A 72,089-nucleotide genomic window follows, 5' to 3' on the forward strand; every position below is an offset into this window, starting at 1 on the left:
TTATTTTTATTTGTATACCTTTAAGAAATCTGAATGATTGAAAAATTACGTAATTTTTGCAATCGAGTTTTACAGTCAAAATCCAACTAGAAGCACTTGTTTGGTAAACAAAGTTATTTGGTCTCATATACTATATAGCAGAGATGCCCAAACTAGGGCACCATCCCATCTGAGAAGAGAGGAAGAATGATGGGAATCCTTTTGAGATTGTCAATTCAAATTTAATGTAACTCTTTGTTTGTTTTATTGTTTAAAGCTGACTGAAATTAAATGTTTCAATTAAATGGTGTTAATGAATCAGATTTTGTTTAAATGTAAATACTGTCACCTGACAATGCAGAGACTTTGGTGAGCAAATCAAGTGAAAGGCAGATCCTGCTTGACTAGTGTGTTCAGCATTGTCCTACACTGTGTTGTAAATGTGATGGTTTATGTTTTCATTGCAATAAGTTATCATTTAAAAAGTTATACTGAATTAGTTACTATGATTTAAAGTATAATTAAAAAAAGTTTGGGCATCCTTGGTATATAGCCTAATATTCAATTCAATTCACCTTTATTTCTATAGTGCTTTTACAATGTAGATTGTGTCAAAGCAGCTTCACATAGAAGATCATAGTAAACTGAAACAGTGTCAGTTCAGTTTTCAGTGTTTAAGTTTAGTTTAGTTTAGTTTAGTTTAGTTTAGCTCATCAGTGTGGTTTAATAATCACTACAGACAGTCTAAACACTGAAGAGCAAATCCAACAATGCGAAGTTCCACAGATCCCGAACCATGCAGCGACGAGGAAAAAATTCATCAATTGGCGAAATTAAAAAACCTTGAGAAAAACCAGGCACAGTTGTGCACGACCATTTCTCCTCTGGCCCAACGTCTTGTGCAGAGCTGCAGTCTAGGCACTGGAAGGTGGAGAATGCTGGACCTCGGCAAAGACTCGTCTGTCCCTGGAGCGTCTCAGGAATCAGTCTCATGCTCTCCACTCCTAGCTACCACAGTAGCTGCTCAGGATACGGCCTGGTCCAGGATTATGGAAACCTTGGAATCATCTCGTCGCTGGTCTTGGATCGAATCATAGTCTGCGCTGCATAGTCTGAGGGCCTCGGGATGAGTATCCCCAGGTGGAAATGGAGAATAAAGAGAATAATTAGCGTAGCTGCTGTTCATAGTTCCTAATTTAATTTGTTTGCTTAAATTCAACACAAATAAATAGTTTGCAACAGTTTTGCATGCAAAACTTTTGTCAGTGTAAGGAGAATAAAATTGGGGTGATGTGATCAAATTTTCTAGACCTGGTAAGAACTCTGGCAGCTGCATTTTGTACTAATTGAAGTTTGTTAATAGAGGATGCTGGGCAGCCAACGAACAGAGAATTACAGTAGTCCAGCCTAGATATCATAAAAGCATGAACTAGCTTTTCTGCATCTGAGATGGATAGCATACTTCGTAACTTAGCAATATTTCTCAGATGAAAGAAAGCAGTTTTTGTGACATGGGATATATGATTTTTAAAAGTTAAATTGCTGTCTAATATGACACCCAGATCTTTTATAGTAGAGCTAACGCTAACTTTGTATCCCTCTAATTGTAGGTCGAGATCTGGTGTGTACAGGATTTAGGCCCAATAAGTAATAATTCTGTTTTGTCTGAGTTTAAGAGAAGATAATTGTTGGTCATCCAGTCTTTAACATCTTTAATACACTCAGTTAGCTTGGACAGATTAGACATCTCGTCAGGTTTAGTTGAAATATATAATTGAGTATCATCTGCATAGCAGTGAAAGCTGATCCCATGTCTTCTAATAATGTCTCCCAGGGGTAGCATGTATATTGTAAACAGCAAAGGGCCTAAAACTGATCCTTGAGGCACCCCGTATTTTACTGGGCTGACTTCTGAAAGCTGTCCATTTATATTCACAAACTGGTAACGGTCACCTAAGTATGACTTAAACCATTGTAGAGCCTGTCCCTGGACACCTGTAGACTTTAAGCGATTTGTGAGGATATTGTGGTCGATGGTCACTAAGATTGAGTAAAACTAATAGCGAGATGCACCCTTGGTCAGCAGCTAAGACTAAATCATTGCTTATTTTCACTAATGCGGTTTCTGTACTGTGATGAGCTCTGAAACCTGACTGGAACACTTCAAAAACATTGAATATATAGTTGAATATATATAATATAGTCACTAAAAGACAGAAATATTGCTCCATGACAGTAATGTAAAACAGTAATTATACCAAGTATTATTCATATTATTTATTAAATTATACCTATTAAATCGTATTAATGCCTCCACCCGAAGCCTAAACCCTCACAGTAATGTAAAATATTAATTACTGTTGTACAGTGTCACAAAAAAGATGCAATATTGATGTGAGCGTCCACATCTGTATCCCTTCTCTTTACCCACAAAATCTTTGATGACCCAATACACCAAATGGAAACAATGAGCTGATTTCAGAACCCCTGCGTCCGGATGCACTTTAAACACTTAACATTGTTTGTGCGATGACGAACCTGGCCTCGGTAAACGCATTTGTGTGTGTATATTGGTGAGTCATCTTTGGTCTGGGAGACATTAAACTGATTTCATGTCCCGAAACGTTTGGAGTTAAAACTAATCAAGTCCATCTTTTCTTCCTGTTTTCCTTTCGGGCCTGTAAAAAGGTCACCGGAAGCTCAAAGCTGTCCGTCAACAGCAGACCTGTCGGTCTTGTGCTGGTTTTTTGTTCAGGAGATAAAATGAAGGTTGTGCGCAAAACCAGCATTAGATGGAGAACATCTTGAGGAAAAGACTGCTGGTGTGCACATATGCTTCAATCCTACATAATCCTGTTCACAACTGTGGAAAACTGAGCCATCGAGAGCTTTTAGAGGAGCTCAGGGAGAACTAAACGTATCCGCGAGTCCCCAGTGTTCCCATAAAAATTCATGCATTCATTAAAAACACTTTAATTACATTATAATAATGGTTGGTTTTATATTTATTTGTTTTTTAAAATTATTATTATTTTAAAGTTAATTAAAAATGCTATTTAATTTCTTTTGGAATATTATATTATTATTTGTTTTTTTATTATTATCATTATTTATTATTATTGAATTCTTTTTTATTAATGCTGAAAATAGCTGTGCTGTTAAATTTTTGATATATTTAAATATTTTTCTGGAATATTAATATTATTTTTGGTTATTTTTTATTATTATCATCTTTTCTTTTCTTTCTTAATTATTAATGCTGAAAACAGTTGTGCTATTTAATATTTTGTGGTTACAATATTTTTTTCTAGAATATTATTATTAGCATTTGATTATTTTTACTTTTTAATTATCTTAATTATTCTTAATTTTTTTTTATTAACGCCAAAAACTGTTGTGATATTTTATATTTTTTGGATATTCTGGAATATTATTATTTAAATTTTTTATTATTATCATTAGGCAAGTTATTGTGTAATGATGGTTTGTTCTGTAGACTTTCGAAAAAATATATAGCTTAAAGGGGCTAATAATTTTGACCTTAAAATGGTTTTTAAAAAATTAAAAACTGCTTTTATTCTAGCCAAAATAAACAAATAAGACTTTCTCCATTAGAAAAAATATTATCAGACACACTGTGAAAATTTCCTTGCTCTGTTAAACATTATTTATTTTTTTAATTCAAAGGGGGGCTAATAATTCTGACCTCAACTGTATGTGTGTATGTGTGTGTGTGTGTGAATGTGTGTGTCTTTTCTTTTTCAATTATTATCATAATTTTTTTATTAGTATTGAAAACTGTTGTGCTATTTAATAATTTTGTGGTTACAAAAAAATTGTCCTGGAATATTATTATTTGGTTATTTTTATTTTTTACTTATTTTAATAATTTTATTTTTATTAATGCCAAATACAGTTGTGTTTTTTAATTTAACTTCATTTAATTTGTGGTTACAATATTTTCTTCTGGAATATTATTATTATTATTATTTGGGTATTTTTAGTTTTTTAATTATTATCATAATTTTTTTATTATTATTTTTTTTTTTAATGCCGAAAAACTTTTTTGCTACTTAATATTTTTTGGATACATTCTAATATCAATCATCATTCATTTTCCTTCGGCTTAGTCCCTTTATTCATCAAAGGGTCGCCACAGCGGAATGAACCTTCAACTTATCCAGCATGTTTTACACATGTTATATGTTTTATGTCTTTGGACCCACGCCAACACTGGGAGAACATGCAAACTCCACACAGAAATGCCAACTGGCCCAGCCGGGACTCAAACCAGCAACCTTCTTGCTGTGAGGCGACAGTGCTAACCACTGAGCCACCATGTCACCACATTCTAATATTTTCTGGAATATTATTATCATTATTTTTGTTTTGTTTTTATTTTAAAATCATTATCATTGTTTTTTTATTATTTACACTTTTTATTAATGCCAAAAACTTTTGTTCTAATTAATATTTTAAGGTAAAATTTTTTCTGGATGGAATTTACATTTATTATTGTTTAATTTTTAAATTATTATTATTATTAGTAGTAGTAATAATCCATGCTGAAAACAACTGTGCTACTTACTATTTTTTGGCTATATTATAAATTATTTATGAATTATCTTTCTATTTTTGGATTACTTTTTTGTAAAACATTATTTATCAATATGGGGCTTTTTTTGGATCCTCTCAAGCTATAGAAATTAAAAACAGCAAATACGTTGGGACCATTGTTTTTGTTTACGTCTCTCAAAATGGTCTATAAAACGCAAATCAGTGTATAATTATTTTGTTTCTCAAACCTAATATGATGGTTTCACAGCTGTAATGTCATTTTACCTCCAGCAGGCGCCGCTGTATCCCGGTCAACCGCAGTCCTGAGTGAACACAACCATCTGTTATTACAAGGAAAGAAAGACTACTTCAAGACATTATGCATTTAAGAACCTTAAAATGTCCTCCGACGATTTATTCATATTAAATTCTACATCTGACTGAATCCTTTTGACAGACAACAACTAATATTAAACTCTGACAGGATGTTGAGGACTTTCCATCATTAGTAAACAACAGCGCCACCTATGTTCATGCGGTTATAAATGTCACAGCTCAGCAATAAGTGAAAACTTGTCGGGTTTTTATGGTATTTAGTTAATATATAACGCATTCTACAAGTCTGTATGCCGCGTATTTGCTGACTCTGTCATGAAGAGGACATACCTGAACATGTTTGAGCAGAGAGAGACAGAGTTTTGAACCGCGCCTCTGCAGTTTCCAGCTTTCAGCACAGATTAAACAGAGCCTGTGGCACATTATCTAAAGTAAACCAGAAACTGCTGGAGATCTGTCTGTATGAATCACACACTAAACATATCCGCCTAATAGGTCTATTAGCTACACCGCAAACTCAAAAGAAAAAAAAATACTATAAATGTCATATTCCATGAAGAACTGTACTTTAAAAAACTTTAAATGTTAAGTCTTGCATAGTTTTGATACTTTATTGCAACACTTATGGATTTATGACAGAGTATACAGTATAAATCCATTTTCCAAGACCAACCCTTTATTTTTCAAAATTTTTAAACAATTTTTTTTGAATAATAACACAAATTTTATAAAGTTATCCCTAAAAATAATGTTATTTTGTGTGTATTTAGGTACAATTCGTTTTGAAAATTCTAACTTCAAAACTACTAGGCTATATCTTCATATTTTAGATCGTTTCTTCCTCGTGATTCATACATTTCCTTTCATTTTCTTTCGATTTTGTCCCTTTATTCTTCAGGGGTCACCACAGCGGAATGAACCACCAACTTATCCAGCATATGTTTTACACAGCGGATGCCCTTCCAGCTGCAACTCAGTACTGGGAAACACCCATACACACTCATACTGCCAATTTAGTTAATTCAATTCACTTATAGCACATGTGTTTTCTTAGTCCTATTTCTTATTCATTCATTTTCCTTTGGCTTAGTCCCTTTATTCATAAAGGGTCGCCGCAGAGGAATGAACCCCCAACTTATCCAGCTCTTGTTTTACACAGCGGATGCCCTTCCAGCTGCGATCCAGCACTGAAAAACACCCATCCGCTGTGGCCACACCTGATAAATAGAGAGACTAAGCCCAAGGAAAATGAATGATTGAATGTATTGTATTGTATATTGTATACCTCATGTATATATTTATTTATTTATTTGCATACTAATTTTAATATATTAATTTGCATATTTATATTGGCATGATGATTATGAAGAAAAACATTGTCACATTTCAACACTGACTACAACATTTATGTATATAAAATGTGCCATTTATATTAATTACCAGTTAAAATAATCTCAGTGTATGGTGTTATGGTAAACTGAATTATTATTACTATTATGAATTATAACTACTGATTACATCTAAATAAAACTCATTTAAATATCAACCTAATGATATTACAAACTGTAAAACCCGATAACAACACTCAAATTGTCAGAAAAAAACGATTGCGGCAAACCATTTAAATGGGCACATAGGTTACCCATTTTTTCTTTTGTGTTCTCAGAATGTGTCTGTAAAGTTTCAGCTCAAAACACCCATCAGATTATTTATTATAGCTGTTTGAAGTGTCTGTATTATAGCTGGGAAATGGTTGTTGCTGTTTTTTTGTACTGGGCCTTTAAGGCTAGTCCTCCCCGCCCACCGTTTCTTCGTGCCTGTCAGCAACATGCCTAAATCGCTGCAATCGGCTGCCTCAGGAAGCAGATCTCAAAGCGCGTTTGTGAGAAATACTACAGTAAGAACTTTACCAATGAGTATTTGATGCAGTTTTTGTGGAGTTGCAACAATGAGTCACACACAATGGCGTTACAAAGTTCACGCACACATGTAGCGCAGACACACACACAGAGAGACAGCGCATTAAGCTTTGCACTCGTTTTGCAGGCATATGTGACAGGATACAGGTTAATCTCCACTGCTGTATGAATATCTGTTATGTTAATGTATAAAATAAACCCGATTTAACGTCCACAAACCGCGATTGAAGCATCTTCCTTTATAATTGTTCTGACACGCGGCTGTGCTGATGAAGTAAATCTGAAGTGAATCACTGTAATTCATTACTCACATGCACTTTTAAAACATTTTAAACTTGTAAAACTCACTCTTGATCACGTTTGATGATGATTGATGATCCTAGCAAACTGAACAGGCCTTTTATTCCCGGTTGCTTTGCGCTCGTCCTGTCTTGTTGATATGATTATCTGCGTTACTATGGAGACATGTTAATGCCCGCAGCTGTCAATCAATTCAGTGGGCGGGGGGACCGCACTTCTACGTAAAGTTGCGGATGATCTGAAAACCGCTCCAATTGGTCCACCGTTTTTATGTTGTTAAATTTGAAAAAGAAAAAGGACTGGGTGTGTTTATATCACCCCAATATGACAGTTTATACACTATACCTACACACATGTCTGTCCAAACAGCTTTAAAAGTAGATTTTTCACCATAGGTGCCCTTTAAGTCTTGACACAAAATGGTTTGAGTCCTGTAAACTTATAGATACATTGAGACATATACACATATATTATTTGTGTTTATATCATCAAATATTTAGAGTAGTAGTAATTTAAACATTTAAGTTCAGTTATCGAATTGGTATTTAAGTTAATAGAACAAAAATTCCACACAACTATATAGCTACACAAATGGTTTGGTATTGCTTCCAGCATTAGAGTTAAGTTAACACGAAAGTATGATTAATTAATTCATAACTTATTAGGTTTGAGTTTTGCTTAATATAATCAGTTTAAGAGTTACCATAACTCTTTTTCATTAAGTCAAAGTAACTTTTTTTATTAATTATAAGTTAAACTAACTTATTTCATTCTGAGATTTCCACTGTTAGGTTTTACAGTGCAGTAAACAGATTGTAAGTGTCTAAAAAAGTAGTAAAATGTTAATTTAACCACTGTCACAATTAATGAATGCATATTATTTGCATACCATCAAACTGAATTAATATACTGTTATTAAGGTACATAAGGTATCATGGTCATATTCTCCACACTAAATAAATAAATAGCCATCAGTGTTTGTGAGATTCACTCCTCCACATTAACATCAAATCCATAATCTGTCAAAAACGGCTCTTTTTAGTGCAGACGACAATCAAGTAACCACCCAGCGTGAGTCAAATATCACTGTGTGTACTATTCAAATTACACGAAAGCGCTGGAACATGACAGCACATTTATACTCAGAACAAATGAATCATCTTGGCAAACACAAGCCATAAATGAATGAAGGCTCTCATGAACTGTGAGACTGTACAGTTTGCAGTTACAGTTTGCCGACAGCAATGCATTAACAGCTCAAGCTGATCAACTCTCTCTCTCTCTCTCTCTCTCGCGCTCCCTCCCTCCAAATCTGAATTTGATCACTGAATTTGCATATTCAAGTTTGCCAAATAATTGAAAAGGTTTTTGTCATGTGTGGTGTGTTAATGAAGTGTTAGCCATGTTGCATGATGATCAGTTTGTTTTACATTTTTGGAAAAAAACGTAATTTTTAAAACTATAAATGTAATTATAGTAGTGGATATATTGTTTAGAACTGTAAAGTATATTCTGCGATATTACACTCACCGGCCACTTTATTAGGCACACCTGTCCAACTGCTTGTTAACACAAATTTCTAATAACTTATTCACATAGCAGCAACTCAATGCATTTAGGCATGTAGACATGGTCAAGGCGATCTGCTGCAGTTCAAACCGAGCATCGGAATGGAGAAGAAAGGTGGATGGTGGTTGTGTAATGATGTGGGGGTAATATCTTGGCACACTTTGGGCCCATTACTACCAATTGAGCATCGTGTCAACGCCACAGCCTACCTGAGTATTGTTGCTCGCGTAAATCATCTCAGACTGGTTTCTTGAACATGACAATGAGTTCACTGTACTCAAATGGCCTCCACAGTCACCAGATTTCAATACAATAGAACACATTTGGGATGTGGTGAAACGGGAGATTCGCATAATGGATATGCAGCCAACAAATCTGCAGCTACTGCATGATGCTATCATGTCAATATGAACCTAAATCTCTGAGGAATATTTCCAGTAGCTTGTTGAATTTATGCCACAAAGGATCATCCAAAGGCAAAAGGGCATCCAACCTGGTACTAATAAGGCCAGTAGTGGCCAGTAAGTGTATAGATTACTGTAAAAATTCTGGCTGCCTTAAATTTTGTGTTAAATCAAATGAACTTTTCTAGTCATCTGAAATTACATCAACCAAAATTACAAAAAATATTACCTTAAACTGTATAATTTAAAAATGTAGTTGAAACCTGATTAACTTATTAAAATGAGTTAAATCAACAAAACAATGTTTGTTATCTTGACATTTTTACAGTGTATACATATATATATATATATATATATATATATATATATATATATATATATATATATATATATATATATATATATATTATAAAAATATTTGTAAAAAGTACAATATGTCGCTTTAGTTATGTTTAGTTGCACATTTCGGATGACAGGTCAACTAGAGGGTGCTGTTTACATCTTTACAAATCTGAAATACGTTACTTAGGGTGCATTTTCTTGTGTTTCAGATACACGTCCTTCTTGTACTGGTGGTTAATGAGGCGATTCACCCCCAAAATGTGTAAAGTGCTTTGAGTGTCCTGGAAAGGGCTATAAAAATGTAAGCAATTATTATTATCATTATTATTATCATTATTATTATTATCATTATTATTATTATTATTATCATTATTATCATTATTATTATTATTATTATTATTATCATTATTATCATTATTATTATTATTATTATTATTATTATTATCATTATTATCATTATTATTATTATCATTATTATTATCATTATTATTATTATTATCATTATTATTATTATTATCATTATTATTATTATTATTATTATTATTATTATCATTATTATCATTATTATTATTATCATTATTATTATTATTATTATTATTATTATTATTATTATTATTATTATCATTATTATCATTATTATCATTATTATTATTATTATTATTATTATCATTATTATCATTATTATTATTATCATTATTATTATTATTATCATTATTATTATTATTATTATCATTATTATTATCATTATTATTATCATTATTATTATCATTATTATTATTATCATTATTATTATTATTATTATCATTATTATCATTATTATTATTATTATTATTATCATTATTATCATTATTATTATTATTATTATTATCATTATTATCATTATTATTATTATCATTATTATTATCATTATTATTATTATTATCATTATTATTATTATTATTATTATTATTATTATTATTATTATTATCATTATTATTATTATTATTATTATTATTATTATTATTATTATTATTATTATTATTATTATTATTATTATTATCATTATTATTATTATCATTATTTTTATTATTATTATTATTATTATTATTATTATTATTATTATTGTTGTTGTTACAAGTTCATGAGAAGGCAGTGCTTATCATACAGATCAGCTAGTGAACCAGTGATCTAAACTCTTCCTTAAAGCCAACCAATAGTGTTTTCAAAAGCAGAAATAGGAGAAAACTGCCCTGCGACCACGTAGGTTTACCCTGAATATACCTTGCTTTTATCTTTTTTTCTGGAAGCATGCTTTGTCGCACTCAAACCCGAGCACTCTGCACCACCAGTACACTCACTCACTATCTAAAATTCGCTATGCAAACTTTCCAAAAAAAAAAAACCCAAAAAAAACATATATATATATATATATATATATATATATATATATATGTGCTTCTATTTTTATACTCTCTCAAATTTAAATTTGAATTTAAACTATATATACTATTTATACTCTCTCACTCTGACAGCAGCCCACTGTTCAAACATTACTTAATTGGCACACTTTCAGCCAACAGGCTCAGCCACATATTTCAGAACCACCTTAAAATGTCATCAACTGGCTCTATATCACATCACAAGACTACAAAAAAATCTTTATCCAGTCCACCAGAGCCGGCCGACAGCTTGAGAAGTCTCTGTAAGCAGAGAAATCAGGCAAGTGAATGAGGACGACCAGGAAAAACTCAAACTGGCAAGCTTTGTCTGACCGCCTCCTGTGGCTTTGATGTTTGTAACAGAAGAGCACTGCAAAAAAAGCCCTTTGTCACTGATATAGTCAATAGTGGTAGCGCATTGCAAAAAAAAAAACATGTTTATGCTTTACCGGTTTCAACAGACTTCATCTTCATCTCTAATATTACATGTTAGAAATGTAAAGTGTGCAAGCTTTGAGGTTAGAGGGGTTTAAAGACTATAAACACATACATTGTAGAAAAATTTATTTTATTCAATAATTTTCCTTCAGCTTAGTCTCTATTTCAGAGGTTACCACAGTGGAATGAACCGCCAACTATTCCAGCATATGTTTTACACTGCACATGTGCTTCCAGCCGCAACCCAGTACTGGAAAACACCCATACACTCTCATTCACACACATATACTACAGACAATTTAGCCTACCCAATTCAACTATAGCGCATGGTTTGGAGTGTGGGGGAAACCGGAGCACCTGGAGGAAACCCATGCCAACACAGGGAGAACATGCAAACTCCACACAGAAGCCAGTGACCTTCTTGCTGTGAGGTGATCGTGCTACCCACTTTACCAGTCACAAGATCTTAAATAAATACTTATTTTTTTATTATTAATATTAAATGTTGAAAATAGGCGTCACAGTGGCACAATGGGTAGCAAAAATAGAATTAGGATTGGGCCTAAGAGGCATTTGAGATCTCAGGCCCTCGACATGCCTCACGATGGCGAAAATGTTTCCCTGCAGCCGGTTGTGGAAAGTGTTGGATCACAAGATGTAGCAAATATTTACACCATGCTGAAGAAAGGCATGGCATTGAAAGGGAGAAAGGCAGGCATTGAGAATATTCGTCAATTAGCAAGCTGTCGGCTCTGATCACGCGAGGATATTGAAAAATGTGTGGAGTTTCTTGAGGAAAGATTGGCAAGCAAATCCGGCGACCAGTAAGTCTGAATTGGATCAGTTAAGAGAGAAAGTAGAGGATGTAGAGAATCGGAATCGACGTAATAATATTCGTTTCATCTGGGTGTCTGAAGGGAAGGAAAACAGAAATATGCCGAAATTTATGGAAGATCTGATATCTACAGTAGACACAGTGAGAAAACAGTATGAAGACAGTTCTTAAATGTTTCTAAACCAAATGCTATAAGAACTTTGTCATTTTGTCACATCTGTTTTTCTTAAAGGAACAGAACAGGATAGCCAGATGTTGGATGATAAAGAAGTTCACCTCAATGGAAAGCTGCTTAAAGGTAGTCGAAAATAATTAATAACCTTATAATATTTAGTTTTTTCTATTCAAACTGGAAGCCACTTCAACATAAAAATACAGCTGTCAGTCTCTCAATAAACATGCTAAATGCCTTTTTGAGGTTGAAGGTGGTAAGGAAATCATTCCACCCTAAAATAGAGTAAAAGCATTTGCTGTGACTGAAAAACAATGTTCAGAGTTCTCAGTAAGAAGGGGAGGAGATCTGGCAAAGAGCGCAAATAACAAAACATCAACCTGTATGACTTTGATGGATTTACACAACAAACCCATAAACCAGTCTGAAGACCAAAAACCAGTCCATCTACAGTCATCAACAGATCAGTTTTCAGAGGTTTAAGTTTGCTCTTCGGGACGAAAACAGGCCTCATGTCTTGAGAAAAATAAAAATGTGAATCCTAGTTTACCGATGCTGTGTATTAAAAAGTATTATTGTAGCATGAATTATAAAATACACATTGCAGTTTTTCTACTTCACAAGGTAGCATTTAATTCAATGTTACCTTTCAGCACCAAATGACAGATAAGTGCAAGTCATCCCAAAAATGTTTGTTACATAATCTTCAATCAAAATGCCCAGCCTCTGAGATTATGTGACACTATTATACTACTATTAAAGGCAATCCAGTAATTTAGAGCACATGTCATTCATTTATTTTTAAAATACTTTGTTTTGAAGGTTATTTTGCAGAGACTAATCAGCAAAGTTGGCTCATCCGATGGTGTGAGTGTGGGGCTGGACTTCTTGTTTTTCTGACCAATGTGGGAGGGAGAGTTCAGGAAATTCAATCACTTAAATCATTCACTTAATCACAGTCATTAAATCAATCACTTAATCAATCAATAAACCAATCAATCAATAAACCAATCAATCAATCAATCAATCAATCCTTAAATCAGTAAATCATTAAATTAATAAATCATTAAATCATTCATTAAATAATTTAATTTAATCAATCAATCAATCAATCAATCAATCAATCAATCAATCAATCAATCAATCAATCAATCAATCAATCAATCAATCAATCAACAAATAAACCAATCATTAAATCAATCATTAAATCAATCAATCAATTAATCATCAAATAAACCAATCAATCAATAAATAAACAAATCAATCAATCAATCAATCAATCAACCAATCAATCAATCAATCAATCAATCATTAAATAAACCAATCAATCAATCAATAAACAAATCAATAAATCAATCAATCATTAAATAAGCCAATTAATAAACAAATCAATCAATCAATCTATCAATAAATAAACCAATCAATCAATCAATCAACCATTAAAAAACAACCAATCAATCAATAAATCCTTAAATTAATAAATTATCTAATCATTAAATCATTCATTAAATCATTAAATCAATCATAAAATAAATTAACCAATCAATCATTAAATCAATCAATCAATCAATCAATCCTTAAATAAATATATTAATCAATCATTAAATCAATAAAGCATAAAATCAATCAATCAATCAATCAATCAACCAATCAATCAATCCTTAAACCAATCAATCATTAAATTATTCAATTATTCATTAATTCAATAAATCATTCAATTAATGTACCAATTAATCAATCATTAAATAAACCAATCAAATCCTTAAATCAATCAATCATTAAATCGTTCAATTAAATCAATCAATCAATAAGCCATTAAATCAACATTACACACTCTAAAAAATGCTGGGTTGGATTTGTAGCATTGGGCTGAAACCCAAATCCTGGGTTGAGACTTAGATCATAACACTGGTTAGTTTAACCCAATTTGGTTTGGGAGAAATTCGAATCTGTAACCCAGCAGTGCTGAAATAAACAAGTGTAAACTCAAAGAAAGTTTAATTAATGGTGAAATCCTGACTAAAACTTAAGATTTTCATTAATGTAATAATAATGTTCATTTACAGGCAAACATGTTGAATTCTCCACAGCCCATTTCAGTAAACAGCTCTAAAAACACTCCTTTTCTTAAGGTGAAGAAACTTTTAATAATCGAAAGATCTTATTGTTAAGATGTTAAAGGCTTTACTGGATCCATCAATGCCAATAAAAAGCTCCAAATGAACAGTGTCAGTGCAGTTAACAATAATGGAATACAGGTGATGGCAATAATAGCAGGAAACAAAGCGTTTTCTTAAAAGCCTCACCATTGGGATGCGTCGAGTTGCTCTCAAGAGTGAACTTGATCTTCAGCCCTTCACTTTCTCATGACCATTTCAGTTTCCATTAAAAGCTCAAATAAGCATGGCCTGATTCCTGGAAAAAAATATTCATCCTCATGCAAACGAACACTCATGAACGCAATGCATGAAAATCTTTCGCATTAAATTTTTTTCCCTTTAGATTTGTTATAGGTCAACATTTCATCATTCATTTTCCTTCGGCTTCTGATTTATCAGGGGTCACTACAGTGGAATGAACCACCAACTATTCTAGCATATGTTTTACACAGCGGATGCCCTTCCAGCCACAACCAAGAACTGGGGAACACCCATACAATCTCACATTCACACACACTAAGGCCAATTTTGGTTTTCCCAATTCACTTATACTGCATGTCATTGGACTGTGGGGGAAACTAAGGCACCCTGAGTAAACCCACGCCAACATGGGGAGAACGTGCAAATTCCACACAGAAACCCTAACTGGCCCAGTCTGGACTAGAACCAGCGACCTTCTTGCTGTGAGGTGAACAGGGCCGGAGTGGTACTGCTTTTTAGCCCTGGAGTTTTAAGCCTTAGACCGGCCCACCTCAGTTCACAAATAAGGTCATTTCCAATTCAGTTTTTAATGATACTATCACGTCTTTTTCAAGGACACAGCTGCTTTAGAACTTCATAAATATGAGAACATTAAAGGGTAGCTAAATCTCCAACACTTTTCTAACACTAACAATATCTGAATATATATTCTGTGCAAAATTCTTTATAGATATCCAGTCCTTTGTAACGGTGGTCACACAAAGAATAAAAATAAAATATGTACACCAACATAAGTAACCAAAACAGTATTATATTTAAACAATAAAAGGGAAGAAAAAAAATTTACTCAGGTATGGTTCAAACACGGCTCAATGGTGTAGTAACGCAATGTGCTGACCGCTAGACCACAATGGCGCTGGTATACCAGCACGTTTGGAAGAAAAAAGTATTGCACTATTATGTGCAAGACTCACAGTATTACTTTCTATTGATGGCTTAATCTTTTTGTCCCCTTTTTAGATTTCTGATCAAGTTATGTCAGATTTATTACTGTAGTGAATCATCTGATTTTCATGGAGCAGGTGTAATATTCATTAATATTAATCATTGGAATTCTTATATTCACTAAGGTGCAGCTGTTATTTTTAAGATCTCAAAACTTAGGGCTTCTGGTAGTACCTAGAATAGCAAAGTCGAGTAAAGGAGGTCAAGCCTTCTCATTTATAGCTCCTAAACTCTGGAATAGCCTTCCTGATAACGTCCGAGGCTCAGACACACTCTCCCAATTCAAAACTAGATTAAAGACCTATCTGTTTAGTAAAGCATACATTTAGTGCACCACTTAGCGGGCTTCCACACAGGTTCTGCACCTTGTTTATATACACTATGAACATCAGCTACGCTAATTATTTTCTTTATTCTCCATTTCCACCTGGGGATACTCTTCCCGAGGCCCTCAGACTATGCAGAGCTACTGATTCGATCCAAGACCAACGACGAGATGATTCCAAGGTTTCCATATCCTGGACCAGGCCGTATGCTGAGCAGCTACTGTGGTGGTGGAGAACATGAGACTGATTCCTGTGACGCTCCAGAGACAGACGAGTCTTCGCTGAGGCCAGCTTCCAGCCTCCGCCGCTGAGACTGCAGCTCTGCACAAGACGTTTGGCTAGCGGAGAAATTAAAATGGTCGTGCCCAACTGAGCCTGGTTTCTCTCAAGGTTTTTTTTCTTCACTTTTGCCATTTAGTGAAGTTTTTTTTCCCTCTCCGCTGTCGCCACTGGCTTGCATGGTTTGGGATCTGTAGAGCTGCGCATCGTGGATTTGCTCTTCAGTATTTGGACTCTCAGTAGTGATTATTAAACCACACTGAACTGAGCTAAACTGAACTGAACTTAAACACTACAAACTGAACTACACTGTTCCTATTTACTGTGACCTTTTATGTGAAGCTGCTTTGACACAATCTACATTGTATAAGCGCTATAATATAAATAAAGGTGAATTGAATTGAATTGTTTGGGATCGAATGATAGTTACATCATCATTAACCTGCAGGCTGCATTTTGCTCACAAAATAATGAGTAAAAAGAGTGAGGCTATGGTCAAATAAATACGGAAATATATCAACCCATTTTACTTCGGAAACTCCTTTGGAAAAGGAACACAATGTTTGACAGGAGAAATAGTGTAGTTTAATATAATGCAATTAAATCCTGAAATGAAATCTATTATAATTGTTGGCAGCATCATTATCTAGCACCAGGTCATTCAGAAATCTTTCCATATTAGCATTCAATGTGCTAGCAAGTGTCATTTAATTTAATATCAATTTCTGAATCAATTCTAGCCCACATGGGAAAAAACAAATACAAATGTATGGTAAATACTATAGTATATTTTTTAAGCCTACTATAACAAATACTTGAATTAATCTGTTGTGGTATATCTACAGTTGCCATAGTAACACAATAATTATAGTAATATAACAAGTCACACAATACTGTAATTTTCTACTATGGGTTAGCTTATATTTGAGTTTTTACTACAGTAAACTGTGTTGTATTTAAGTATAGTACAATACTTATTAAAGTTTACCAGTTCACTAGTTAGGGCAGCACGGCAGCACAGTGGGTAGCACAATCGCCTCACAGCAAGAAGGTCGCAGGTTCAAGCCCCGGCTGGGTCAGTTGGCATTTCTGTGTGGAGTTTGCATGTTCTCCCCATGTTGGCGTGCCATGGGTTTCCTCCGGGTGCTCCGGTTTTCCCCACAAGTTCAAAAACATGTGGTATAGGTGAATTGGTTAACCTAAATTGTCTGTAGTGTGTATGGATGTTTCCCAATGAAGGGTTGCAGCTGGAAGGGCATCTGCAGTGTAAAACATATGCTGGATAAGTTAGCGGTTCATTCCGCTGTGGCGACCCCATATTAATAAAGGGACTAAGCCGAAAAGAAAATGAATGAATGAGTTCACTAGTTATGCTGGAGCATTAACAAAGTATTATTCAGAAGCTAAGGCTTTATAACTCTAAATTTGAGCAAGTTTTAATTCATAGGTCTCAAACTCGATTCCTGGAGGGCCGCAGCTCTGCACAGTTTTGCTCCAATCCTAATCAAACACAGCTGATCTAACTAATCAAGGTATGCAAAACTACTACAGACTATTAAGCAAGTGTGAGTTGGAGGTGGTTAAGCTAAACTATGCAGAGCTGCGGCCCTCCAGGAATTGAGTTTGAGAAGTATTTTTAATTATAATGTTTTTAACTATTATTATTATGCTTCTGAATTTATTATGAAGCATGCTGGGATGTGTTTTGTAATTTTCTTTATTCAATTCAATTTCAATTCACCTTTATTTGTATAGCGCTTTTACAAAGCAGCTTCACATAAAAGGTCATAGTAAATTGGAACAGTGTAGTTCAGTTTTTAGTGTTTAAGTTCAGTTCAGTTTAGCTCAGTTCAGTGTGGTTTAATAATCACTACTGAGAGTCCAAACACTGAAGAGCAAATCCAACAATGCGCAGCTCTACAGATCCCGAACCATGCAAGCCAGTGGCGACAGCGGAGAGGGAAAAAAAACTTCAGTCTCATGTTCTCCACTCCTTCGTGACCACCACAGTAGCTGCTCGGGATACGGCCCGGTCCAGGATATGGAAACCTTGGGATCATCTCGTCGTTGGTCTTGGATCGAATCAGTGACTCTACATCGAGGGCCTCGGGAAGAGTATCCCCAGGTGGAAATGGAGAATAAAAAGAATAATTAGCGTAGCTGATGTTCATAGTGTATATAAACAAGGTGCAGAAACCTGTGTGGAAGCCCGCTAAGTGGTGCACTGAGTGTATGCTTTACTAAACATATCATATAGTTTTTGTGTGATTTTGTTTGTATGATGTGTCATGATGCTATACTGACTTGAATTAAAACTTAAGTATAAATTATAGTATAACATATAACATATACATAACTTTAGTATGGTACATAAATGCTATAAACGCTATCAGTGGTGTAAAGTAACAAATTACAAATACTCAAACTACTGTAATTTTGAATAGTTTTTCTCAGAAATTGTAATTTACTCAGTAGTTATACAAATGTGTACTTTTACTTTCCCTTGAGTATATTTTTAGTGTGGTATTGGTTTTAATCAACTACTTTGCTTCAACCTTCAGTAGCTACTTTATTTTTTTCTCATCTATGGGGATTAGAAAAATCAGTCCTGTGATTTTCGTCCAATCAACTTGCACATAGAAGGTAAATCGTATCATAATTAAATACCTCAAGACATGGACGATTTATAATTGCAGCAAACTGTTTGGAAGCATTAAAAGTGTCCATGAAGATGTCCAAAATCTTTACACGCATTGACCCAGAGACTGTTCAGATACATGTCACTGATGAGAAGATGATGGATGTTTACTGTATGTTTACTGTACACCCAGCAGGCACAGAACATCAACATGACGTCAGATTGACGTTGTACTCTAATGTTGTGGGGACGTTGTTTTGTTTGAAAAAAATAAAAAATCGGGTTGACATCAGAATTCAACTTCAGGCCGACGTCAATGTCCAATGTCCAACACCAAATATCAACATCTAATGCATACCTGCCAGCACTCCCGTTTTTCCCGGGAGTCTTCTATATTTCAGACCCATCTCCCGCCACCCTCCCGTTTTGTTATTTCTCCCAGAAAACTCCCGTAATTTCACCCACTACCACCAAATGAAACCCAGTGTATAAATACTTAGCTGTGTTATTCAGACACCTCACCCCGACACCTAGACATACCCCCCCCCCCCCCCCCCATTTTCATTAACATTCTGTGGACGTTATCACCGTGACGTCTATCAAACGTTGGATTTTGGTTGCCTGACGAATAAATCTCAGTATTTGACGTCAATATGACATTGGTTTGAGATGTTGGCTCGACATTGGATTTTGGTCGCTTTCTAACAAACCCTAAAATCAACGTCATTTGACGGCATTATTAGACATCCAAATAACATTGTCCTTAGACACTGGCTAGACATTGAATTTTGGTCACCTGACATCATGACCTAAATTTAAGTTAATATTATGTCATGAGACATCAAAATTAGCTTAGATTTAGGTCATGATGCCACAAATTATATGTAAATGCATCAGCTTTTTATAGTGTAATACTCACTACTCTTGAGCACTTTTAAAAGGTCTAATGCATAACAGACTCGCACTACATTTTTAGACAAGTAATGATACTTTTACTTAAGTATGATTTTTCAGTACTCTTTCCACCACTGAACGCTATAAACATAAAAACATATGTAAAACACTTTAGAGGAAGTGATAAGTTATTAATTTTGACTACAGATCGTGAAGATATGCTGTTAAATGGAATAATACGCATCAATGAATCCCTCACAATAAAAGCAGGAACATGAAATAGAAAATAAACGAGATCAAATTTAGGTGTTGTGTTGACTGAAGTGAGGGATCATTTGACCAGTAGAGAATGGCGAGGAGTTCCTGAGAAATGATACAATAGGCTTTGAAATGCCTTTCATAATAGGAAAATTACTCACAAGGAAACGTCCAAAACGCAAAGTAACTCAACACAGAAAACATAACAGCTTGAGAATAGCTTTAAAGGGCCCCTATGATGAAAATCATCTTTTTGAAGCCGTTTGGACAGAGCTGTGTTTAGGGATAGTGTATCCACAGTCATATTGGGGTGATATAAAGACAATAAGTCTTTTTATTTATTTATTTTTTTTACATTTTCTGACATTAAAATAGGATCCAAATCCCTCCCATTTTGAGGCCGCGACCGCAACGTGACTTAGGAGTGCGGTTTCCCCACCCACCGAATTGATTGACAGCCATGTATTAACATGTCTCTGTAGTAAAACGCTTAATCATATCCACAAGACAGGACGTGCACAAAGCAGCTGGGATTAAAAGATCTGTTCAGCTCTCTGTGATCATCAATCAAGAGTGAGTTTTACAAGTTTAACACATTTTTAAAACAGCACATGTTTGTAATGAAGATGGTAAAAATCGCTGTAATTCATCAGCACAGCCGCATGTCAGTACAATTATGAAAGAAGATGCTTCAATTCCAGTTTGTGGACGTTAAATCGGCTTTATTTTGTACATTAATATAAGAGATAACCATACAGCAGTGTATTTTAACCTGTATCCTGTCACATTTGCGTGCAAAAACAGTTTTGTGTGTGTGTGAATTTTGTAATGAGATTGTGTGTGACTCATCGTTGCAGAAAGGCTTGAATTAACTTCACAATAAAAACATCAAATAATCATTGGGAAAGTTCTTACTGTAGTATTTCTCACAAACGTGAAGTGAGATCGGCTTCCTTCATGCCGGTCACTGTGCTGTTTATCCAGCCTGATCTCACGAGAAAACGTAAGTATTTTACGTTTTGTCAGTTTAGTGGCTAATTCGTACGAATTTGTATAAGTTTATTCGTACGAAATTGTACGATTTTAAAAAGGAGGCGTGGCACCTAACCCCACCCCTAAACCCAACCATCATTGGGGGATGAGCAAACCGCACAAATTAGATCGTACGAATTCATACGAATTAGCCACTAAATTAAAAAGTTACGAATTGCCGTGAGATTGTATTGTGTTTATCTGATGCAGCCGTGGCGATCGAGACACACTATGACAGGTACGTGAGAACGGTGGACAGGGAGAACTAGCATTAGGAGCAGAAAATTCCAATATTTTGAAAGGTATAATAAATAATCTGATGGGTCTTTTAAGCTTTTTTTTCATATTGTGACGTAGTTCATAGAGAAACAAACTATTAAATGATAAAATAGTGGGCGTGGCTTGTTTTTTTACTGCGAACTGATTGAACGTAGTAAAAATGTAGGCATTTTATTTAGAATGGTTTGTAAAAGGGTTTGGGGAGAGTTATTACAACCTAACAGACACCTCCTCGCCATTTCTGTTTGTTGTCAAAACTGACCGTTATAGGGGCGTGGTTAAGTATGTTAACCACGCTCAAAACCTCACACACATAATCTGACAATTTAACTGGACATGCACAGATAAATGGTTCACCACAAAACTAGCAATGTTAGCTAACAAAATCAATATGGTTAGTTATGATTTCAATTGTACTTTAAGGGAAGGTTTGAACACACACACACACACACACACATACACACACATAAATACATACATCCATTCAAACACACAGCACATGCGGTCCTCTCAGGTAAGTTACCGGTTTGCTGTAACATTACATGAGCACTCTCATCTTCGTCTCTTTGACTTTGAGAATGGTTAATGATGCGGGCCGCGGCTGAAACAAGACCATGAGGGTAAAGTTACTCTCTCCGGCAAACTTACAGACAACAAAGCAGGTCAGCAGTTTGAAGCATTCAAATCCAGTCCGGCCAGCACACTTCTGTATAACAAAGACGTATTTAGAAATCGCAAATGACCTACAAACACAAAAATAACAATGGTGTTAAAAAGAATTCAGAAACTTAAGCTCAAAGTAGGCGACGCAGTGACGCAGTAGGTAGTGCTATCACCTCACAGCAAGAAGGTCGCTGGTTTGAGCCTCGGCTGGGTCAGTTGGCGTTTCTGTGTAGAGTTTGCATGTTCTCCCTGCATTCGCGTGGGTTTCCTCTGGGTGCTCCGGTTTCCTCCAGTCCAAAGACATGCTGTACAGGTGAATTGGGTAGGCTAAATTGTCCGTAGTGTATGTGTGTGTGAATAAGTGTGTATGTGTTTCCCAGTAATGGGTTGCGGCTGGAAGGGCATCTGATGCATAAAACAAATGCTGGATAAGTTGGCGGTTCATTCTGCTGTGGCAACCCCAGATTAATAAAGGGACTAAGCCGAAAAGAAAATGAATGAAGCTCAAAGCATACGTTAGTTTTTTTTTTGCAGCTACTGCACAGCTTGTTCCTTCACATTATAGCACATATCAGTGTGCATATATTCAGTGAATAAATGGACAAAAATGTTTACATACGCTGTAAAAAATCTGTTACTTAACTGTCCATATTTTGTGATTCACAAGTGTTTTCTGTTTATTTAGGGTTGTGAATTGCATTATGGGGTGTTGATCTCTGTTCTGTCGACTTTTAATATTGAAAATTCAACTCTACGGTTTAACAAAGGGATTTTAATTGACATTTTATTAGTTAGAAATAATAATAATATAATATATAAGAAACAAAATAAAGAGAAATAAGTCTGTAAAACAACTGAAAATGTACTGTCAGTTTATTAAGGTTTTTGTGGCGTAATTTACGACACCGACCCAGACAATATATCACTTTCAACTATTTAAAATGTTAATCAAAGTTGTGCTAAAGTTGTCCTATAAAAGAGCCAATAATGCAATTCGATGCATAAATAAACAAGAAAAAATAAAAATAACAAGATATGAATAACAAATACAGAAAACTGCTAATTTACCGATTAAGTTGCAAGTGATTTTAAACTAATTCAGTGCTTGTGTGCTGTTTTCTGTAAACAAACATAAAACAAACTCACAGAAAACATTTAGATAGGTAGCAGGCAGTTCAGAATTTGAGACTTTTGCTATTGGATGTATGTGTATCATTATATTGGATCCGTGCGTTAGCTCTCAAAGCGACAGTACAGCGCTGACTGCTTTTGACTAAGGAACTTTTGCTGTGTTTACTAGTAATTTATCTATATTTTGGTTCAAGACTTTGAAAACATTACCAACCTTAATCTTATAAATTGCCATTTCCCAACAAAACTAAGGTTAGGGAAAATGCTGAGTAGTTAATAACTTTGGAAAACACCTAGCCAGAGCAGCTGAATCAAAAAGATTATTGTCCCCACTTGGTTATAATTAATAAAAATGCCTTTGTACTCATTATAGGTAGTAGCAGGATTCTTTTATTACTCCTATCAAACACTCATCAATTAATGCTATGTATAATATACAAACGTTTAACATGCAAGTTATTGTTGGCACCATGTTGCTCACGGTGACCTAAGTTTGATTCCTGGCTTGAGGTCTTTTGCCGATTCTTCCCCTCTCTCTGCTCCCAATACTTTCCTGTCTGTAATTTCCATTGTCCTATGCCAATTAAAGGTGAAACCCCCCAAAAATTAATTATATATGCAAGTTATTTGCAAAAATATCAATATAAAAAATAATTTAAAAAGCATTTAAAATGTGTGCTTAATCCTGAAAACCACTCATCCTGAAAAGTGAAGCCAAAAAAGTCTGATCACCCCTGTTGGCTGGCTGCAGTATAGCTTAAAAATCCTGCACAAAAATTAGGAGGTAAGCCAAACTAAAAAAATAATAAATAAATAAAATAAATAAAAAAAATCCCAAATTAATAATGAACCCTTTTACAGTTTTAAAAAGAAGCATTGTCTTTTTGTAATTAAGATGTAATAAAACGGATGTATATTCAAGCATCTTAACTAATAAGTGTGCTTATTTACTTTAATGGTGTTAAAATTGTGCGGTGTCATGATCGTTTAAGATCTGTTTAAGGAATTTTGGGTTCGATTTCTGATACTCGGAAATTCTGGCTCCAAATAAAGCAATCAGCCTCATCATTCAAAAGCTCAACGCTGCCATAAACAGGATGCTTTGGCTTCACTTTCTACAGTGGAAGGAAGTGGAGATGCATTGTCTTTTTTTGCAGTACACACAGTCAATACAATACAACATACACAGTGCTCAGCATTATTGAGTACACCCCATTTTGAAAATGAATATTTGTATCCATTTCTCAGCGAATATATAGGCAATGTATTTTGGTGCATTTGAACAAAACAGATTCATTAAACAGATATATTTATTAAAATAAGATTTTAGTCACCAAACATTTAGAAATTGAAAGATAATACAATTAAATTCAAGAAAAATGTTGCAAAAAAAAAAAAAGTATTCGATTTTGGACCGTGATTGTAAGCTCCAGATTTGGCTTCAGTATTGACAAATCTAATGTATATGCACGAATATAATATTGTATAGCTTCCTATTAAAAATATGAATTTAAAAGAGAGATTTGTGAGTGGTGTGCTTATATATGCTGAGCACTGTACATCTCAAACATCAGACTTCATACTGGCTTGTTAAAAAGGGCTACCTCGATACAGTAACATTGTGCACATGTTAAAAAAACATACATTATTCAATAATTACAGTTCAAAAATGAGAAATGTAGGATAAATTACTCACCTTCAGGCAATCCAAGATGGAGGAGATTTTGTTTTTGCTAAAGTAGAACATTAAAGAAGATTTTAATGTAGCTGAAACTGGAGTCCTTTAGGATTCGTAAAAATGTCAACGAAAAAATGTGACGTGATGTTGTTCTTGAGTATTGCAATAATATTACTAACGAAGGCTTATAACATTTTCTTTCTATCTATATTAGCTTAGTTTGATTTATTTAGTTTTATCTTATTAGATATGTAATAATAATAAAATAATCAGGTAAAATATATTATTCAAGATCTAATTAATTCTAATTCTGCCAATAAAACTGTCAAGGTGCAAACATTTAGTCTTTAAAACACTTTCTATATGCATAAAGACACTATGAATAACTCAGCAGATATTCTGACTCTGATTGGCTCCCACTATTAGTATTTATTTGGATCGTTTGGGTAGCTCCAGCAAATAGCAGAACTATTGGAGGGGGCGGGGATAAAGATAGTACAGTCCCATCTGATTGGTCAAATTTATATAAACAACCAATGCATAAAATGAATGTTATTCATCACTCTTGTCTGCAATACATATATTGCACGTACTATTATAGTAATAACCATAATTTAACAATATATTGTGCAGCCCAAATACATGCAAAACTAAAAGAATACCCACAGCTAATGATGATTGGTGCTGTTAAACAATTAACCGTGACTAATCGTGAACAAAATATAAGTGTTCTTACATAATATATCTGCAAGTACCTTGAATATTTTTGAATATTTCATTACCCTAGGATGCGTTTATAAAAACCATCGTTAGCCAACTAAGGTCGCAAGTTCCGTCATTACAAAGTTTGTTGATTTGGTGTTTCCCAAATCCATCGTTCCAACGAACATTCGCAAAAAGCATCACAAACTTGTACGTTTCCAACTACACCTCTAGAGGTGTAGCTAGAAACATAGTTCCTGGCTGTGTTCTATTACCAGTTATCCCCCTTATGCCCTATTCATTCAGAACATTCTAACAGTTAAACTTGGAATAATAATAATTTAAAAAAAGCATTAAAGTCATCTCTTTTAGGTGTAATTTGCTTTCAAAGTATTTTTACAGTTCAGTTTTAGTGATCTTCATGTTTACAATTACGCTCCCTTCGCAGTGCACTTTGAAAACATTGATGTCATTTTGAACACAGCCGTGGCTCATGACGAAAGCTATAGATGACCTGTTATTTAAAAGCAGAATTCATGTTACGTCTCCAAAGCTTGTGAAAACAAAAAACACAGCAGCATACGTTAATGCTTTTAATTTATAGTAGGTTATTTATTAAGTATCTGTACTGTATATGACATGGGCCGGCTGGTTAGAACATTTCTGCAGTGGTTTGAATGTGTCAAATTGTAAAAGTAGACTTTTCAAAAAAATAATTAAACAATATCCTACTTAATCATCATCATCATCATTAATATTATTAATATTATTATTAAAGTAGGATTGTTTTTCATTTCCCAATAAATAATACATTTCATTTCAAAATAAACAGCCTCAATATTTAGTTATTTCTATGATTTATATATGAAATTAGAATATGTGTTGGCTTTTGTAAGTGATTTTATGTTTTAGAATAGAATATGTAATGTTTTCAATAATATTTGTAAAGGAAACACAGGCTCTATATGTGCCATTTACATATATTTCCATTAATATGGAAAGCGAGTGCACGTTTTTAGCAAAACTAATATTGGATTTTTTTTTTGTGCCTGTAAAACAATATAATTTGCACTAAGAAATCAGGGGGTTCTTCTAAAGAAGTAGTTACTCCGCCCCATTAAGAGCGTCATTATGAGCGGTTTACGTTATAACTAACGTCACTCGTCACTACATTGTTCTTTTCTCAAACGATGCATCGTACTATGATAGTTAAGCCGCAAGTTACGTCGTTGTTTGGAAAAAGCACCCCAGGTTGATCTCACGAAAAAAACGCTGGTATTTTACGTTTTGTCCGTATAGTGCCTAATTCGTACGAAATAGTACGATTTTAAAAAGGAGGTGTGGCACCGAACTCCACCCCTAAACCCAGCCATCATTGGGTGATTAGCAAATCATAATAAATTGTACAAATTCATACGAATTAGCCACTAAATCAAAAAGTTACAATTTGCCGTGAGATTAGGATGTATTACCTTTAATCCAACTCAAAATGAACAGTTCCTTTAACACAATGAAGCTCTGATTAAACATCACGATTAAAAATCACACAAAAATACACACATAATTGTTCTGATAACATTTGCGTGACATGCTGCAGATAGCCAAGCATTCACATGACAGCTAAGCAATACTTTAGCACTTAGTGATCTGAATGCAAATACATTCATACATGTTATGCATTTAAATGAAAAACGTTCTTGTTTTCTGCTGATTTTAAATATGTCTAGTAAATTTTGCCTCTTTTAGGTTTTCTCGTTGTTTTCTTTACTGTGCAGCACTTTGGTTGTGGTGTTGAGAGTGCTTTATAAAGAAATCAAGTTTTTAATTTGAATGTTAAAATAAAAAGTGAAACTAGACCTCTTTTAGACACCAGTGAAACCCTATAATTATAGAAATCCCAAGTTTCACCGTGAAATGGCAGGTAATTCAGACTAATGGTTTAGTGCTGGGGAAGGTGATCTACAGTCTACAGCAGGTGAAAGCTGAGCTGTGTTCATATGTCCTGATGGCAGCTGGAGATTACATTTACTGCGGTCACGGTGAGAACACAAGCTGTAAGTGTGAATTATTTCATGCAGGAAACTGAACTACTGTATTGTGTACGTGTCACTCAACAATGTGGAGGTTCTGGTCAGACAAGGACTTTCATCTACGCGGCATTGACAGGCGACTGTCGTCACTTACTCTGAAGCTATTATTTAATTACTATGCTACATTTTATATAGAGAACTATGACGAATTTCAAAGCAGAAAATGACATTACATCCATCTATATATAAAAAGATCTTTTAGATAATTACAAGATTAGTTTTCTGCAATCCCAAAAATAAAATTAAAGGCTGACACCGTGTCCTAACAACATGAGAGTCGTGACATGACAAGATTACAAGCTATTCATCTGTACGCACCAAAAGCAAAATGGCATGACAGGAATATGAGCCACAATACTCCCAACAAAATGGTAAAGGCTTTTAATTTAATTAATCCAAATCAAACCACTTTAACATTATTAATAGACTACCGAGTGACTGATGTTAGTTCTGCCTTCCACTTTCAAAACTTTCATCACCCATTCTGAGGTCATCTTCTGCTGCTTTCAGTAGTATGGTAATAAATGCCATGTAAAACGGTAATTCAACATCGAATAAAGCACATCATCTGTACCTGAGGCGATCTTTGTCATAGTACTAGGCTATATGTTTGTTTGTTTGTCATTTTTTTGGGGGTTTTTCACCTTTAATTTGGATAGGAAAGTGGAGGTTACAGACAGGAAAGTATTAGGAGCAGAGAGAGGGGAAAGGTCAGCAAAGGACCTCGAGCCGGGAATCGAACTCGGGTCGCCGCGAGCACCATGGTGCTATGTGTCGGCGTACTTAACCACTACGCTATATGTTGTTGTTCTGACGCGACCCAGCAGATACACATATCATAAACGTTAATATTAGGTTAGATTTAGGTTGCCAGTGTCTAAGGACAATGTTATTTCGATCTCCAATAATGATGTTGATTTTAGGTTGTGTTGAAAAGTGACCAAAATTCAAAGCCGACATCTTAGATCATCGTCATATTGACATCAAATACTGACATTTATTAGTCAATGATGGCAACCAAAATCCAACGTCTGATAGCCGTCATAGTTGTAACGTCCACACAACGTCAAGCTGTAACTTCAATGGAGGTTTTGTTGGAAAGTAACCAAAATGCAATGTCTGTCCGACGTTGAACATTGACGATGGTTTCTAACATCAACCCAATTTCATTTCCAATCAAAATGCAATGCCACACAGCGTTGGGGTCCAATGTCAATCTGACGTTATGTTGAAGTCCTGTCCCTGCTGGGGACATCGCGGAAATAGAAACAATTTCTAAGATCAAAATCACAGACGTTTAGGACAAAACCTCCTTTTAACATGGTAAACTTCTGATCGGTGCTGCGTTGAGTGTTGTTAGGACACAATGTGATAGTATCCAACTTCAATGCAATGCAATGAAAAACAAGGCTCTAGCTCAGGCATGGGCAAACTCGATCCTCGAGGGCCGGTGTCCCTGCAGAGTTTTGCTCCAACACTAATCAAACACACCTAAACACCCTAATTAGTGTCTTCAAGATCACTAGAAAGCTACAAGCAGGTGTGTTTGATTAGGGTTGGTGCAAAACTATGCAGGGACACCGGCCCTCCAGGATCGAGTTTGCCCATCCCTGCTCTAGCTGTTATGACTGGAAAGTGTAGTCATTATTAGGCATGAGACGATAACCGTTTTCAGGGTATACCACGGTTTGGAAAAGGTTTTAAAATGTTCTGCTATACCGTTCCTGAGGTGTGTAACATTTTTTTATTTACGTTTTTTACACAGAAAAGATATCCAAAAATACTGTTTTAAACTGTAAAGAAATCAGCCTGATCTCACGAGAAAACGTAAGCATTTTACGTTTTGTCAGTTTAGTGGCTAATTCATTCGTCAAGTTTATTCGTTCGATTTTAAAAAGGAGGCGTGGCACCTAACCCCACCCCGAAACCCAACCGTCATTGGGGGATGAGCAAATCGTACGAATTAGATCGCACAATTTCATACGAATTAGCCACTAAATCAAAAAGTTACTTACTGCCGTGAGATTGTGTTGAGAAATCAGTGTTTTTGAAACTAACGAAGACAGAGGAAGTCAATGATTAATTTTAATTATTTAGCCTGACATGTTCACTGCTCCAAAATATTTTAAATGTTTCTCAAAATAAACTATATTGTGTTCAAAGTGGAAAATTTTGTTTTTTACTCAGACATTTAAAAAGAACTTATTTTAGAGCAGTAATCACAATACCGCCAAACCCTGATATTTTTATCCAAGGTGATCATACCGTCACAATCTTATACCGGCCCATGCCTAGTTATTATACAGTTGCTACTGAAAATGAAGTTATTATTACTACTACTACTACTACTACTACTACTACTACTACGTCTACATTTGATGTGGGGAATTTACATATTTCATCTACATTTAAGAAATCATCACATTGTGTTCTGCCACAAATAAACAACAACAAACAAACAAACAAACAAAAAACAGTTTGAGTACAGGCTTATAGTATCACTGAAAGTATTGTAACACAATGCAACTAATAACAAAGCAATGACAACAGTTATAAACTTTAAACAATAGTTGCCATGACTAAAAATTATAATTATTAAACACCTGTTGTTTACCAATATTTGTAAAAAAATGTGCACATGAATTTCACTGTTAATTGAATACATTTAATTAATAGTTGAATCGTCAGTATTTGTGGGTGAAAATCAATTCCACTCTATTTTATTCTTCCAGTAAGTAAACCTGTATGAATAAAAAAGGACATTTCCCCCAAATTGTTACTACACTTACAAAATCAGGTTTGAAAAACAAGAGCAACATTTTATTCATTCATGATAGTCTTTGGTAACACTGCTGGAAAAGTGATTCAATTCACATGTAACAGATTTATTATTACATGTAAAGATTGACTGCAAAAGTATGTTACACATCTAAAAAAGTCCCCCCCAAAACAGATTGACATTTTACAGTTCGTGATTTTCATATGTACATAAAAAGAAAACAACAAAACGCAAGTCTCTGAAAGCACTACCAACACCAATATATGAGCGTACTGTAAAATATGAACAAAAATGACTGTATAGGCACTGACTACATAACTAGTAATGCACTAGTGTGTTCAAGGCCTTGGAAAAATAGGTTTTCAGCAGGATTATCGGCAGTTATTGGCTTGTGTTGCAAGAGTTAGCACTTTTCCATTCATCTGTAATCATGTTTGAACATTTCAAACACAATGTAAAAGGCTTAGGATCACATATGCATGTTTACACCAACATGAAAGGTTATTAAACATTACAAAGTCCAGTTTCTCAGGAACTTCTGCTCTGTATGAACATATTTGGTGATCAAATCTGATTCTTCAACATCTGAAGAGTGGATCGTCCTGTTCACAGTATCTCCTACTTTGTCAGTTGTAAAGCTTAAAAAAATTGTATTAAAAATAGAGCTGGGCAAAGATTAATTGCATCCAAAATAAAAGCTTGTTTCGACATAATATATGTGTGTATTAAAAATATGTATATATATACAGTTGAAGTCAGTCAGTTTACCTCATTTCTAATAACTGATTTATTTTATCTTTGCCATAATGACAGTAAATAATATTTTACTAGATATTTTTCAAGACACTTCTATACAGCTTAAAGTGACATTTAAAGGCTTAACTAGGTTAATAAGGTTAACTAGGCAGGTTAGGGTAATTAGGCAAGTTATTGTATACCTGTAGGCTATCGGAAAAAAAAAATTAGCTTAAAGGGGCTAATAATTTTGACCTTAAAATGGTGTTTAAAAAATTAAAAACTGCTTTTATTCTAGCCGAAATAAAACAAATAAGACTTTCTCCAGAAGAAAAAATATTATCAGACATACTGTGAAAATTTCTTTGTTCAGTTAAACATCATTTCGGAAATATTAAAAAAAGAAAAACAATTCAAAGGGGGGCTAATATTTTTGACCTTAACTGTATATAATATAAATATACACAGTGCACACAGATATCTTACATCAAAACAAACTTTTATTCTGGATGTGATCAATTTTTGCCCAGCGTGAATAAAAAATTAACTATTAGGGCTGCTCGATACTGGGAAAAATATGCGATATGTGCTGTTGTAGTATTGCAATAACAATATTCCTTATGATATAACCTTTCCTTAGAAAAATGCTAATTTTATTAGCTATGTGCTTAAGTCATTTATTTATTTAGTTATAGGGCTGCACAATATATCTGTTCAGCATCGACATCGCAATGTGGGCATTCGCAATAGTCACATCGCAGGATCTGCATTGTGATGTTGGGATTATAGTTGATCAGTAATGAAGAATGTCGAGTGTTATTTTACATTACATTTGATTATTCAATAATAGTGGTGGGACAAAATATCGATATGCTGATTTATCGAGATAATTCTACCCGCGGTACGTTATCGATGTAGTAAAGTATTAAAAGTTAAAGGTAAAAAAGATCTGAATTAATTCATCAGCTTTGCACTGCTGCCGTTTATCGCAGTACATGCGATGGTGGCGCTTCTCGTAATGGAGGATCGAAAACACATCAGTGATGCAATTTTATAAAATATATGTACTATTAATAAAAGAAATACATCTAAGAACTTAGAACTGATTCTTTCCCCCCTTCATTTACAGATTTCATGATATATTGTGGATGATTATTAACGTTAACGTATATTGCAGGTATCGCAATCTATCATTACCAGGAGGAAAAATATCCTGATAATATCGTATCATATCGTATCGTAATTCTGTACCTGAATATCTGACTACGTATTTCACTTCATCTTTTTATTCTTGCCAGTCCTTTGATTCAAGATTATTCCAATCAATCTAAATGAACGATTTCCTTCCAAATAAAGCTTTTCAAGATGTCGAGTCTAATCAATTCATCTGTTGAAATTGTATTCATATCGCAATATACATCACAGAAAAAGAAAATATCACAATGTCAGATTTATCCGATACCGTGCAGCCCTATTCAGTTATATTAAAATAAACTTGTAAGAGAGATTTTCAGATCGAATAATTCTAAGACTAAATAAAACCATCAAAGTGCAACCATTTGGGCTGCGTCTGAAATTGCCGATTACTCAATAGGTACTGCAATTGAATTTAAATGTACTACACAGACGTTGGAAAAATATGTTCTATACACTATGAATGGAACTCGGACGTACTACATCCGCCATTTTGTCATCATCACGTGACCTACCCGTGTCAGTTACATCACTTTGAATTCTCTCGTGGTGCATTATGGGATAGCATAGAGTCTATCGCATGCACACTTCAGAATCTCACCGGTAGTAGTAGGTCTACTTCTCGCATACTGTTTTTACAATTCTATGAATTTGGACATACTACTCGGCTTGCATACTGTTTTAAGCGTACTATATATTATGGAAGCATTTGATTTCGGATGCAGCCTTAGTCTTTAAAGCACTATAAATGAGCACTCATCTAACCAATAGCAGCACAGCAAGTACTGAGGAGGCGGGGCTAAAGATAGTACATCCTTATCTGATTGGTCAAATTTAAATAAACAACTAAAGAATAAATGATGAATGTAAGTTATCACAGATCTGCGATACATATACATTGCATATATTATTATTATTACGATACTTTTTACAATATATTGTGCAGCCCTATCCACTATAGACCAAGACGTGCACATGAAGTGGCAACAAATCCATCAAATGCTATTCAGCATTCAAAGCAAGCTGTAGCAAACACTTCAACACACAAATTAGCATAGATAAATATCAAAAGGTGGAAAAGCTCCGGCAAACATTAGAATGTAAATATAATGCTTTCTCGCAATTAGCTTCTCTTGCATCGGCGAGGCCTCGCTGAAATAATACAGTACTTTATTAGTTAAGCAGCTAATCGCAGCATTAGCCAAAGTGCATTTTACAGTCTCTAAATGCAAGTCTTCAGTGACACAGGAATCACATTATAGTACAAACGCATGAGAACGTCTGGAAGACTATACACGCTTAACCTCCGCTAGGCTAATACTCAGCGGCAGACACACTGGCTGCATTTACATCAACACCGTCTGCTTTGCCAGCTAAAGTGGCAGATAGGAAAACAGCAAGAGTACAAAAATGTCCCATGAAGCAATGGATTTTATGTACAAATGGTTTTATGTATGAACAAACACTACTAATTTAACTATTTACTGGCGCAATATACTAATGCTGCCTTCAATTCAAGTAAAAATGGTCATACTTCTTACTCAAATGCCACAATGTTATTATAATTATTAAGAGTTTAGTTAGCATGCATTTTATGTAGTATTAGAAGCAGGAGTTCACCTAATAATTATATTTTACTCACTTTTTATCATCCTCAAGTAGTTATAAAGCGTTAAAGTTTATTTTCAACACATTTTGAAGAAAGCTGAAAAAATGCCATTGACTTCAATAGAAGGAAGATCAAATACAATGGAAGTCAAGGATTACCGGTTTCCAGCATTCTTCAAAATATCTTCTTTTCAGTTCAACAGACATATTGGTTTGGAACAAATAAAAGGAGAACAAATGATAATTTTGGGTGTGAACTGTCCCTTTAAGACTATAGCAATAAATGTATTCAGCTTACTTAACAAAAGCAAAACCTAATGAGAGAAAAACAGACAATTAGTTTCTATTTATCACTGTATATAAAAGGTTTGTATAAAATGTATTAATAGCATAATAATTTAACGTAAAGGTCAAATATTTTGGTTTCTGCATCATTTTAAACTGACAATAGGCATTATATGTACAAATAAAGTGTGTTAAACGCAAGTAAAGAGTACTTTAAATAGTAAATATTTCTAAAAATATGGGTGAAAAATACCTTCCATTGTTATTCAGCGTAAACAGTACATTTATATCAAATTAAAACAAGATACTTCTGACATGACGAAGCAAACATGTGACCAGACAGAACTTTCTAATGTTTTAAATGATTAAAAACTTGTTGCTGACAAATGTAGGGGGGAAAAACGTGGTGGATGGTGGCAAACTCTTAAGCAATTAAAGAGTACTTTAATCTTTGGTCATTTTATTTTAATTCTCACTATTAATAAACCATTAATCAAGAATTTTAGCTCAATAAACTACAAAATAGCTTCTTGTTAATAGTTAGGTAGTAGTTTGGTTTAGGTATTGGGTAGGGATTTAGAATAAGCTCATACTATATAAGTGCTAATAAACATGTAATATCTCAATAATAGGCAGGTAATAAACCAGTAGTTAATAGTGAAAGCTGGTGATTAAACTAATGTGTTACCAAATCTTTAAATTACATCTCTTAAAATGCAATCATATGATTTGTGTTCAAATTGTGACTTTTAATAAATAGAAAGAATTTTCACACTAAATGACCACATTATTATTATTATTATTATTATTTTTTATGCTCAGGAAAATAATTCACATTCTAATGTACTTTATCACCCATTAATAACATGCATACATCATTTAATATACATTTTATTTTCTAATTTAAACTTTTATTTTACCAGTGCAAAAATGATAAATGAAGGTTAAAAAAATTAAAAAATATATTTTAAGCAAATAAAGGGACTAAGGCGAAAAGAAAATGAATGAATGAATTTTATAAGCAATTATGTAAATAATTGATGCTCTTCATACTGTTATGCATTAGCACAACAACTTTTCATTCTTCTAATATAAAAATATATAAATAACAAATGAAATATAAGAAAGAAAAAGGGAAAAAGAAAGAAAATGAAAAGGGAAAGAAACAAAAGGAAAGAAAAAGAAAGGAAAGGAAAGAAATAAAAAGAAATAAAAGAATTTCTGATAAAATCTGTTGCTTTGTGTTGGAGAAAATGTGGTAAAACAGGAGATCATACCGACATTTTCTGGGACTAAAATTCTAAAATTTTGGAAAAATGTTAAAACAAGAAATAGATATTAAATATAGAAATACCCCTTGACCCAACTGTATGCTTACTGAGAGCACTGTCCAATGTTTAATGAAGAAACAAGACTTGTACTAAGGATATTATTACTGGTTGCAAAAAACAAAACAAACGGAAGTGGAAGAAGGTTCTCCAAAAGTGGCTCAGTGGATTCAGAGACTTAAACAGGTCTGTGTAATGGAGAAAAATGACTGCATTTCTACAAATGAAGACTGATATTTTTCTGAAGAGGTGGAAACGTATTACAGCGTATTAAGATTTGGCTTGTCATACCGGAATTCTGTACCAATCAATACTTAAGTTTTAAAAACAATCCATTTCCCGCTTAGATTTGAGCGCGTTCTTAAACAGCGCTGATTTGCCATCATGTTCACATGCTCAACAGTAATGACTGATTTGCCATGAAGGTCTTCAATTCACTGAACTCACTGCTGTTTACTGAGTGTAACCACAGATGCAGGGACACTGGAGTGTTTTAAAGTCGCGTCGATCAGCTGGTTTGTCTATAAACTGACATGCGAGCGATCCGCGGATGAATCACGGCTTTAAAATGCTCCAGTGTTCCTGTATCTGTGGTTACTCTCAGTAAACAGCGGTGAGTTTGGTGAATCACAGTCATTACTGTTGAGCACGTGAACACAATGGCAAATCAGCGTTGTTAAGAACGCACTCAACAGCGCTCAAATGTTAGCGAATAATGGACATTTTTAAAACTTCAGTATCGATTAGTACTGAATTCCAGTATCGTACAACCCTAGTTTAGATATCTTTATTTACAGGTTATTTAACCTATCAACAATGTTACTTGAGGTAACTACAATGTAACTTGACGCACAAATGTTTCCCCTGAAAAGTAACTAGGATGGCAGTGTATATATATTATATATTTATTTATTTTTCTTATTTTATTTAAAAATTCTTATAATAGCATTATATTTGTATGTATTCCCTTATCTGTAAGAGGTTAAATAGTTGGGGAAGTGGTTGATCTGGAAAAAAAACTGAAAAATTATAAATAAAACGTTTCAAAAAGAGAAAGAAAGAAATGAAAGAAAGAAATATGCAATTACACCCCTAAAATTCCATTTCCAAAATGAACCTGAAGGCAGCATTAATACATAAGCACTACATTTCACAAATACAAATGCTAAAATACCAACAGTCTCACACCAAGGAACGGCTTTGCAGACTCACAATGCCAACTATATACAAAAGCTGACCTGAAGGACTGACCAATCAGGCCTAGTGTTACAGAGGTAAGTTGTTCTTGAGCTCAAAGCGACTGTATACCTGTTTGGATTTGTTCATCTTGTTGTACTGGTTGACGAGGTCCAACTTGCTGTGACCTAAAGTCATGCGCTTCTCATCCCGCCGATGAATACCTTTATCAGGGCCCATCCTGTCGGTGGGCATGGGTCCAGGCGGAGGAGGGCCCTGTTTACTCTCGGGTTCATTCTGGGACAAATCCGGCCCACCAAACGGAGACGAACGTGGAGGAGGGATCTTCTGGAAGGCATGATGGTCTTTCTCCTTCGTTGTGAACAAATCTGTGAACTTACTGAGGAAAGGATTGGTGAGCCGATGCTTCGGGGAGATCTTGTTGTCCTGTTGAGTTGGCGATGGAGGTTTTGGAGAACTGTAGAGTCCTAACGATTGGATTTTAGAAGTCTGTCCGCCGATGTTTGAACGTAGATAATCTGTGTTTCCTATTTTGGACCACTCCGCACCGCCGGATTGACCTAAAGAGGAACGTTCAGCAGTTTGGTGGATCTCATTGGGAAATCCTCTCCCGATGTGGGCTGCCATGGGCATGTGGAGTACGGGACTTGTAGCGTCTTTCCTGTCAGGAGTTTTTTGCATGCTTTCCTGGCTCTTCTTGTCGTGGTTGACTTTGTAAACTAATTTAATGCCCGGCGGAGCAGCTTTGATGCTGGAAACGCTGCTGCTGGATTGGCTGCTGGAGTTTTCCGAATACACTCGCTCTCTGCTGCCGTAATTTACAAGGACGTCCAGACCGAAGTTTGGCGCTGGCATGTTGTAAGAGTAAGAGGGAAGTCCATCTTCATCTGGGTTGTGGAAACGCTCTATTATTTCCGAGTCCGCATACATGCAGCGGAATTCGCGATCGAAGCAGTCTGTAATGTGGCCGGAGAAGTGCATTACCAGATTGCTGTGGACCTGACCGGAGAGCCATGTAAAACTAGAGGGGAAAAGAAACAGAAAAATTACATATTTTGCAAAACAGCTTATATTTTGCATGGAATTAGGACTATTAAGCAAACTATTATTTATTTTCTTTGAATTTTCAATGCTTCTGTGTGCTTTTGGGGATGTTTTCATACACTCTGAGGTGATTTTGAGGATTAATTTGATCACAACTTTCTCAGGGTTTCAACAAAGGGAATGTTTTTTGACAAATCTTATTTTGATGCATATTTTGGGAAAATGCTTTGTAAATTGTACAAAAATGTATCTAGACTCTGGGCAAATGGACTACCCTTTTATTATGTTAGTGGCTGTTTTTGCCCCATTGACTTCTATTATAATGACCTTTTTAGATTGCAAAACCATGATAGCATACAGTCATGCATTCTTGATTCAAAGACCACCACCAACATAATGAAAGGTTTGTAAATTTGAACAGTTAGCAAGGGTTACTTCATTTATTTATTCTTTTTGAGTTGTGTGTGTATATATTCTGATGTATTGGTACAGTTATAATTGAGGTTAAATGTGTGAGAGAATTGGGGATGGAATTAATAATGGATAATATAGTTAGGGCAACAAGTAAAAAAGCTATAACCTGGAATTTGTATAAAGAAGACCCACCAACTAAAGACGATTGGTTCAAAATAATAGCAGAAGTTGAGGAAATGGAAAAAGATGACATGCACTTTGTTTACAAAAAGAGAGGTTTAAAAATAAATTGAGTATATGGCTGTCTTTCTTCACAACGACAATATAATGATCCATAATTTAATATTTACTTAATTCTAGAGGTTATGGATCATAGAGAGAAAAATTTTGGCAACCTTTTATTTTATTTTCTTGATGAGGTTAATTTAATATTTTTTATGTAGATATGTATATATTGTATATATGTATACATGTGTGGAATGGAGATATATATATAAATTAATATTATTATTATTAACTATTATTATTACTATTTGTTTGTTTTTGTTCCCACTGGTTAAATGTTCCTAACAAAAAATAAATAAAAACTAAGTATTAAAAAAATATATATATATATATATATATATATATAATAATAATAATAATAATAATAATAATAATAATAATAATAATAAGAAGAAGGTTTAATATTGGATTATCATACAATAAAAACTAATATAAAAAGATAAAAAAAAAATTAAAAAAAACTATAAAAATGTCCTATTAATATGACGGGTCTCATTTATGCCATTTAAAAAGGATAGTTCACCCCAAAATGAAAATTCTCTCACCATTTCCTGCTTTTAAACTTGTTTTTGACACAATTTCTTCTGCTAAACACAAAGGAAGATGTTTTGAGAAATGATAGTTCGTGGACTTAAATAGTAGGAAATAAAATATAATAGAAGTCAATGAGTGCCATCAACCAGCATTCCTCCAAACATCTTCTTGTGTGTTCAACAGAAGAATCTCAAAGGCTTTGAGCAAGTGAAGGGTGAGTAGATGATTTTAGAAACTATCCACTAAGTGTGAAATTGATTAATATCATAATCAGGTCTGTTTTGTATAGCTGGAAAAACAATATTGTTACACATTTTACTCTACTTGCAAATAATTATGCATAATTACACACAACTAACCCTCAAGTTAGCTCTCATGCTAACAATGTAGTTAGTTAATATAGCTCAGTAATTAAATGTATTGTTAAACGGTAACAATGACACTGTAAAATAATGTGTAACTAGTCTTATTAATTATGTAGTTTAGTTAAGTTTCTATTCAGACTGTGTAAAACGTTTATAATAAATATATGAAAAAGGACATTTCACCCAAAAATGAAAAATTTTTCACCATTTACTCACCCTTCACTTTGTTTTTCTTCTGTTGAACACAAAGGAAGATGTTTTGAAAAACGCTGACTGCTAGCACTCATTGACTGTGTTTTTTTCTACTATGAAAGTCAATAGCAATTAGCATTCTTCAAAATATCTTCTTTTGTATTCAAGAAAAGAGACTCATAAAATCTGTCACGATCACCAGCGATCCAGCCTGTGCAGATCACTAAAGAACTACAAACCGCCACTTTAAAGAACTACATATCCAGTCATGCACTGCTCACACACACCTGTTCCTCATTCTGTTGATCACACACATGACTGGGAGCTGCTCATGAACTGATTATATGGACTTTATAAATCGGCACACACACACACACTTTAGGGCTGAGTCTTGTTTATCTGTTATTGTGAACATTTTGACGTGTTTCTCTTGTCTTGCTTTGCCATGTTTTGACCCTCGCCTTTTTGGTTTGTTTGTTTACTTTGTATGCTGCCTGCTTGTACTGCTTGTCACCTGTTTAACGACAATGACTCTGGATTGCCTATATACATCTGTTTGACCCTGTTGACCGTCGCCTGCCTGGCCATCCTGTTAATAAACCTGCATTTAGATCCGCACCTCTGTTGTCAGCGCCCCCATCACATGACAAAGTCTTAAAACCACATCAGGCAGAATAAATGATGAGGTAATTTTCATTCATGGATTCTTCAGGCACAGACTGTACACTATAAAAAAATACACAAAAGCAGCACTAGTTATTCCTAAAACCACTCTTGCATGATGCAGTACACTGAATTTAATGCTTTTACCATTTACAAAAAATTCTTCCTGCTTGCGTTTCAAAAATAAGGATCATAAACTGCACCCAGCCTTGCTTAAAAGGTTAAAACTGAAGCTAGCTTAATTACACTTTTATGGATGTTCAGGTGACTTATGCTAACAAGTGTTTAACTACATGCATGCTAACCATCTGTTTATGACATTGCTCAAACGTCTTACACAATATTGAAATAAAAGCACATGTGATAAGCATTACATTAGATCATCCTTCCGCTCTATAAGTGTAAAGAGCACAGAAGGAAACCGTAATATATCCCTGTCAAACATTTCTCAGCTGAAATTGGTAGTTTTACAAAAATGTGTTTGAAAGTCATTCCCCTTTGAACTGTGTGAAGTTCTACTGTTCTAGTCAAACAAAAAACTCCCTGTTGGATATTATGCGAGCAAAGCCTTTGACACATGAGTGTGGCCTCACCCACAATCCACACCAGTGTGTGCTAACATGCATAAAGATACACACAGTTCACACTATCAGCCGAATTAACCCTCAAATAACAACACAAACCCTCCGCTAACTCAATCCGTGTAATAATCCTATTCATCCCAAGTGAAAAAGCAGATTAGTTTAGCTGTTAGACATAATCCACGCACAATTGAGATTGCTTATAGGTTGATTTCTTATTAGTATATCATTATGTCTATTTATTTACTTAAGCAAATGTGGGTAAACATATGTTTATTAGGTTTTCATATTTTTATTTCCGTGATATTATTGATTAATAAGCAAATGCTTACTTTAGTTTATTTAACAGGACAGTAATAGAAATGTGTCAAACACTCTCGAAACAATATTTGACTAATAAAAATACTAATATATGACATGATAAACAAGTAAAAGAATAATAATAATAAAATAAAAAAAACACTATGGGCCCTATCATACATCCGGGCGCAATAGGCGCAAGACGTGTTTGGTGCGATTTGTTGCTATTTTCAGACTAGCGCAACCCTAATTTTCATGTTTTGCGCCACATTCTTTGAATGGCAAATCCACTTTGTGGACTCATGGGTGTGCCGGTCTAAAAAGGAGGTGTGTTAAGGTGCATTTGCTATTTTGAGGAACTGAAATAGAACGCGCCATTGATCAACTGAAAGCTGCTCTAAAGTCCAGTGCAAAGTGCAGTAGTTATGCACCTATCCATGTCCAAAACGCTTACACATTGCTTATACACACAGGATGTACAGCAATACACACATATCTTTACATATGAAAACAAATTAAAGGATTAAAATGTTACAAAAATTATTATTTTCTACATAAATATAAAAAAGCCACTACCTCCATGCCTTCTTCATGTCGGAGGTTTGTTTTCAGTTTAATCATGGCAATTTGCATTTGTATAATCTTATAGTTATTATGATTTATTATATGCATATTTATATCTGTTTTTATAAAAACAAGCTTACATTTGTCCTGTTGGATTTTGGAGATGTCTGCATCATCATATGGGGCATAAGAATAGGACGTGTTTGGACATAATTCCACACTTGACTACACTTCGTTATTATTGTTCATTTACTCATTTGCTGGAAATTAGAACTGAATTTAGAAATAGTTTTGAAAGCATCTTTGTGCTTAACAAACAAAATTAAATATGTAGGCTAATGGATGTCTTCAGTGGAGTGCGTACAACACTGTTTCCTTATCCACGAAAGTAAAGGAGTAAAGAGTAAAAAGTAAGGCTCGTTCCTCACAGGCTCATTCTTTATCCTAACACTGCAGATGGTCTGTTTAACCGTTTTCTCACTAGTGAAGCGTTCAGTTTTTCCACGTACAAAGTCCGCCATGTAAATAGCAAATGCGCCATGGCGTGACACAACTGACTCATAAAGGGAATGGAAGACGAGACTCTGATTAGTTTAATGCATGTTATGCTCAAAACACACCCATAACTCATTAGGAGAATAAGCAAAACCCTGTTAGACCATGCGCCAGGGCGCAAAGTGTATTTTTCCATCTATAAAATAGCAAAAGTGATCTTGGACACAAATTTAATGCTTTAGACTTTGCGCCTAGATCGTTAAAATATAGCCTTATAAATTATTAGTTATCTATACAACAATTTTAGAGCACAAGGAATAAAGGAGAGTTCATGATGTTTAGTTTTACTCCTGGGTATAGCAAATGTCTTATGTTGCCAAAGAAGGTGGGATGACACAGGAGCCCTAGGAAGGAAACAATGCAGTGGTGATAAACTGTCATTGAGTATTTTAGTGAGAGTACTTATGGTGCTTCCTCACACCTTTCACTCATTGTTGGAAAAGTTGAAGTCAGAATACCTATTATCCAACAGCATCGCTTTTAGATCCTCTCTAACTCAGAGAGACTTTAGGTAGTCCGCCCCAGACAGGACTGGCATACTCAGTGTTTGGATGATTTATGTACAACACAGTTTGTAAAGTGATATTTCCTGGGTAACACTTTACAATAAGACTATATTAGATAATGTATTTAATAACATAAACAATACCTTTATTACCATATTTATTCATGCTTGTTAATGGTAATTAAGTTGTTCATTGTTAGTTCTTGTTAACTCACAGTGCAAGCATTGTATTTTAATAACGCATTAGTTAATGTTGAGCTAAGATCAATAAATGCTGTACAAATAATGTTCATTCCTAGTTCATTTTAATAAAAACATTAACTAATGAAAACTTATTGTAAGTGTTACTTATTGTAAAGTATGGCTGTCTTTTAATAGATATACTATATGAGAGATTTGCTTTGTTAACCAAACAAGTGATTCTAAAAGTATTTGCATTGTAACCCTTAAATAAAAGTTAAAGATACGTTGTTTATATTTAATTCGTTAAGTTTTTAAGTTACTAAATGAGCAAAATGCTGTGCAGAAATAGCAAAAAATGTCAAGAGATTCTGTCTGGCCCTGCTCGTAGGCCCAAAACAACCTACTTTTTTTCTATAATTAATCAACTTCCAAAGCAAAAACCAGCCATTGTGGCTTGGATGTCAATGCTACAGCAGCACTGGGGCTAATGCTAACGCTAAAACACACTGTGCCTGAGAAATGCTAACGCTAACACACATTGTGCCTGAGAAACGCAGAATCATCATGTTTTTTAAGCTCCTCAAGTCTCCAGATGCCTGCTGGAGCGCATGAGTTGCACGTCCTGTCGTTTTGCTAAGAGGAACTGCCAAAACGCTGTCATGCGCTAAAACGCTTTACATAATACCGAGTGATATGAGTGAAACCAGATAAGCCAGGACTGATGGGCATTTGAACGTGAATAATTTAAAGCAACTGAATTCCTCCTGTGAAAAATTTCGAGCCGACTCTAGCACAGAATTTGCTTTTAAAAATCATGCCGTAACATGCTGTGAATGTTAACCGGTGTGTTGGTTTGCGTAGCGCAACATTTCCTGTATGAAGAGTTTGCTCATTTTAATTGAACCTATGTTTAAATATGAATGTTAAATGACTTAAATGTTGACTTGGCATAACTTTAATGTTTAAGATGAAATAAATCCAATTTAAATAGTAACATTTATAATATTCACACTTTACAATAAGGTTTATTAGTTAATGTATTTACTAACATGAACAAATTATAGACAATACTTGTACAACATTCATTTATCATTTACTAACGCTTTATTAACAACCAAATTCATGCTTGTTAACATTAGTTATTATACCGGGAGTTAATATGAACTAACAATGAACAACTGTGTTTTCCTTAACTAACATTAACATGAACAAATATTGTAATAAATGTTTTGTTCATTGTTTGATGATGTTGGTAAATGCATTAACTAACAATAACTAATACAACCTTATTGTAAAGTGTTACCGAACTAATAAAAAAAAAGATTAAACAGTAAATAAAAAAAGGTTATTAAAAGCTATTTTAAAATAGTAAAAGCTCCACTGATAAACAAATGATCCAAAAATATTTATAAAGATTTTACACTAAATGGAACATTTGCCATGGTATAAATCACCATGGTCATCCAAAAGAAAAAAAAATAACCTTATGTGTATACTGAAATCACAATATCCCATCATTTAAAACAGGGATTCCCAAAATTTTCAATGCGACCTCCAAAATAACGATGACTCGTGACCCCCACATTTCTTAGAGGTGGTTATAAACATACAAATGTTACACATATAACAATATGCCTATATAAACACGAGCGTGTTGACCACACAAAACAAAAAAGTGCAACAGTCCAACAACCATAGGCTATAATTTATACAGTCATTTATAAATCTGTTTAATTTAATATCAACCCCAGCTAAAAACACTGCTTGGCACAATTTTTTTGGCATAAGTCTATTCTTGGATAAATTTTGGAGACTCCCACTCAGAGATCATTCTCAATGTTTGGTTGTGTCCTGTATTTATTTTCTAATGTATTTGATTGTTTAACCTGGTGCTATAAAATCAATCTGCTGCAGCTGACGCTATTGCTGTGTTGTTAATCTAACGTAAACACACCAATCCTATGAAAAAAATCAACACACTGATGGCTTTTTTTTGCACATTAATGCTTTATGTAACTATTAACTACTATTTTTATCTTCTGTGGGCTATGGATAAAATATGATAATTCTAATATGGTTTAAAGAGCCCCTATTATAGGTTTTTGAAAATACCACAGTATAGCCAACCTAGTACTGTGTTTGTCCCTGTTATTTTCTGACGATTGATACAATAACATACGCTCCAGCGTAGGATTTGTTGGCCTTTTGCTATTGAAGGAGCAGCAGAGACTATGGGACTTTGTCAAACTTTGACAAGGACTTGGTCACTAACTTTTACAATTTGAATGGACCAGTTTCTTCTTCCTCCGGATCATAACATGTAGGTGTAATTAAAATTGTTGCCTTGTTTTGTGTAGTTTGCAAATGCGTTTAATTGTGTGTTATAAGTTGTAATGGCCCAGCGCGGCTTGTAATCCCGTATCTATTATACAGTAGATCAGTGCTTGTACTGTATCTCTCAGGTTAAATCTGTATGGGGCTATTCACATATCGCATCCAAAACCACGTTAAAAACGTGACGTGTGCTTCTTCCTTTACCGATTTAAATGCGTTTCTGAACTGGTGATCCTCTGCGGTTTGTTGCTATGGCCACCATCAGCTGTTCCTCACACTCACGGCGTGGTCAATTTTCAAAATAGTTCAACTTTTGCCACTGTGTGGATTAATACTGAATGTGTGTCATTATTATTACTTGGGGTTAATCGTAGAGTAATATGCTGGTGTTTAACTGCATTGCTTTATTGCATTGGCTCTCACATACTTTGTGCTACTTCATACTGTAGCCGTGGTGGGCATTTCTCTCTGTCTCTCGCTGAAAGCAGTCGACCAATCGCAACAGACTGGGTCATCGGACCAATCACCGCAGATTAGCTTCGTGCTAAGGAGGAGTTTGGGAACAAATGAATCACTGAACAAATCATATGGGAGTCACACGGAAAATTAGGTAAAAATGAATGCATATTATAAGACAATGAAAGTGTTTTTTAACCTTGCACACATATCAGCATGTTGTTGGAGACCTCTAAAACCAAAATATGACCTTTTTAAATGCAAAATAGGGGCTCTTTAATAAAATTTATTCGACTTTTGGAAATCACCAAGCGACCCCCCAGGGAACCACTGATTTAAAGTATCTCACAAAATTACAGCAATTTTAATTGTAAAATTAACTTGCAATTATGACATATGGTGTAAAATTATAAGTACATAATGTACTTCTTTAACAAACTAAACCAGGGTGTATGCAGGAATACTTAAGGTAATTTCAATACCTTTTTAAGACTTTTTAAAAACCTCATAATACTGTAAGACCTCATCGACACAAAGTTTTAATCAGTATCAAACCTTTAACTTCGTAAACAGTTGCTAATAAACAGTATTAGTTAAATAAATTAATGGAGCATAACCATGCAAAAGACAAAAAAAACAAAGCTTGAAAGAATAAATTATGCGGTTGTTTTCAGCGACAGGCTTCAGCCTCCGTTTAAACTCGTCTTTCTCCAACCAGGAGTACGCAAACTTACATTTTCCCATTTTGCCATCTGTGACGCTACATGTGGAGAGCGTCACAACACCTTCCCACATTGGTCACAAATTACGACACATCTCCCGGATGGAGGAGCTTGGCCGGACACACCGCGGCCCGAACCAATCGCGTGAATGGAGCACGCCGTTGTTAATATTAGGAGGAAAATAAATATATTTATGCTTTTTTAAAGTTAAACACTTTGCTCAACGTTTGAACAAAATTTAAGACCTCGTAAAAACCCAATTAAGACTTTTTAATACTTTTTAAGGGCCTTAAATTTCTCATAATTGATTTATCAACTTTTAATACTTTACCCCACGGACACCCAGTAAACTACCCACTGTATGAATAAAAGACACGATTAACATACCTATAGGATCCAGCGATGACTTCCTCACAGTCAATGATCATGAATTTCTCTTGAACCTGTCCTGTGAATTTCTTCCCACTTTTGGTGCAATAAGTGTCTCCACAAACACTTCTTATCCGCATATTCTGAAAGGCAGCATTAAACCAATGTTAGATGATCACTTTATTAAAAGCATAAAGAGAATTATTTTAGGACTGAATTAAAATACTGGACAAATCAAACAGTGATTTTTTTGTTATTCTGCGATATATATTGCGCTATGAATACAGTTTCATCAAATCACTTGAATATCTCTATTTATAAAGAATTGCTCATTTTAGATAGATTGGGGTGATTGGGGAATGGGAATGCATCTGCATTAGGGTTGCACAATATATCGTTTCAGCATCAATATCACAATGTGTGTGTCTGTAGTAGTCACATCACAGGAGATGCAATGTTGAGTTGGGATTATAGTTCATCAGCAAAACAGTTGAGAATACATAAGATTTGTGTAGTACTCGCTTTCTGGAACCGTTCTTTGCCGGACTCGAATCCCATTGTCGTGGTCAACTCCTCTCCGCGTCTCAAGTCCGCTGACGTACATGTCGAGCTAGCTGGACAAACTGGTAACAGCGGGAAAGCCGTCCATATGGAGGTAAGCGGTCAGCTGGTAAGCACGAAAAGGAATGCCGTTATACTGCCCCTGTAGCGTTCATTTAAAGACGAAATGCAGCCATACGTACTTCTGGCTACATAATTCGCAACCTCAAGAAATATTTAGACGAATTACCAGTTTTTAAACATTCAGGATGTGCGCGCAGCGAGGTTGCAGAAAAAAAACGGGAGCACTAGCATTTACAGCGAGGGAATGACATCCGATGCGATAAGAGTTTGTTGTTTGTTGTTGTCTTAGAAATAAGATATATTGATTACATATTATATATATATTATTTACACAATGCTTTCAGCGTATTATAACAGCTCGTCATCCAGTGCAGTAAAGTTATTCTGCAAAATTAACGTTAAAGTGAGCAGCGTTCGTCTGACAGATCCATTTGCGATAGCATCCTCCCAATGGATATTGGATAAGATGAAATGGCCAATCATCCAGCCCGAAATATACAACTATCTCATTGAAACTCCAAGTGATTTTACAAGAGAGAAGTTAAAGGCCTTAGATGCAAGTCGTTAGATGCTTAAAATGTTGTTCTGTGTGATCATGTGCAAGAAATAATGTTCCATGATTACCAGATTGAAAACTTTGTAGTGGGAAAAACCGAGGTTCTGCCTAAACAAAGACAAGGAAAGAAGACGGAGCTGTACAATGCCTGGGTAATCATCAACAAGCAAAACAACTGCATTCTGACAGTGAACTGCACCTGTATGGCAGGGCATGTGAACTTACATGTTTACATTTCATTCTAAGCATTCATTGTCCGCAGTTTAATGAACCATATTTAACTGTTTTTGCTGAACTCATTGCTGCAATCAAAAATGAGTAATGTGTATGATTCAGCATAGCTTGAACTTACCTGATATGAAACGAGAACTGCAGAGTTGAGCATTTTTAATTAGGGCGTCACGCCATTCAGCTCCCTTTTAGCCAAAGACATCTGCAGTTGGCATTAAAAGCAGTGTGGTGTACGGTAAAGTTTAAGTTTTCTAATTTTGGATTTTTAAATTTAGCATGCTACCATGCAACACGACATGTTTGCTATTGCAACCGGGGAACTGTGTGACGTCATGTGTGACGTAGGTTGGTAACTCCTCTATAGGGCTACGTTTTCAGAATGAGCCTATGTTGATATAATTTCACCAGATGGCTTAAATAGCTCTATTTGGAAAGAAATCATTAACTAACGTTGATTGGGGTGAATTTTATAAGGATGTGAATCATGTATGCAAAATAAGAAACAAATGGCAAGCAAATATTATTATATCAAAGCAATGAAAAAAGTGAAATAAATAGCGCTTTACGATTTTTTCAGACTCAAACAGTATTCAGGTACAGAAATTGAATAATGAAATGTAAAATAACACTGTATAATCTTCATTATAATAATTCAGTAAACTTATTCTTCACCAGTTACAAATGTACTTTTTTTGGGCCCGAATGCTTCAAACTCTTGAAATGCCTTTAGAACACATGCAAATTATAAGGATTCCCTCTATTATGGTTATACTTTGCAAGGACTCTACAAATCTCATGTATTCTTAACTGTTTTGCTGATCAACTATAATCCCAACTCAACATTGCATGTCCTGCGATGTGATTATTGCTGACACACACATTGCAATATTGATGCTGAAACCATATATAGTGCATCCCTAATACAAACTCAACATTGCACATCCATCAATGCAGAAATGATATATTGTGCTGCACTAGAATTAAGATTTCGAGTGGTTACGCCCAATATGAAAAACAAGTGGAATAAAAGCTTCAGAAATGCATTTGAAACTACGTATAGCACTTGCTTTTCATCTGAATGAGCTTATTTATAGACTTATGTTTTACTGTTGACTGACAAATGTATTCAGGGCCTAAAAAAAAAGAACGCCCATCTCATTGATCCTTTTCTTAAGGCTTATTATTATGCGTTTAGTGAGGGCGTCAGGGTTTGACTTACACTCAGGTGTGAATTCTGGACATCCAGCTCTGAGCACATGTTCAAGAAATGGCTGAGATTCTTCTCGTCCAGTAAAATATACACTGGAACCTTGCGCTTGGTGGAGGCCTCCATTAAATCACAGAACAAATCCACGTCTGTAAAAATGTCCATGACTATTGCGATAACCTGTGTTGTTGAGAAAAAAGTAGTTAGGGTATGCATTAAATAAAACATTTCTTCTTTTATTATGTAATGTAATGTGTTTTTTTATTTAATTCCATGTCAGCAACCAAGGCTATTTTCATGGTCAGAACATTTCAATAATAAATATACAATTAAAAACAACAAACAAATGAATACATACATTTTTTAGCATTATACCATGATAAAAATTCTAAAATATTTCTTCTTTTGTACTTTATTTAATCTCACAACTCAGATTTATTTTGGGTGGAATTGCTAATATGTATGCATGTTGTAATATAACTTCTGTGGAAAAAAGAAAATGTAATTTGTAAGATATAGTTGCAATAACCTTTAAGCAATAATCTTTTACCATCGCTTTTATTTCCACAACAGAAGCTTTCATAGTTAAAATTCAAGTTTTCAAGTCAATTTAAGGTTATTTGTACAGCACTTCTCACAATAATTATATTTCCAAAGCAAAATAAAGTTTCCACCATAATGGCAATTGTCCGTAAACATAATGTTTATCATAACAATATTTATATAATTACAAACACTTCGTCCTTCTTAAACTGCTGTAAATCCTGTTTGTTAACTTTTACAGCACTTGAACGTTTAAAACACTGTAAAAAATACACAATTAATTCATGTTGTGCCAACACAAAGCAATTAAGTTATATGGAACAAATGTAAGTAGATTGAACATAAAACAATTAAGTTGTTTTCAAGAAATCTTAAGAATTGTGTGGTTTCAACTCATTTTATATAAGTAGTTTGATCAAGCAGCACTTTTTTTGGAGTGCAGGCTAATTGTTATAGCAATATAAAAATTACATAAAGCCATTCTGTACATTTAACAGCTTTAATGAGGATTCATTTGCCATTTATATTTATTAATCGCTGTTAAAACGATTTTAGTGGATTTATAAAGAGCATTTGAACCGGTCGGTCGTGAAATATTGTATTCATGCTGATATTTGTCTAGCATTTTTATATGTCAACCAACAGCACTCATAAACGTTTGTGTGTGAAGTCAGAGTCTTATCTAATTATACGCGGTCTAGGCTAATTATTCTTTTTTATTATTGTGGTGCATAAAAGTTACCACATGTACTGTAAAAATGCAATTTATTCAGCTGTCTGAAAGGTGCTAAAATGTATCGTGGTCACACTTTATTTTAAGGTACGATTCACACCATTACCAAATCATCAACTAAGACATTTAGCTCAATAAACTATTAATTAGCTGTTTATTAAAGAGAGATTGTTAATACAAAATTTTTACTTCTTCCATCATTTACTCACCCTTCACTGGATCCAAACCGGTTTGAGTTTCTTTCTTCGGTTGAACACAAAAGAAGAAATTCTGAAGAAAGTTGGAAACCCATAGACTTCCATAGTATTTGTTTTTCCTACTATGCAAGTCAATGGTTACAGGATTTCAGCTTTCTTCAAAATATCTTCTTTTGTGTTCAACAGATACTTCTAAAGGTTTGAAACCACTTGAGAAAGTGCAAATAGTAAGTAAATGTTAATTTTTGGGTAAACCAATCCTTTAATAGTTAGTAGTAGTAGTTTTATATTCACACATTTGGACTTTCTCCTTAATATAATTAAAAATAAATAACCTTTGCAAATTCTAAATAGTAAAATTATATTAGCAGCCATTGACTATTAAAGTACAACATTGTTCACGGTCAATTACATAGTGCTAATGTTGTTTTGACGTACATACTACAAGTACTATGGTAAACAAAATAGGGAGGCATGTCACAAGTTGTCACTGAACTAATGTACGACTATAAAACCAACTTTACCTCAAGGGGTAGTAGTTTGGTTTATGTATTGAGTTAATATCTTAATAAAGGGCAAGTAATAAGTAGTTAATAACGTGAATTTTAACTTAGGCTAAACTAAAGTGCTACCAGTATCTTGTTTACGACATACTACACAAACAAAGCAGCCACAGCAACGCAATTTCACAGGTAAACCTCATGGAAATAGAGTATTACTTAAACGCTAGAACTTTTTAGGTGGTACAATTGAGTTGTTGTTCGTCTCACCTTCTTGGCTTTGCTAATAAGCGACCGAATGAGATCTTTGACATTTTTTGTTTTGTCCCTCTGGAAGTATATGTTGGCCTCAGTGGGGCCCATCTTGGTGGAGAGCTCCGGCCAGCCCAGCTCCAGCATCGGCGGCTCCTCGTCAGACATCATGGGGAAGTAAGTCCCCGAAGTCAGCTCGGACACAGTGTCGCCTTCCTCCAAGTCTACTCCGTTGCTCCCACTGTCCGCGTCGCCGACTTTGGCCACATTCTCGGTGATGTAGCGTATCTCCAGCGCGGACAGAAAGTTGAGCTCTTTTTCTTCGTGCAGGACTTTCTTGTACTCCTTCTCTCCGTGTTCCAGCAGCGCGTCGGTGGCGAGTCTGGCGGTCTCGTTGTGACTGAGCTCCAGCGCGGATCCCTGTCTCCACGGGTTTTTCACCTCCTCCAGCCGGCTCGCCAGCTTTCCGAGGGCTTTACGCGCTGGGTTCGGCGTCGGGCGCAAAGCCTCCGAGTTGATCATTTCTCCGGGTAATATGGGTTTTCTTTTCACAACAACTTCAAGCAATCATTCGGGGTGTTAAAGCTGGCGTTTTTCGAAGCTGACCTTGTTTTGTGTCATGGTAGTGCGAGTGTGGGTTCCCCAGAGGCCTCTGCTTTGCTCTGCGTATTGTTGTGCGCTGCTGGGAAACTCGAGTCTGAGCTCCACCTGCGCGCTCACCTGCCCTGTTCAGCCGGAGACTCCACCTCCTGCCGCTGATGTCACGGGGAAAAGGAAATGTGGCAGGCCATTTTTAGAATTTGAAATAAGGTTGTATTAGTTAATGCATTTACAAACATGAACAAACTGCGAATTCGATATTAATGAAAATACAGTTGTTCATTGTTTGTTCATGTTAACTCTTGGTGCAGAAACCAACGTTAACAAGCGTGAATTTGGATGTTAATAATGCATTAGTAAATACATTAACTAATGAAACCTTTTTTTAAGTGTGACCCTTATTTGATGTGTTGATTTTGCAAACCAATCTAATGAATATATTTTCACCTTTATTATCATTATTATTATTATTATTATTATTATTATTATTATTATTATTATTATTATTATTATTATTATTATTATTATTATTATTATTATTATTATTATTTTGTATGACCCTTAAACAAACAAACAAAAAAAGTGTTCAGTCCCTGGATTTTAGGTTGACTCACTGCTCAAATCTTTGAATAAAAAAAGTAAAATATTTTATTGAGGTAAAGTTGGTTTTTATATTCGCACATTCAGACTGTCTCCTTAATAATATCATTTCAGAAAAGTATTATTTGCAGATTATAAGTAGTGAAATCATATTAGCAGCCAATGAATATCAAAGTACAACAGTGTTCACAGTCAATTAAATCGTGCTAATGTTTTTTCAATTCATATTTACATGTGACCCTATAGACCCTATATTCAAATTAGAGTAGTATGTAATATAGGGAACGTTAAATGAAGGTATGTGCGAATATAAAACCATCTTTATCTAAATTTCTTTGGTATTATATAAAAAACCTTATATATCTATTGACTCTAGGTTTATATAGCTGTCCTGTAATGCTCTTATTTAATATATTTTTTTAAACTTCTATATTTTTGCTATTTACCTGTACCTATTTTCTTTGTTTTCTTATTTTTGTCTTTGTAAGTACACAGCTAATGTGACTTGTATATTCTGTCTTTTGTAATTTTCTTCTAAACCTTTTTGTATATTTTCATCCCTTACTGCAATAAAAAATAAATAAAAAAAACTCTTTAGCATCTGCAAAATAAAACTGATTACTTAATTAAAAACCTAAAATTTTAACATTCATTCATTCACTTTTCGGCTTACTCCCTTTATTAATCTGGGGTCGCCACAGCGGAATGAACCACCAACTTATCCAGCACAAGTTTTACACAGCGGATGCCACTCCAGCCACAACCCACCACCTCAAACATCCATACACTCTATTCACACACATACACTATAGACAATTTAGCTTACCCAATTCACCTATACCACATGCCTTTGGACTTGTGTAAAAAACCGGAGCACCCGGAGGAATCACGGGGAGAACATGCAAACTCCACACAGAAATGCCAAACTAGCGACCTTCTTGCTGTGAGCCTACAGTGCTATCCACTGCGCCGCCCAAATGTAAACATATAATTAACATGTAAACATGTAATTTAAATAAACTGAATGAATACAAATAATGTTGTTTAATTACCAAATACATGACATAACTCAATAAACTAACTAAAATAAAAATTGGATTAATAAATGTAAAAAGTATTATTATTATTATTATTGTTTATTTATAAATTGTATTAACAAACAAAACGATTGTTATTATTTTTTTTAGAAAAATAGTAATTATCCAGAATTTTATCAATAGAAAATAAAAATAGCACAAACAAAATGAAACAAATAAAATAATAATATTATTACATGTTTAAAAAAATAATTATAACATTTTTAAACATTATAAAAAGTGAAAAATTAAAATATAGTAAAAAACATGACTAGACTGAAATAAGTATTATTAATAATACTGATATTTTATTAAATAAATAAACAACATTATATATTTTAATAGTATGACCCTTGTGCATAACTTCAAATAAAATTACAAATAAAATAAAAACGACTCTAATTAAGTAAATGTCACAGATTTTTTTTTTCAAAATTAGTAAATAAGTTATATTTACAACTATATATCCTCTTATGACTAAACTTAATATATACAAATTAGTACTTTTTAAAATCGTTTGAATGTACAGTTTGTATGACTACTGCACTTTGACTGGTTGGCACTTTTACATTTTGTTATACATGCAAATGATACAATGACAATAAAACTTCTAAAATTAAAACTCTAAAACTAACAATAGATTATAAATGCTGAATAAAAAATAAAACATTATCATTTGTGAAGAATTATTGTTAAAATGGCTTGCCACAAGACGAGACGACAAGCAGAGTCGAACAATTGTGCCAACAGATAAACTAGTGTACTCAACTTGGCGTCCATTACACTGTGGGATGAATAAAGATTAAATGACTGTAAATAGTTCATACCCACACACTGTACAGTGGACTGGTTGTTTAGTTAGACTGAACATAGCTTATAACTAAATAAAATGTTACCAATTCTCTTTGCTCAATAATAAAAAAGTCTCAATAAAACAAAAGAATTTAGATTATATTTTCTTTTATACACAAAAACAAGTAACAAACATCACCTGGTTCATCAGCAGTCAGAAAACGTTTAGCAAAAATCAATAAGTAAAGTGTCAATCAAAGTTAAAGTTGAGCACATTAGATTAGATTTTCAATATTTCGATATACAGTAGCCTACACTGTACAAAAATGTAACCTGTTTATTAATAGTTTCTGTATTTCATGATTCATGGATGTTTTCTGTAAATTTACGGTTGTGAATTGCATTGGGATGTGGATCTCTGCATTGTCGACTTTTGATGTTGAAAATTCAACTCTACAGTTTAACAAAGTGACTTTTATTGACATTTTAGTAGTTTGAATATATATATATATATATATATATATATATATATATATATATATATATATATATATATATATATATATATATATATATATATATGTATGTATGTATGTATGTATGTATGTATGTATGTATGTATGTATGTATGTATGTATGTATGTATATATATATGTATGTATGTATGTATGTATGTATGTATGTATGTATGTGTATATATATATATATATATATATATATATATATATATATATATATATATATATATATATATATATATATATATATATATATATATATATATATATATATATATATATCACTCGACAAAGAAGTATAAACCACCTTAATGCAAACACTTTGCTGAGTCTGGTAAACTGTAAGTGAGAATTCCGAAGCGTTTCCTTGTCTTGATGTGTTTTTTGACCTTTGCTTTGTTTTACTGTTTATGTTGTTTTGCCGCCTGTCCCGATTATTCACCAGTACACTGACTACGCTTTTATCTGCATGCTCCTGTCTGTCCCTGTTTTGACCTTTAACCTGCCTGACGATTTTCTTAATAAACTGCGATTGCATCCTCACCTCCTTTGTACCCCGACTCTTTACATTAACAGTTTCAAGTTACAAAGGATTTACTTGTTAAATTGAATTCGCCTTATGTACTAGAATCATTTTAAAGCACAAGCTGTATTCAAACTATTAAAAATGACAATAAAAGTCTCTTTTTTTAAACTTTTCAACATTAAAAGTTGTCCATAATGTTATTCAAAAGCATAAAAAACACCCATAAACCACAAAACATGTAAAATGGTTAATTAATGAATATTCATAAGGTGTAATACTCTTCACTTTTTAATAAGTGTAATAAGTGTAAGTAATAAGTTTTGAGTTTTATTTAGGACATTAGAACAACTTCAAAAGCCTCGTGATCTGATATGATGGTGGTTCTGCTTTTGTGAGCATGTCTGCCTAATTTGAATGGTAAATACGGTGCGTGTCACTTATGCGATTCATTTACATGAGTGATGTGTGTGTGTGGAGATGACACACACACGTACAAAGCAGTAATACTTGAAGTTCAGGTCTCATGACTAGCTGTCTTAAGCAAACGTGTGCTTATTCTCACAGCAAACCCGTGCTGTATTATTCTCCTCTGTTTTTTTCTAAATGACACCAGTTGTTGTTTTATGTCTCTATTGTCCAGCCGTGAGATATTTTTGGGTTTTCCTGTCTCTGTAAGGTATAGCAGCCGCCCTGAGGCTCGGCCGCTGCGTGAATCATAGCTTTTCCATGATAATATGCAGAATGTCAAGAGGAAACAGACGCAAGAACTGCATTTTTCTTTGTTCAGAGAATACTGAATAGATATTTTTAGTCTAAAGCCAATGCTCTTAAAGAAATAGAAAGCATTTGCATTAAGAAATGTATACTCAGAAGTGCAAACATTAATCTGGATTAACATTAATGTATTGTTAATCACGTTAACTATTTAATATTATTTTATTTCTTAGTTTTACCTTTTGCACAATTTCTAATTTTAAATAACAATGAAAAGCTTTTAATGATCTGCTGGCTTAATATGCTGTTAAACTGTAAAGTAAATCTGTAAATTAGTAGTTTTGCATATTTTGTGATTCATGTTTTTATATTTTGCCCCATTTATTTATGCTTTTGAATTGCATTATGGGAGCTTGATCTTTCTTCCAACAATTTTTCAGCTTGAAAAGTTCAAAAAAGTGACTTTTATTAACATTTGTAATAGTTTAAAGTGATATATTGTCTGGGTTGGTGTTGTATGTTACATACAAAAACATTGTAATAAACTGCCAGTACATTTTCTCTTATTTTACAGACTTATTTCTCTGTATATTATATTATTTTAAACTACCTTGTCAATAAAAGTCACTTTGTTTAACAGTGGGGTTGAATTTTTAACATCAAAAGTCAACAGAGCAGAGATCAACATCCCATAATGCAATTCACAACAGGTAAACAAACCAAAAACCCTTGTGAATCACAAAATAAAAAAACATGTACACTGTAAAACCCAATAAGTTAAGGTAACTCAAAACATTTGAGGAAACCGATTGCAACAAACCATTTAAGTTCAAAAACGAATCCTAATGAGTACTATGAACTTAATCTATTTGAATAAACAGAGAATTTTGAGCACAGTAAAACCCAATAGATAAAGAGAACTCAAACCAACTGAGTACTGTAAAACCCAATAAGTTAAGGCAACTCAAACCATTTAAGGAAATCGATTGCTTCAAACCATTTGAGTTAAAAACTAATCTATATGAGTACTGTGAACTTACTCCATTTAAGATAAAGTAATGAGGTAACTCATTACCTTCAACACTGAGTTCAAAACTCTTTTCAAATGAGTAGAAATAACTTTCAGTACATTCTGAGTTAATTACACTCATTTCTTTTGATAAGTTGACTGTTGGGTTTTACAGTGATATAGATTTTTTGTGTGCTTTATGTTTTGCTATATACTGTAAGGTGTCCTTAAAGTGTTTCAAAATGTGCCTATAAATAAAAGCATTATTAATTTTATTACAATTATTATCAAAAAAATAAATACAAATGCACAAAAGCACACACATCAATCTAAATGGGTGCTCAGCCAAATAGCAATAAGTGCAAAGATATATTCAAAAAGGCGGCAACACCAAAGCTCTAAAACATACCAATTCAAATTGAATTGAATTAAAAAGGCTAACACAAATCATGTAATGTTTCGAGCACACCGGCTCTTCGTCTGATTAGTATTATCATCATCAAAATGTTAGCATTTACACATTTTTGCGACAGTTTGATGAATCTTTATGTTTCAGTATGTACAAATATAACATTCCCATATTGTTTTCAAAATAACTGTTGTGTACGGAAAAATATAATATTAATATTTGCAGATGCGGTACATAAAAGGAAACATTCATTGAACTTTCAAGGACCTCTTAAAGTGCTAAACAAACATTCTTTCAGTAACATATACAGAATATTTATTCAGACTTTCCTGGTTTTTAATTACATAATTTCATATTTATTATATTTAAAACTAAAATTCTGAAATATTTTTTGCATTCAGAGAACATTTAAATTCTACAAATTATAAGAATGAAGGTTTCCTAAACATTCTAATGATCAAAAAAGGACAATGTTTTTAATGCAAAAATAAAAAATAAATTAAAATAAAATTGTGAACACTTAAAAAACATTTTTATAACATAACGGAAATAACATAATGGCAAAATGTTTAAGGACATACTTTTGGTGTTTTTTTAAGGTACTGCTATACACTGTAAAAAGCAATTAGTTGACTCTACTTTGAAAAAATAAATTGAGTTTCAACAGTTCACACTTAAGGCTGATTTATACTTCTGCGTCAAGCACACGCGTATGCTACGGCGTGGCCCATGCTTGGACGCATAACCCTCGCTGTGGCCGTCGGCGTCGCTGACGCGCACCTCTCAAAAAATGTAACTACATGTCGCAACGATGCATAGCGCAAGCTCTGTGATTGGTCGGCTTGGTAGCGATGACGAGTGTGGGCGGGACTGAGAGCCGTGCGAGCCCGATGGAGAGATTGTTTACAAGTGTTGAGTCCCGTGAAGGAGCTCCGGATGGAGAGATTTGTTTTGTGTTAACCTTATGGTTAAAGTTGTTTCACGTCTGCTGGTTCCTGCCTCAAAATTAGCTAGTTTGAACCACTTGTACATTAAGGAAGCGTTCAGAAAAAAACAAAACACCAACGAAGAAATTCGACACGGAGGAAAATAAACACCTCACTGCCAACAAGCGTTTCGGTAGTGTTATTGCAGAGCAACAGAAACAGCGCGCAGAAGTATGAATGCACAGCTACGCGCGTTGAAAGAGCCATGGGTCATGCTGATCACTTGACGCAGAAGTATAAACCAGGCTTTAGCTGATGATTGATTATAAAGTGTGTTTGGCATGCTGTCCCGGGAGAGAGCCCAGAGCTCAGAATATCCTCAAGCCTGGGGCTCCCTCCCGTTTGCAGGGCGAGAGGGGAGTTTGAGCTCAGGTAGGTCTCGAGAACTCGCCTGCTGTTTGAAGCTAGAGTGCAATTAGGGATTGCTATGAAGATATAACTACTTAGTAGGAGCACGTCTATAATGTCTATTTGGATTAGTCAATTGACTTAAGTTGTATGTTTTTGGATGGTGGAGGGAAAACCGGGGACCCGGGGGAAACTCACGCAAGCACAGGGAGAACATTTAAACTCCGCACAGAAACGTTGATTGGTGAATCATAAATTGAATAATGTGGGACCAGCCACAGGCAACGCAGTGGCGCAGTAGGTAGTGCTGTCCCCTCACAGCAAGAAGGTCGCTGGTTCGAGCCTCGGCTGGGTCAGTTGGCATTTCTGTGTTTGCATGTTCTCCCTTCGTTCGTGTGGGTTTTCTCCGGGTGCTCCGGTTTCCCCCACATGTGGTACAGGATAATTGGGTAGGCTAAATTTTCCCTAGTGTATGTGTGTGTGAATGAGTGTGTATGTGTTTCTCAGTGATGGGTTGCAGCTGGAAGGGCATCCGCTGCATAAAACAAATGCTGGATGAGTTGGCGGTTCATTGCGCTTTGGCGACCCCGGATTAATAAAGGGATTAAGCCGACAAGAAAATGAATGAATGGGACCATCCATGAGCAATCATAAGCACGTGATCCTCTTGAAATTAGTTTATAAAGAAGTTTAAAAACACTTGATATTACAAAATTCAGTTTTTTGTGATTACATATGAGAGTTTTTCAGGAGCCAAACATGTTATGAAGTTTCTCAACCATAGCTCAATGGAGGGGTGATGAACATTTTTCCAACACAAATTAATAAGAGCGTCTTGCTTGTATTGATTAATTAATTTATGCACTGATGTATTAATGTATTGATTATTAATTTAGCAAAATTTTCTGTCTTTAGTAGACAAAGAAAAACCGGCTTCATACATGTTCAATTTTACCAAGTAGATCCAATCTCTTTTTTACAGTGTAGAAATCTAGCTTAGAGGCCTGATGAAGCAACACATAAAACATCTCCTGTCCTCTTCTGCTGTATGAAGAACTCATGTCTGATCGCTGTCAAATCATGCAGATATTTAATTCAGCTCATTGTGGACACACAGCATGGCACAATCTAATTGTTGTCAATAGTCACACCATCTCTGAATAATGCCTTCACTGTATGTGTGACAGAACACTGGACTGTCTGTCTGTCTATTCTTCGATGACGAAGAGCAAAACTGCAATTTTTGCTCATGAATAAAACCCCAGTGTTCAGGCCCGTTTATGAGGGAAACACAAAGACGTTCACTTTAAATGCTCGAGACCACTATAGTTTAGATTTTATTTAATACAAAATGTTTCTTTTCCAATTCAATTCAATTCACCTTTATTTGTATAGCGCTTTTACAGTGTAGATTGTGTCAAAGCAGCTTCACATAGAAGATCATAGTAAATTAATACAGTGTAGTTTAGTTTGTAGTGTTTAAGTTCAGTTCAGTTCAGCTCAGTTCAGTGTGGTTTAATAATCACTACTGAGAGTCCAAGCACTGAAGAGCAAATCCAACGATGCGCAGCTCTATAGATCCCGAACCATGCAAGCCAGTGGCGACAGCGGAGAGGGAAAAAAAAACTTCACTTCAATTATGTTTTCAAAATCACAATTAGATACATTTCACTGTATTTTACACGGTAACAAATAGAGCATTGTGGACCAAAAGAGACTTAAAATACACTTAAGGACACTAATAAACTATTAACTATGATGTTTGCCTCAATAAACACCTAATTTGCAGCATAATTACTGATTATTAAGATAGCTGTTGGGTTGAGGGATTGGGATCCTGTATGTGGAGTAAAATCATGCAGAATATGTATTTTATAAGTACTAATAAACAGCCTATATCGTAATAGGCACACTGTAAACCAATACTGTAAAATTTACAGTAACTTACTGCTAATTTTGGTTGCTAGCAAGACCGTAAATGTTTAGGATCGCTGTAAATTAATATTACAATTTACTGTAAAATTTATACAATTATATTACAATTTACTTTGGTTGCCAGTAATGTAAAAACATCACAATTGTAATTATTTATTCATAGTGTGCTTGTATATTTAGTCTTACTAGCAACCACATTTACCAGTAATTTACTGTCAATTTCATTCCAGGCTCATTCTGAAAACGTACCACATACATTTCTGGAGAGTGCCAAATACGTCCCAGGAGCTATGCTTTCTTTTTTGCAGTTTTTGTTTTCGTGAATTCACCTGAGACCACTGTGTACGCTTTTTGAGATCTCAAATTTTTCTTGCGAATGCCATTCACGCCTGTTGTTCTCACGTAAATCCACCAGAGGATGCAGTCGACTGACTGACTGACGGATTGACTGACCCACTCTCCTCCTCTCCTAAACCCAACCAATAGTGTTTTCAAAAGCATCAACTGACCCGCCCACCCACTACCCTGAACCCAACCGACAGTTTTAAAAACCAATCCAGAAAAAGTAAAGCCCTCGCCTGATTTTTACCACGTTTTCAGACTTTACCACATTCTCACCCTGTTATTTGCTTGTTTATTTATTTTTTTGGTGTTTGTTTTTGCCTTACCCGCTTTCTGGAACCGTACTTAACTGGACTCGAACCCTCTCTGTGGCTCAAGTCCACCGACGTGGCGAGCTAACTGGACAAACTGGTAACAGCGGGAAAGCCGTCCACACGGAGGTAAGTGGTCAGCTGGTAAGCACGGAAAGGAACGGCGTCATACCACCCTGTAGCGTTCATTTTAAAGACGAAATGCAGTCATACATGCCTCTGGCTACATAATTCGCGATCTCCAGAAATGTGTATAGGGCTACATTTGCAGAATGAGCCTATGTTGGTCAATTTTACAGTAAATTATACATTTTACAAGTAAATTACTGTAAAAATTAGGTTAATAATCAGAATAGCCACTTGAACTAAAATGTTAGAGAATTATTATTATTTTTTATTAATTCAAAAATATATATGACATCTCTTTCATATTATTTCTGAATTCATAATTGTCCATCGGACTCCATTTAAATACATTAATCTAAAAAAAGATGATATTTGCATACATGTGAATAGATTATTTCCACTGATTGTAGTTTCAATAATAACCTCTTGATTTGCCTGCGGGGTCGATGAAAAAGCATGTTGGGGTTTTCTGTAGAACCTATCTGGAAAAACCATCATGTCAACCAAGTATGTTCCTCAGAAGTCAACAGCATTCCAGAATATGACAGCAAATCACACTGGTTATACAAGGATCTCATTTACTGGTATGACTGTACTGTACTTGAGAGTGCTAATCAATTTCACTTTATTTATTGCTGTAAACCCAGATAAACCAGAGTTAACAACTGCGCTCTTATCACTTCATCATACACAAGATATGGATGTATTATATGCTAATATGAGCAGCAATAACAAATCATCTGTTGAGAACCAACAAAGCCGGTTTGTCCAGAAACTCATGCCCATTTCACATGATAAAAGCTCCAACTGTGTCAACAGGAACCTGATCCATCTCCAGAGAGTCTTCATTACACTCCACAGAGGTCTGCCGTCAACTAAACATTTAATCATCACTCATCACTAATACTGCTCAAACTGAGGGTTTTCTTACCCTAGCAACCATCCACAACACATTAGCAAAAGCTTAACTACCACCCAGACAGCTTTATCAGCTACATTATGAGGCCTTAGCAACCCCAAAGACCACCTTAGCAACCGTGTATTAACACCTTAAAAGAAACTTAAAAGAAAAGAACACCCTTGCAACCATCTATCAATGCCTTGGCTGTAACACAGAATGCCTTAGCAATTACATAGCAATGCTTTAGCAACCACCTGGAACACCTTGCTAACCACATTGTTTCTTAGCAATAACCCTGAACATCTTAGTAACACCTTAACAACCACCCAGAAAATTTATCAGTTACACATGGATACCATAGCAACCGCTAAGAACACCCTAGCAACCATGTAACAACACCTTTAATGCAACATACCATAGAACATCTTAGCAACCGCATTATCACACAAAACACTTTAGTATTGCCTTAGCAACCACTCATAACATCTTAGCAACCATGTATCAGCCACACATGGATACCTTAGCAACCGCTAAGAACACCCTAGCAACCATGTAACAACACCTTCAATGCAACATCCCATAAAACACCTTAGCAACCACATTATCACACAAAACACCTAAGTACTGCCTTAGCAACCACCCAGAATCCCTTAGCAACCATGTATCAGCCACACATAGATACCTTAGCAACCGCTAAGAACACCCTAGCAACCATGTAACAACACATTTAATGCAACATACCATAGAACACTTTAGCAACCACATTATCACACAAAACACCTTAGTACTGCCTTAGCAACCACCCATAACACCTTAGCAACCATGTATCAGCCACACATGGATACCTTAGCAACCACTAAGAAAACCCTAGCAACCATGTAACAACACCTTTAATGCAACATACCATGGTACACCTTAGCAACCACATTATCACACAAAATATCTTAGTAGTTCCTTAGCAACCACCCAGAACACCTTAGCAACCGTGTGTCAGCCACACAGACATATCTTAGCAACCACCAAGAACACCCTAGCAACCATTTAACAACACGTTTAATGCAACATACCATAGAACACCTTAGTACTGCCGTAGCAACCACCCAGAACACCTTAGCAACCATGTATCAGCCACACAGGGATATCTTAGCAACCACCAAGAACACCCTAGCAACAATGTAACAACACCTTTAACGCAACATACCACAGAACACCTTAGGAACCACATTATCACACAAAACACCTTAGTAGTTCCTTAGCAACCACTCAGAATACCTTAGCAACCACATAACAATACCAATATTTGATCATGAATTTTAAAATATTATTGCTTGTCGGGGTCAGGATTCAAATTATATGAATGATGGATATCTTATTACTCAATGTTAATTTCTGATATGTTTTTTCACACTAAACACATCCAATAAAATATATATTAATGCTTCTAACACATTGACACAGAGTCTGCAGGTATTCTTTGTGCTCTGCAGAATGTGATATAATCTGTCATGAAAGGTATCATAAGTGATTTACTCCTGTCGATCTGATGTTGAATCTCAGCAGTGAAGCTGTGATGCTATCAGACAGTGAACAGCCCTCAGCGAGAGTGTGTTTCAGCACGACCATCAACATGTAATGCAGGTCTGCTTCAAGTTCAACTTTATTTACATGTACGGTGCACTAATGTTTGAAGTCAGTAAAGCTTCTTAACGCTTCTGAAAGTCCAGTGCATTATTCATTCATTCTCCTTCGGCTTAGTCCCTTATTTATAAGGGGTCGCCACAGCGGAATGAACCGCCGACTATTCCGGTATATGTTTTACGCAGCGGATGCTCTTCCAGCTGCAACCCAACACTGGGAAACACCCATACACATTCTTTCACATACATATGGCCAATTTAGCTTATTCAATTCACCTGTACTGCATGTCTTTGGACTGTGAGGGCATACCTGCCAACATCCAAATCCCAGTGATTTTAAAGACCACCGCAACGTGATGTAAGAGTGCGGTTTTCCTCGCGCACCGAATTGATTGACAGGCGCCATATTTTGACAATAACAAGTATACAAATGTCCACAGAACTTTTTTTGGGCAAATAAACTAGAATTTAAATACTTATTACAACTCTCTGTGATTTTTTATAAGTTTAAAACACTTTTTAAAACAGAGCATGTTTGTAATAAAGAGTAAAATTGCAGTCGTTTTTAACTGCTATACTTAATTTTTGATTAATGAGCTGTATTTCTGCTTCATCCGTGACTGCTGTTTACCTGCTGTAATGCAGCAGAAGCAGACAAGCATGTGGGAACAGTGGGCGGGGAGAAGCAGCTCATTTGCATTTAAAGCCACAGGCTACAAATCAGCCACACTTATGCTAACTGTGGCCGTTAATGTTAAGTTAACATTATGCCAAGTCGTCACAAATGAAACAATGCATGGGAAACGGCTTTGGCGTGTTAGTTGCAGTGCACTATGCAACAAGCTAATGTAAACAAGCATACATTAGCTACATGAGTAATCTTAACCGCTAATACTGCAGATTCATGGACAATTACATCGGTAATCAGCATTTTTGCTGAAACTAATTAACTACATTGAAGAGAATCGCTTTATTTAAGGTGAATAAAATACCATACTTATTGAAGTTCAACAGTAATTGACCTGCAGCTGCACACATCACTGTGTGTGTGAATAGGTGAGATTTGTGAGCTGGGAAAGCAGTGGGCCAAACCACTGTGAGGAAAGGGAGGGGGAACTGTTTCTAAATGCATTTTAAATGGTAAATGCATTTTTTTTCTACTTAGACAATTATTTTAGGTATACATATATTTTTCACAATAGAGAGTGCGTTTTATTTAAAGAGCCCATATTATGGGTTTTTGAAAATGTCCTTCCATGTAGTGTGTAACACAGCTCTAAGTGAAGTGAAATATCCAGCTAAGGCTTAAATCTGTAAGTGTACAGTGTTTAAAACTATTGATTCATCTATAAAAGAGTCGACTCATAGTGCTTCAAACGAGTCGTCTTGATAACGAGTCATTAGATGTTTCGCGATGACACAGCTACGAAACACAAGTAGTTGGGCGCGCAAACCCGGGAGATTTGAAACCTGAGGCCCCGCCCACTAACAGAAAAAAAGTCACACACACACACACACAGACAGACACCGGTCGAATGAAGTCACGCTGTGCAGATGGATATTATTGAGTCTAATTAAAGAAGAAACCTCAGCATTATAGCCCAGCCTTGAGCAGTTCTGAGTGCTTCTGAAAACTATATGCTTTCAAAGAAGACTTCATCGGTTTGTTAAAGGAAGGATCAGTGAAGACTGTCTGAACATGGATCAGTGCATCATGGATCAGTTTCTTCCCCCATTTCACCAGTGTAAGTACGTGCGATTAAAACTGTTGCCTCGTTTACTCTATCTTGCAAATTCTGTATTTAGTTGTGTTTTGTTACTTGTAACCCCGTGTGCTGTATCAGGTTAACTCTTTATATTCTCATATCGCGTGTAAAGCCATGTTGAAAACGCGACGCGTGCCGCTTTGATTACGGATCGTCAGCTGTTTACACACATGCAACGGTCAAGTAATGTGTGTGTGTGTGTGCGCCTCAATTCAGCCGCTCCTCTATGGACGCGCCGGCCCTGTGTGTGTGTGTGTGTGTAACGCACGGGTATTCGCGGATATAACTGAGCGCCGCGCCCTCTCTATTCAGCCGCTCCTCTATGGACGCGCAGGCCCTGTGTGTGTGTGTGTGGGTGTGTGTGTGTGTGAAAAGAGCAAGAAGACTGTGACTAGGAGGCTAGGAGATCTCCTCGCCAGTTCTTGGACTTTTTGCTCAATAAAATAGTTAGTCGTCAGTATTTTCTAGTCCATCGTCTGTGTTTACATTCACCCACTGACAGCCAAAATCCACTATGAAGCGTGTGTGCACTGTGACTACTTTTATATTGTAGATTAGCAGCTGGGCATTTCACTCTGTCTCGCGCTGAAGCCTGTCAGTGTCGTCGACCAATCGCAGCAGGCTGTCATCGGTCCAATCAGCGCAGATTAGCTTCGCGCTGATGAGGAGTTTGGGAACAAATGAATCCCTGAACGATTCATATGGCGGTCGCTGGGATAATTAGGTAAAAATAAATGCAGATTATAAGACCATCAAAGTGTTTTTTGACCTTGCATGCATATTAGACTGTTGTTGGAGACCCTTACAACCTAAATATGACCCTATTTCATGTATAATATGGGCTCTTTAATATATATATATTTTTTGGTAGGGGGACAACCCTCAGATGGGAGGGGACATGTTCCCCTGGGATTTACGCCTGTGGGTGCGCCGCAAATCAAAAGCATCAGAATAGCAGCGCTTTAATAAATGATCTTAGCAGAAGGCATCATGCGTACTGTATCAAAAACAGGCAAGGCGACAGATCATTATTATTCAACATATCCCAGATTTTTAAAGAAAATTTTTAGATGTAACCCCATTTGTAATCTTTAACATTTTCAAAAGTAATTAATTTAATTACACATTTTTTCTCAGTAAGTGTAATGAATTACTGTTACTTTTATTTTGTAATTAAATTATGTAATGCCGTTATATGTAACTAGTTACTCCCCAACACTGGTACTCAGACACCAAAATGGGCAGATTCTGGAGGCTATGATAATATATATTCTGATGGGTATTTTGAGGTGAAACTTTACAGACACATTCTGGAGACACCAAAGTCTTATCTTACATCTTGTAAAACAGGTAAAGTAGGTTCTCTTTAAATGTCACTTTAAGCTGTATCTTTAAAAATATCTATTAAAATATTATTTACTGTCATCATGGCAAAGATATAAGAAATCAGTTATTAGAGATGAGTTATTACTATTATTATGTTTAGAAATGTGTTGAAAAATAATCATCTCAGTTTGAAATATCACTTTACATTTCCAGACTTTTGTTGGTCATTAATTGTAATGATACAGTGAGATTATTGTCTGCACAAGGAGTGAACTTTTATATTCGGGTGAACTGTCTCTTGCATGTTTAAGTAAGCCGATCATGTGGACTGTAACCAATAAAGCAAGCCGTTTTCACCCCATGAGACCTTTGTTTCAGAGAATAAGCGTTCATTACTCGAGTGATCCACCATAAAGAAGATTCAAAGGTCCTTCATGCGAGCGGCTGAGAAAAGGTCACAGAATAAGAGCGTCAGCGAAGCGCGACGTCCACAACTGTTGACTATGAGCGCTTTATCTCTCTGATAACCTTCAAACACACCACAGAAATAACCCACATTATCAGCTGAACAAACAACAACAAAAATACAGGCAGAGCACTGAAAGAGACACACAACTCTTTGAAGATAGCGCAGCATATCATCCACTTTTAAAATCACTTCACATGCAGCTCAGACGTCTCCGGGAAAGTGAGCTGTGCTTAAAAAAAAAGTCTAAATACCATTGGATTTAATGACATTTGAAAACCTCTGATGAAAGAAGTTTCACGGGACTTTTTTGGATTATAAAATAATAAACGTGAGTCAATGAGAATAAGGAATGAGGATCAAAACTATCAAATATGCATGATTCATTCATTTGCCTTCGCCTTAGTCCCTTTATTCATCAGGGGTTGCCACAGCGGAATGAACTGCCAACTTATACAGCATATGTTTTGCACAGCGGATTCTCTTCCAGCTGCAACCCAGTACTGGGAAACATCCATACACACTCATTCACACACTCATACACTATGGCCAATTTAGTTTATTCAATTCACCTATAGCACATGTGTTTGGACTGTGGAGGAAACTGGAGCACCTGGAGTTAAGCCATGCCAACATGGAGAAAACATGCAAACTCTACACAGAAACACCAACTGACCCAGCTGGGACTCGAACCATTGACCTTGTTGCTGTAAGGCGACAGTGCTAACCACGGTGCCACCGTGTCACTCAATATGCATGATATATCCACTATTTAATCATATAGTTGAAGACAAAATTATTAGCCCTATTAAAATTGCTGTTAGATGGGGAGAAGATTTTTTAAACACATTTTTAGACTAATAGTCTTATTATATTTTTATGTCTTATAACAGATTTATAATTTTTAATAATGAATAAATAAGCAAGCAAACAAATAAATAAATGAATAAATAAATAAACTAATTGTAACAAACTCATTTATTTAGTCTTTGCCATGATGACGGTGCATAATATTTTGCTAGTTATTTTGCAAGATACTAGTATTTGGCAATTTAAAAGACACATATTTTGATTTTGATTCTTTAATTTTCACACAAATATTTGAAACATGAAAACATACATATTTAGTAAACTTTTTATTTCTTTTTTTTGTAAATTTCACTTTCGTAAATTTTATTTTAAGTAGATGCCTGTCTCATGTCTGACCTATATGCAAACTAATGTTACATCAAATGTTTTAGTTTATTTTGTTTTGTTTGTTTTCACTCAGCAGTCACTTTATTAGGTAGACCTGTCCAATTGCTCCTTAATGCTAATTTCAAATCAGCCAATCACATGGCAGCAACTCAATGCATTTAGGCATGTAGATATGGTCAAGATGATCTGCTGCAGTTCAAACTGAGCATCAGAATGGAGAAGAAAGGTGATTTAAGTGACTTTGAACATGGCATGGTTGTTGGTGCCAGACGGGCTGATCTGAGTATTTCAGAGACTGCTGATCTACTGGAATTTTTACGCACAACCATCTCTAGAGTTTACAGAGAATGATCCGAAAAAGAGAAAATATCCAGTAAGCAGCAGTTCTGTGGGCGCAAATAGCTTGTTGATGCCAGCGAAGAGAGGAGAATGGCCGGACTGGTTCCAGCCAATAGAAAGGCAACAGTAACTCAAATAATCACTCGTTACAACCGAGGTCTACAGAAGAGCATCTCTGAACGCACAACACGTCCAACCTTGAGGTGGATGAGCCCAGCAGAAGAAGACCACACCAGATGCCACTACTGTCAGTTAAGAACAGGAAACTGAGGCTACAATTCGACAGGGTCACCAAAATTGGACAATAGCAGATTGGAAAAACGTTGCCTGTTCTGATGAGTCTCGATTTCTTCTGCAACATTCGGATGGTAGGGTCAGAATTTGGCGTCAACAACATGAAAGCATGGATCCATCCTGCCTTGTATCAACGGTTCAGGCTGCTGGTGGTGGTGTAATGGTGTGGGGGATATTTTCTTGGCACACTTTGGGCCCATTGGTACCAGTTGAGCATCGTGTCAACGCCACAGCCTACTTGAGTATTGTTGCTGACCATGCCCATCCCTTTATGACCACAGTGTACCCATCTTCTGATAGCTAATCATCTCAGACTGGTTTCTTGAACATAACAATGGGTTCACAGTACTCAAATGGCCTCCACAGTCACCAGAGCTCAATCCAATAGAACTGTGTGATGCTATAATGTCAATATGGACCAAAATCAATGAGGAATATTTCCAGTATCTTGCTGAATCTATGCCATGAAGGATTAAGGCAGGTCTGAAGGCAAAAGGGGGTCCAACCCGGTACTAGTAAGGTGTACCTAATAAAGTGGCCAGTGAGTGTAGTTGTTCTTCATTTTAAATTTATTATATAAAAATATTTTTATTGTTGGCAACAACCTGAAATAAAATATTTATACCTTTTCATAATTTTAACATTTTAGTAACATTAATATTGTTTTAGTAAACTATAACAGAAAAAAATTATTCAATCACAATTAATTTGATGCAGATGCCGAATTGTCTCATGTCTGACCTAATGTCACATAAACTATACATTTTTTGCTTTTTTCTACTTAACACTTTCACATTTATAGATTAATTTTCACAGCGAATCTGTCTTCATAAACATAAAAGTTCAGAAATCTTAAACTCTTATCTTTATAAAAAGCAGCTGGTCTTGATGAATCTGTGATTAAATGAATCTTTGAACTGTTTCTTTGAGCAGCGAATCATTTATTAACACTACTGCCTCTGATGTTGCACCACAGGCTCAATAAAAGGTGAGAATAATGCAGCTCTGAAGCCTTTTGTAACACTACACCAATACTTATCAGAAAAGAGCCTCGTTACAGGAAGAACTATTATGAAAATGCGGATCTTATCTAATATAATTACATACATGCCATTGAAGCCATGCTTTTTGACACCACAGTATTACACTGGGACTTCCAAAGAACTACAACGCATTTATAGTATCTTTCTTTCTGATTAACAGTGTTCCTTTCATATTACAAATGTAGCTTTAATGAGTATTTATTATTATGTTTAATTTTTAGATTTTTAATTAGTTAATTAAATATTCTGTTGTGTGTTTTCAGCCATTTTTAAACGGACTTTTAAGTAACACTCAAAAAATGATGTTTGCTGTTTTGTTCAAACTACTTATTTAAAATGAGCTGAAACAACATAATTCTGCAGTTTTTTTTGAAGACAACTTGATTATTTATTGTTCAATCCACTTAAATTTGTAAAAACTAATAAGTAAACTTAATTCCTTTACGTTGTCTCAACACAAATCGATTGTGTGGATACCAGAATTTTTTTTACAGTGTACACTGGATAAAATGATTCATTGTATTTACTCAATTTTTTAAGGCAAGTGGTAGCAAACAATTTAAATGGGCTGAATTTAAACTAACAAATTAGACCAGGGTGGCTTAGAGCAGGCACAGTGGCTCAGTGGTTAGCACTGTCGCCTTACAGCAGGAAGGTCACTGATTCGAGTCTCAACTGGGCCAGTCCGCTTGTTAAGTGTGACATCACGCGAAGTGGCTTCCGGGTCCAAGCGCTCTATCAAACTGTATGGAGAGACTCAACAAATGATAATATTAAATCTTACAAAGCACTGTATTACTTTCGCAGTATCACAAATCGCAATATACCGTTGAAGTCATAATTATTAGCCACCCTTTTTTTTTTTTCTTTTTTTTTTTTTAAATTTCCCAAATTATGTTTAAAAGATCAAGGAAATTTTCACAGTATGTCTGATAATATTTATTCTTCTGGAGAAGAATATTTGTTTTATTTCGGCTAGAATAAAAGCAGTTTTTAATTTTCCAAAACCATTTTAAGGTCAATATTACTAGCCCCTTTAAGCTATTTTTTTTAGATAGTTTACAGAACAAACCATCGTTCTACAATAACTTGCCTAATTAACCTAACCTGCCTGGTTAACCATATCAACCTAGTAAAGCCTTTAAATGTCACTTTAAGCCGTATAGAATTGTCTTAAAAATATCTAGTA

At 34.9% G+C, this 72,089-nt stretch overlaps 1 protein-coding gene across 1 annotated transcript; it reads right to left on the reverse strand.

Annotated features, from left to right (window-relative positions):
- Window positions 1–35,949: 35,949 nt before the first annotated feature.
- fam83c (family with sequence similarity 83 member C) lies at window positions 35,950–52,354 on the reverse strand. Its single transcript, XM_056459167.1, has 4 exons — window positions 51,658–52,354; window positions 49,427–49,594; window positions 46,815–46,939; window positions 35,950–37,751 (listed from the first exon to the last, which is right to left on the reverse strand). Exons 1-4 carry the CDS (start codon window positions 52,159–52,161, stop codon window positions 36,800–36,802), a joined length of 1,749 nt encoding a protein of 582 aa, XP_056315142.1. The 5' UTR covers window positions 52,162–52,354; the 3' UTR covers window positions 35,950–36,799.
- Between the last annotated feature and the right edge of the window lie 19,735 nt (window positions 52,355–72,089).

Source organism: Danio aesculapii, chromosome 6 (genome assembly GCF_903798145.1).
Source record: "Danio aesculapii chromosome 6, fDanAes4.1, whole genome shotgun sequence".
NCBI classification, from domain to species: domain Eukaryota; kingdom Metazoa; phylum Chordata; class Actinopteri; order Cypriniformes; family Danionidae; genus Danio; species Danio aesculapii.

Excerpts from the sequence above, each read along its gene's own strand:
- fam83c (XM_056459167.1), bottom strand. The coding sequence starts at position 52,161 with ATGATCAACTCGGAGGCTTTGCGCCCGACGCCGAACCCAGCGCGTAAA. Across the intron at positions 49,595-51,657 it reads TTATTAGCAAAGCCAAGAAG|GTTATCGCAATAGTCATGGA; the intron begins GTGAGACGAACA and ends TCAACAACACAG. Across the intron at positions 46,940-49,426 it reads TCCAGAATTCACACCTGAGT|AATATGCGGATAAGAAGTGT; the intron begins GTAAGTCAAACC and ends GCTGCCTTTCAG.